Source organism: Pleurodeles waltl, chromosome 9 (assembly GCF_031143425.1).
Source record: "Pleurodeles waltl isolate 20211129_DDA chromosome 9, aPleWal1.hap1.20221129, whole genome shotgun sequence".
NCBI classification, from domain to species: Eukaryota; Metazoa; Chordata; class Amphibia; order Caudata; family Salamandridae; genus Pleurodeles; species Pleurodeles waltl.
This window is the reverse complement of record NC_090448.1, coordinates 751870618-751942706: the sequence shown is the minus strand read 5'-3', so window position 1 is coordinate 751942706 and position 72089 is coordinate 751870618. Positions and strand designations below refer to the sequence as shown.

General features: G+C 44.8%; 1 protein-coding gene across 2 annotated transcripts; it reads right to left on the bottom strand.

Annotated features, from left to right (window-relative positions):
- Window positions 1-18552: 18552 nt before the first annotated feature.
- On the bottom strand, window positions 18553-46133 carry NUDT22 (nudix hydrolase 22). Of its 2 annotated transcripts, none has more exons than XM_069207903.1 (6): window positions 45997-46133; window positions 42772-43266; window positions 38080-38187; window positions 24241-24338; window positions 23322-23415; window positions 18553-22120 (listed from the first exon to the last, which is right to left on the bottom strand). In XM_069207903.1, the coding sequence occupies exons 2-6, from the start codon at window positions 43237-43239 to the stop codon at window positions 22022-22024; spliced, it is 867 nt and encodes a 288-aa protein (XP_069064004.1). In that variant the 5' UTR covers window positions 43240-43266; window positions 45997-46133; the 3' UTR covers window positions 18553-22021. The 2 variants fall into 2 exon arrangements, with proteins under 2 accessions (XP_069064004.1, XP_069064003.1); XM_069207902.1 differs by lacking the exon at window positions 45997-46133 and adding an exon at window positions 45298-45546.
- Between the last annotated feature and the right edge of the window lie 25956 nt (window positions 46134-72089).

Below are 72089 nucleotides of genomic sequence, written 5' to 3'. Positions count from 1 at the left end.
TACTTGGACAGGGTGTAAACTGATTGCCATCTAGAGACCCCATTACTAGCATTGGTGGAAGTGGGGGGATAGGACTTGTGCTTGTACCCGACATACAGTGATTGATGTACACTACTGCACAGTGCAGACCAGCATGCAACCACATACTGCTTTTTGATCTTTTTCTATTTTTGACCCATGGAGTTATCCAAAAATCATGTCTCTGTCTGGTGAACCAGCAAGTGAAGTTGCAGAGGTTGTGTTTTAGATTGAGAAGTTGAAATCCTACACAGTGCCTCGACTGAAAGAGATCTGCAAGGATCTTAATTGCCCTGTGAAGAGTTCTGCAAAAGGCGCTGAGGGTCTGGTGGGAAGCAAGAGAAGCTGGAGAGGATGAGAATGAGGATGTGGAGGTACAGGACCAACAAGGAGACTTTGGAGCCCAGGATCTACCTGTAGGGAAAGTATCTTCCAGGAGTGGCAGTGGTGTGTCATCCAGAGGTCTGACCCCAGAGGAGATGGAGGAGAGGTGACAGGCCAAAGAGCATGCACTGGGAATTGAGAAACTCGGGTTGGAAGCAGAAAGCGAAAAGTTTAAACTGGAGCAACAAGATAGGGAAAGAGCCCATGCTCTGGAGGAAAAGAAATAGTTTTTGGCTCACAAGTTGAGAATGAGGGAGCTAGACCTCACAGCCAAGTAGGCTGAAACCAGCACAAATGGTGGCAGCATACTTCCACTGCCGTCTGAGAAGAGGGTGCTCATTCCTAAAGATCTAGTGAAGGATTTTAAGAGGGAGCATGACATACACTTGTGGGTTAAGGGGTATGAGTCAGCCCTCCACATGAACAGGGTCTGAAAGGTACACTGGGGGCAGGTCTGTGGAAGCACTTTGAGGTAGAGGATAGGGACACCTTGACAGCCCTAGGGGATCGCCAGGGACTGAAAAATTTGGTTGCAAGGGAGCATTTGTATAATCTTTGTTTTCCAGAGCTGCACCAGCATGTGATTGACAGCAACCTGACTGACCCCAGGAAGCTAGCCCAGGAAGCAGACCGCTGGGAGAGAACCAGGGACCACAAGAGGTATGGGGGAGACTCAGCCAAGGGTGGGCAGGGTCCCCATCAGAAGAAGTGGGGGGCAAGGAGAAATACAGGGAGTTCTCTAAAGGGCCCCAACCTAGTTCCTAGGGTAAGGATTCCTGTCCCGCAGGTGAGAAGACGCCCCCGATCTCTACAGGGAAACCTGCAGATAAGAGTCCCCACAAGTGTTACGCACATGATCAGAAGGGTAACGAGAGGGGGGACCCCATGTGTTCCAAGTGGACACTGGCACCCGCTGGTGCACAGTCACGAGGATTGGCCAGTGTAGAGGGAGGAGTTGGTTCCAGAAGAAGGGTGAGGGCCAGCTGAGATGACCCTTGTCTCCCTAGGAGACAGAGAGATGGTCCAGAGGAAACTTGTGTCTGAGAACACTAAGAAGTACAGGCAGTGGGTGACCATCAGCAAAAAAGGGCGGAGGCTCTGAGAGACACAGGAGTCAGTGTGACTACTGTCAGGTGTCACCTGATGTCTGAAGAGCAGGTGTTCCCCAATATGTTTCACCAAGTAGTTGCTGTGGGCACCTTTGAGCGCAGCTACAAGGTGGTGCAGGTTGCCTTTGAATGAGAGAGGCCTCAGGTTCCATGAGGGTAGCTGTGAGTCTAACCATGCCTGTTGATTGTCTGCTAGGTAACAACCTGGAGGATTCCACTTGGTGTTTTTGGTGTAAGGTGGAATGTAGGTCAGACTTGGAGACGGTGAGTCTGCATGAGTGGACATGCATGGCCACTCGGTCTATTGCAGCCAGTAAGGGTGATCAGGAAGATCTGGAGCTTGAAAGAGTGGCCCAAGTGCCTGCCAGGAAAAGAAGAAGCATGGGGCATGGGAAACCTTTCCCAGAGGTTCCCATGGTCCTGGAGGAGGTTGAACCTGAGGGTTATGCCCCGGAACCTACAGGAGAACAGGTGGCCAAACTGGGGGATGCGCCTGAGCTGACCCATTGGCAGCAAGAATTGGGTCCTGCCGGGAGGAGTTTTGCATGACATACTCTTCTTTTGAGGGTCTGCGGTGGCAGACTGCAGACCAGGCGGCCAGCAAGAAGTCTGGCTCACATTGGATTTACAGAGAGAATGGTCTCCTGTATAGAGAGCCTAAGGTTGCCAAGCCTGGGGCAGCCAGTGTGTTGGTGGTACCCTAGTGCTTCAGAATCTTCCTACATGGTCTGGCTCATGATGTGCCTTTGGTAGGACATTTGGGTCAGGACAAAACATTGTAAGGATCGTCACCCACTTTTTACTGGCCCCAAATGCAAAGGCACTCTAATGCACATTGTAGGTCTTGCCAGACAAGTGGCAAGATTGGTAGGGGGAGATACATGGCTCCTCTCCAACCCTTCCCCGATGTGAGCACCCCTTTTGAGTAGGTGAGGATCAACATTATGGGCCCCTGGACCCCAAGACAGCCATGGGCAACAGGTGCCTCCTGGTCTTGGTGGACCATGCCACACAATACCCAGAAGCTATCCCTGCGAGGTTGTTGACGGCACCTGTTATGGGCCAGGCATTGATGGGGACTGCATCGGCTCCAGTGACGCCTCACCTCCCCGACTCTGTGCTAAGTCTTTGACCCTGCCTCATTTCTAAGGTACTGTACCTGGGGTCTAGGCGACTCTGTGACCAGCGCCGCACTCCCTCGCAAGTGGCGTTGGACTGTTGGGAACAACTCCATCACAATGCCGTGATAGCACCAGTTAGAGCTATTGTGTTTCTCAGCACTTTATTGGGATTTAATCTTTAAAAAATTGTATCTTTGCTTGTGTATGTTGGACTTTTGTCATTTTGGTCTTGTTCTACTGAGATAGATATTGACTGTATTTCTAAACTGGTGAGGTGTCCATTTGTAGTGTTTTCACTGTGTTACAATGTGTGGGTTCAAATACTTAACACATTGCCTCTGAGATAAGCCTGACTGCTTGTGCCAAGCTACCAAGGGAGTGAGCAGAGGTTATCTTAGGAGTGTGACTCCCTTACCCTGACCAGAGTGAGGGTCCCTTCTTGGACAGGGTGCAAACTGACTGCCAACTAGAGCCCCTATTTATAATAGTTTCCATCAAAACACAGTGGCAATATATGTTTATAATTACAAAACTAACCCAGGTGTCCACCTTGCAGTGGCCTTATGCATACTTTATCATTTTTTAAAAGTTCCAGCATGGCCACCACACTTCAAACCAACTTGTTAGCCATCATAAAATTGTAAAACAGCATTAAATAATGGTCGCTCGGTTTAGAGGAAATGGCCGCGCTGGATGCAGCGCATTACATATTAAATGAGTAGCAGGCAAGAAGCTCATTAGAACTGGCTGAAGAGCTGTAGTATCTTCATAAGAAAAAATAATATGGAGCAGCAAAGAAATGAGGAGTGAACTATAAAAAAAGGAAATTGAAAAACGAAAGGACTGACCAACCGGCCTTGACACTGAAACACACTAATATTCATGGGGATGCACACATATGATCAAAGGAATTGCCAGAAAAAGAAGATACTCTATACTTTGAACCTTGTGCCGAATAACTCTGAGTGAAGGGGAGAGACAAGGAAACCTGGCAGTCATTCAAAAGATTGCTCTACAGGAGTGCATTCTGTAATTTCCTTCCTTCCTTTTCGCCAACTTTCTTTCAGTCTTTTGTCCTCTCCGCAGTATTTTCTGTTGTTTCCCATGTTCCTTACCTTCCTTCATCCTACCCTTTCTGCTCTTTTATTTATCCATCCATCTTTCAGTCATTTCCATCCATTCACCTTTCTTTCTTTCATTCCTTCCTTTTCCATTCATCTATTACTCCATTCATTCCTCCCTCTCCATCTTGCCAGCTCTCCCTCACTTTATCCCACCATCCATCTTTCTCTCCATTTCTCTGTTCACCCTGCCCCCATTCGTCCTTCTTTCAGTCCATCCATGCTTCTCTCTGCACCATCCATCCTCTCTCTATCCTCCTTCTTTGCACCACCCCTCCATCTATCTCTGCATCCATCCATCCGTCTGTTTCATCCGTCTCTATATCCTTCTCCCCACACCCACCCTCCCTTCCACTGTCAGCCCACACTCAAGCAGTTAAAGTGAGGTGGTAATGACAGCCATGCATAAGATCCTTTGTAGGGCAAGAGAGCAAATGGCTGATGTAGAGTGATAGTTTCCCCCATGCAGTACGTTGTCAATAATGGAAGCAGACGGCACAGACCCACCAAGGGCAGAAGGCGGCCTTCTAGTTATCTAAATGGATACATAGTTATATATAAGGATGGATGTTTTATTTAAAGATATTTTTTTACAAGCTCCTGGCACGCTGCTACACCTGTGAGTCGTTTTGAAGAGTTTCTGAAGCACAAGTAGGGTTCTCTGTAGGGATAAATACAACAAACTGTTTTATCAGCAATAATAATTACTTATTACTGAATAGCCCTTATTATTTAGCCAAAGAGCAATGTATCTCATTGTCATGCAGTCTCAACAATGTTATATCAACAATGATGAATGTATTAGTCCTATAATCCATAATATTTATGTAACAGTCAATCTGCACATCTTCCCATTTGTCCAACGTTTGTGTATAAGGATGTCCACGTCAAAGCTTCATAAAGTGCTCCATCCTATTAGTAGCACGATTTAGAAATTCTCAAGGGCTGAAAGTGTTAATTGAATGGTAAAATTGATGTCGCTGGTTGTAGGTAATCGTGTAATTCCTTATGGTTGTGCTCCTACGAACAAATGTCAACGCGTTTCGGCTTAGGTGTATTGGCCTCCTAAGGACAAACAACAAGGTCATGCGTCATTGTCCTCACAATCTCTTTGGGCCAAAGAGCGGAATTCAGCCTACTGTGACTGCGTATAGTGTTTAATAAAGGGTGTGTAGTGGGGCCCATCCTATGGTCGGGCGTTTAGGCTCCCGTCCCTGCTGGTACAGCTAGCTGCGTGCGTTTCAGTGCGACGGACGTTATAATTTCCGCAGCAAGGTTTCTTGTAACCCCTGACAGCATAGTTATGAGATGCTACTACTCTCTTCCCTGCTTGTCATTCTTCCCACCAGTTACTGCCGCCCCTCCTAATATTACATTTGACAATCTCAAAAGGGAATCAATTTTTAAGCATTTTTAAGCATTTCCTCGTTGGTAAAAGAAAACAAACTGCACATACTGCATGATGGGTTTCCAACTTATTTTTAACAACTTTATTGGGGTCGAAACATCGACGATATTGTTCTTGCCTGGATTGGTTTGGTCCATTTGTGGAGAGAATTTAGGATAGGACTCCATATATATAATAATTCTTTCTGGAGAAATAATATGTTGATTTAAATGTGGTGAAAAGTTGAACCAACAGGCTTTTTTGTCTTTTAAGTGGTTTTTAAACAAAAGTTGTCTTTTGGAATGGTTTGAGGGTTTAAATTCCTTTTTCTTTACTATTGCACATGAGCACTTTACATCTTTTACACTGGTCTTTTCTATGATAGAATGGGGGGTTATGAATTGTATTAAATGAATTTATTCATGTGATAAATTACGATTAAAATAATTTTTGGGAAAGAATTTGAAGGGTAATAGTATGTATGTATATGTATGTAAGTTTTTTAGTAATGTGCCGATTTGTTTGTGTTGTTTTGTAATTAATTCCTCACTGAGGTGGCCAGGCCCAGGCAGTCCTCCGGCACCTCCAAGAGGGAGCTGGCTTCTTCCCTCCTGCGGCTCGGGCGGTAACAGGCTCCCAAAATGGATGCCTGCCTGTGCCCCCGGGGCACCGACAGAATCGTGCTCGTCTGCGTGGTTGAATGGGGCTCCTAGTGACCACTCCTGCGACCAGGGAGCCTCACAGAAGGTGACACAAGGTTGCTTTCCTGCACCCGCAGGGGCAAACAAAAAGAAAAACTCTTGAAAGCCAGTAAGGTGTAGCGCTCTTTCCGTGCTGTAGAGAAAAGAGTGGAGCGCTCTTCATGCTGTGCAAAGATGAGGAAATAAAGCGCTCTTCATGCACTAGAGTGTGTAAAGGGCCAAGAAGCTGGGCGCAGTGCTCCCCGTACGCTGGTCTCCTCAGGAGGCACCGGAGGAGACCCAGAGGGACAGCTAGGCCAGCAGACACCAGAAATTTCTGTGGCGGTTCCTTCTAACTACCCCCAGAACCTTGGCAGTCAAGAGTCCTACAGAAAAGCAATCCAGATGGGTCCTTTAGGCCACTCAGCAACCACAAGGCAGCAAGCCAACAAAGGAAGAGCAGTCCAAATGAGTCCTTTGTGCCGTCAGGCAGGCCCTCTGGTAGAGGTTCGGTCCCAAGTCCAAAAGTGCTCTAAAAATGTGGGGGACATACCCTTGTACTTATACTTATTTTGTGCAGCCTCCCCAAAATGGGGTAGAAGGCGTTCCAACCAGCATTAACCGGGTCCAGGGATGTCCCATTTCTCCTCCAGCACTGGCTCCAGACATCAGCAGGGGGTGAGGCCTGGGCACAGCCTTTACAGATACAGGTGTGCCCTGCCTCTACTTCTACCAGCCCAGGATGACCATTCACTATGCAGATGCACTCTTGTGACACATCCACCCTCCTTGTGTACAGACTGTCTGAAAAGTATGCACAAAGCCCAGCTATCACTCTGCCCAAGATGTGGATTGGAGGCAAGCTGCTAAACATCAGTCATAAGCACAAAGAAATGCTCTTTCTAAAAGTGACATTTCTATAATGGTAATAAAAAAAGTCCACCTACACCATTAAGCAGCATTTTTCACTACCATTACAGCCATACCAAAGTGGCCTACAGTACCCCTCATAGGCAGGTAATGTCACTAAGAAATATGTTAGGGCATTTCCAATGCAGTCCTACGAGAGAGGCAGCACTCACAGTTGTGAGAAACCAAATAGGCGGTTTGTCACTACTAGGACATACAGTACATAAACGCACGTCCTACATTTACATATGCAGCACCCTGCCCATAAGGCTAGCTAGGACCTACCTTAGGAGTGACATATGTATTAAAAGGGACGTTCCAGGCCTGGCAAGTGAATTTAGATGCTAGGTCCCTGTGGCAGTAAACTGGGCACGCAGGCTCTGTGATGGCAGACCTGAGACAGGTTTGAAAGGCTACTTTGGTGAGTGGTGCAAGCTGCACTGCAGGCCCACTAGTAGCATTTAATTTACAGGCCCTGGGTATAGGGATACCACTGTACAAGGGACTTACAGGTAAATTAAATGTGCCAATTAGGTGTAAGCCAATCATACCAAGTTTAGAAGGAACACATGCACTTTAGTACTGATCAGCAGTGCTAAAATGCTCAGAGTCCTAACATCAACAAAAAAGGGGTCAGAAAAAATAGGAGGAGGACTGCAAAAAGCTTGGGGATGACCCTGCAAAAAGGGCCAGGCCCAACACAGCTGATGTCGAAGACAAGTGTTGCCATATGAGCCCACCATGCTGCTTCTGCACAATGGATAATGTTCTGAGTGAGGGCACACCCTAGATCCCCGCAGTTACAGAATCGACACAGGAGCAGTAACACTGACACACCCACCTACACCACTAGAACTTCATCTCTAAATGAGCAGGTAAAAGTGGAACCTACTTGTGAGTGGAATGTGAGACTAAAACCATAGAAAACTCTGAATCAACTTAAGATTTTTGTTTGGGCTGAACTTGAACTGATGAAAGATAGTCCCACCATAGCACATAAGTGCCACAATTGGCTCCTAAGAGAACATGGGAAATTAATTTACCGGTTGGGGAAGATAGTGAATACAAGATACCTTTGTATACACCTACCAGGGTGTCAACATCAGGACAGTGCGCACTCTACGGGCGACGTAATGCAATAAACTAACTCTTATGAAATGTAATAATTCATGCATTATGTATTAATGCAGTATATTAACCTTTTGCATTGCAGAGATTCATGTTGAAAGATCATTAATGCTGTTTGCAATGTATTGCGCATTTTAAAGACTTTGCTGCAGTATTACATGGTGTGGTCCCTATTCTAAGCCTTCCTAGAATTCCTTCCTGCAGCCTGGCTGGGTGTGGCACGTGTGCGCGGCCTGGGTCTATTTAAGGGACCCAGCCCAGCTCCACGTGTTCACTATTCAGAGGTTCCAGTGCAGAGCAGCAGCATTTTCCTGAGCTCCTGTTCCGAAGGCCTACCTAGGATTTCCCGTCCCTGTCTTCATTACCTTTGGTGATCTTCAAGCAGGGCGGTACGGTGGAGGTCGGGTTAGGCCCCTGACTCCGTTTTCAGAAATACTCGAGTTTTGGGCCTTTTGGTTACATCGCATGTGCGATGGTTTTCTAGGCATTTAACTCCTGCAGTTCGGATCGGCAGTGTGCGCGATCGTATCTTGGCATTTAACTCTTGATGGTTGAATCAGCAACAGAGTGCTTGATTCATTCTTGGCATATAACTCTTGCAGTTCGGATCGGCAGTGTGCGTGATTGTATTTTTGCATTTAAACCTTGATGGTTGAATCGGCAACAGTGTGCACGATTCATTCTTGGCATTTAACTTTCACAGTTTGGATCGGCAGTGTGCACGATCGTATTCTGGCATTTAAACCTTGATGGTTGAATCAGTAGCAGTGTGCATGATTCATTCTTGGCATTTAACTTTCACAGTTCGGATCGGCAGAGTGCGCGATCGTATCGTGGCATTTAAACCCTGGTGGTTGAATCGACAGCAGTGTGTGCGATTCATTGTTGCCATTTAACTTTCACAGTTCGGATCGGCAGAGTGCGCAATCATATCTTGGCATTTAAACCTTGGTAGTTGAATCTGCAGCAGTTTGCGCGATTCATTCTTGGCATTTAACTTTCACAGTTCGGATCGGCAGAGTGCACGATTGTATCCTGGCATTTAAACCTTGGTGGTTGAATCAACAGCAGTGTGCGCAATTCATTCTTGGCATTTAACTTTCACAGTTTGGATCGGCAGAGTGCGCGATCGTATCCTGGCATTGAAACCTTGGTGGTTGAATCGGCAGCAGTGTTCGCGATTCATTTTTGGCAATTAAAACTTGCAACTCAGATCAGCAGAGTGCACATTCGTATTTTGACATTTGGATCCTGATGGTTGAATCAATGGCAGAGTGTGAAAGTCATTCTTGGCATTTAACCCTTGTGTTTCAGATCGGCAGAAAGAGCGATCATTTCTAGACATTGAAATCTTGATGCACAGTTTTGATATTTAAAGTATATAATAATTCTTAAGCAACTGAATCTTGAAGATCTAGACAAAGTGTGTCCTTGCAGTATTATTCATGAACTTATCACAGTTTATTCCTAAAAAAAATAATGTGTTCCTTGATTAGTGTTATAGTGTGCCCTTGCAGTATCATTCATGAACCTAACGCATATTATTCCTGAAAACTAATGTGTTTATTGATCACTGTTATAAAGTAGTTTCTATTCAAAGAATAACTTGAGTTAGTTCAAGGTTCAGAGCCTCAGATTGTATTCTAAAGAAACGCTCATATGAAAGCTTGCATAATCCTTATTTATTTTCCAGGTACTCAAAGCTAATAAGGTTATGATATATAAAGGCTCTTGATCATGAATGTTATCAGTCCATAGCTATCCTGAACAAAGCTTATGAAAGTCAAAGTGTATAATCTGATTATTGTGTTCTTAACTTTTCCTTCCACAGGTCTCCTTCCACGCTGTTCCCAACCTAAAACCCCTTCCCCCACATGGCCATTCTTTAACTCTGTGCTATAACGGCTAATAGAGTTTTGAGCTGCCAAGAGGTGGACATATTGGGAACAGGCGCAAACCCCGAGGATCCAGACTCCCTGACAGAATAGTGAGCCCATGAATTTTTAATCCACCTGGTTTGCGCTAGGTTGTCAATATGGCCACATTGGATGAGCTAGTCAAAGTAATTACGCAGCTCCAATCAGATGGAGTAGCATCTAAAGATATAGCAACTAGTCTAGCTGCGAGAGTGAGCAGTTGCAAGACAGAGTAGAAAAGAAGGAGCAAGGTCCTCCGGGTGCGGGTTGATTCGGTCCTCCTACTCAAGGTTCAGGAGGAAATCCTCCAACTAACATTTCCCTCACAGTTCCCTCAGCCATCCCTTTGGCTCCTCCAGAAAGATTTTCAGGTGATCCTCAGAAAGCACAATCCTTTTTGACTCAAGCAGAATTGCATTTCACCTGTCGACCAAACACCTTCCCTGATGCCCAATCCCGGGTGGCCTTCCTGCTATCCTATTTGACTGGAGGCGCGGCCACTTGGGCAATTCCTCTTGAGCGTAAAGACAGTCCACTGCTTTATAATTGGAGAAACTTTGTCCAGGAATTTGAAAGAGTGTTTGATCGAAGAACTGTCACTTTATCCGCAGACAGAGAACTGCTAGAATTGCGACAAGACAAAGACTTGGCTAGCTATAATCGTTTGATAGCAGAAACATCTTGGCCTGAAGAAAAACAAGCAGCCCTGTTTTATCAAGGACTCAAAGATGAGTTTAAAGACATTCTTGCTCAGGTCGATCCTCAACCTACGGATTGTCAAGACTTGATAAATCTTGTTTTAAGACTAGACCATCGTCTTTCTGAAAGACAAGGAACACGCAAAAAGACTGAGAAACATTCCTGGCGTGTTCATGAACGCAGAGAATCACGAGTTCAGAAAGAGAATAATCATGAACAAATGGAAATTGGAACCATCAGGCGACCCTTGACGAAAGAAGAAAAAGATCCACGTAGAAAGAAGGGTCAATGCCTATACTGTGGTAGAAAGGGTCACTTCGTCAAAGAATGTACAGTAAAACCAAAAGGCAAACAAATCTCCACCAAGAAAGTGGCAGCTAACGTACAAACGGAGCCAGCAAACTAGAACACCCAAGGTGTAAAGAAGGGTTGCTCTTGGGTGTAACTATGGACCCTTCACAGTCAAGACATCTCAAACTAGACTTAGAAGTGCTAGTAAAAAAGAAGAGTTATCTAAAGAAAGCCTTAGTCGACTCAGGGGCTACCAGCAACTTTATCGATGCACAACTGGTTCAAACATGGGGGATCCCATGTAAGAAAAAGAACACCCCAGAAATAGTACAAGCCGTATATGGAAAGCTCCTAGATGGAGGTCCAGTGACTCTACAGACTCTCCCCATATCTGTGATCTGCAAAGGGGGGGAATCAAGATACCAAACACGTAGAAAAATTAATCTTTGACCTCATCCATGCTCCTCAGTATCAGATCATCCTTGGCATGCTGTGGTTAAGTCACCATAACTCTGTGATAGACTGGCAAGAGAGAAAAATCATGTTTTTTTCACTCATGTGTAAAGAAAAGGGTCTACAGAAAGCGAGAGTCACGGTTCCTCACAAAACTCACATAGCCACAGCCGTTGAAAAAAATGTAATGTTACCCAGGCAGTATTCATCTTTTGTAGACATCTTTGATGAAAAAGAAGCTGAAACCATGCCACCTCATAGACCCTATTACTGTTAAATTGATCTGACTCCTGGTGCTATACTCCCTAGTTGTCGTGTGTACGCCCTGTCAGAACACGAAAACCAACACCTGAGAAAATACTTAGACCAATTTCTAGATAATGGATTCATTCGTCCTTCTAAGTCTCCTGTAGCATCTCCTCTTTTTTTTGTCCCAAAGGCTAATGGGGATCTTCGAACCTGTATAGACTACAGAGGATTGAATTAAATCACAGTAAAAAACAAATACCCATTACCCTTGATTCCTGTCTTGTTGGATCAAGTTAAAAAGGCCAAAATCTACACCAAGTTAGACCTAAGAGGTGCTTACCACTTAGTCAGAATGAGAGAAGGCGACGAATGGAAGACTGCTTTTAAAACTCGATATGGTCTATTTGAAAACACAGTCATGCCCTTTGGACTCTGTAATGCACCAGCAGCGTTCCAATTTTTTTTTTAATGATGTCCTCAGAGAATTTCTAGATATATTTGCAATAGTCTGTATCGAGGATATTCTAATCTATTCAGAGAACAAAGTCGAGCATGTACAACATGTCAAGAAGAGTCTCACTGTTCTTCGAAAGCATCATCTATATTGCAAATTAACTAAATGTGAATTTCAAGTTACCACTGTTGAATTTTTAGGGGCCATTCTTACCCCTAAAGGCATGGTCATGGCAGAAAAAAAAGTACAAGCAGTATCTGATTGGCCACTTCCAAAGACTGTTCTAGATGTTCAATGCGTCCTAGGCTTTGTGAACTTCTATTGCAGGTTCATAAATCATTTCTCACAGACAGTGGCACCAATCACCAAGCTATTGTAAAAAAAAAGAACCATTTGTATGGTCCCCAGAAGCGGACAAAGCTTTTTCCACCTTAAAGGAAGCTTTCTCCACTGCCCCAGTCTTGACTCACCCAGACACTGAACGTCCGTTTGTAGTGGAAACAGATGCTTCAGATGTGGCAATTGGCGCAGTGCTATCACAACGCAGTAAAGATACTGGTCAGCTACACCCCGTAGCCTACATGTCTCAAAAACTAAACGAAGCTGAACAAAACGATGTCATCACTGAGAAAGAGCTTTTAGCAATCTGTGATGCCTTCAAAGAGTGGAGACACTATTTGCTAGGTGCCAAGTACACCATCACAGTATACACAGATCATCGCTATCTTCAGTTCATGAGCTCAGCTAGACTGTGGACTCCTCGACAATTGCGTTGGATGTTGTTTTTTGCTGAGTTTTATTTTGTGATAACCTTCCGCCCCGGTAAAGACAATCGTAAAGCGGATTCCTTGTCCAGACAAGATTCCACCATGTTACCCGCAATCCAGTCTCCACGAGATATCATTGCCCCAGACAAAATCCTCTGTATCATCAAAACCGAAGACTTTTTTTGAAGAGATTCGTAACTTTTTCACGATTGAGAAATGGCAGAACTGGGCTCCAGCAGATCCCAAAAGATCAACCAAACAAGGCCTTCCTTGTCATGATGCATATTTATTTGTTCCAACTACCAAGTTACGCAAACTAGTGTTTCACTGGTTACATGTTATACCTACAGCAGGTCATCCAGGTATTCTTAAGACTTTTGAACTAATACAACAATACTTTTGGTGGCCTACTTTGACAAAAGACGTCAAGCAAATGGTAGATAATTGCTAAGTTTGTGCTCGTATCAAGACAAGTCACTCAAAACCAAAAGGGTTGTTACATCCTCTCCCAACTCCACTCCGTCCTTGGTAACACATATCATTTGACTTTATTACAGGACTGCCAGTTGTTCAATCTCACTCAGTAATCCTGGTGGTAGTAGATAGTCTCACTAAGTATCCACATTTCATTGCTTGCAGGAAATTGCATACCTCCAGTGAATTGACAACAATACTTTCAAATCAAGTGGTCCGTTATCACGGATTACCAAAAGTGATCCTCTCCGATCGAGGATCACAATTTGCCTCTAACTTCTTGAAGACATGGTTCAAAACACTACAAGTTACATCTACACTACCTACTAGTCATTATCCTCAAACAGATGGCCAAACTGAGAAACTCGATCAGACATTGAAACAATATCTTCGTGCTTACGCTGAGAAGACACTTCATTCTTGGAAATCAATGCCTTGGTTAGCCGAACTGGCCTATAACAACTCGTATCATACTTCCACTGGTGCAACACCCTTTTTTGGCCTATTTGGCTACCATCCTGCTACATTGCCAATCACAATTCCACAAGAAAGCTCACTTACACCAGCGGTGCCAGAAACAATATAACTCCATCAAACCCAGAAACACATCCATCAACACCTAGATTAAGCAAAACAAACGTATAAAAAATATTATGACAAAAAACATTGTAAACGACCACAATATAAGCCAGGAGACAGAGTGTGGCTTTCCACACGCCATATTGATTTCAAGAAAAAACATATGTTTAATCCCAAATATATAGGTCCTTACACAGTCATTCAGCAGATCAATCCAGTAACATATAAGCTGCAGTTACCAAAATCACTACATATTCATCCAGTATTTCATACTTCTCTCCTGAAAAGAGCAGTCCAAAAAACCCACTCACAACCAGCTCCAGTTCTAGTACAGGGAGAATTGGAATACGAAGTAAAACAGGTTCTGGATTCAAAACGTAGAGGTCGTAATCTCTGGTATTTAATATCTTGAAAAGGTTACGGTCCCGAAGACAATTCATGGGTCGATGCATCTGACATTCATGCTCCACAACTAGTGCAACGTTTTCATCCTCTAAACCCAGACAAACCAGGCCCTAGAGCGCGTTCGGGGTGGGGGGGGGTACTGCCAACACCAGGACAGTGTGCACTCTATGGGCGACGTAATGCAATAAACTAACTCTTATGAAATGTAATAATTCATGCATTATGTATTAATGCAGTATGTTAACCTTTTGCATTGCAGAGATTCATGTTGAAACATCATTAATGCTGTTTGCAATGTATTGCACATTTTCAAGGCTTTGCTGCAGTTTTACAGGGTGTGGTCCCTATTTGAAGCCTTTCTAGAATTCCTTCCTGCAGCCTGGCTGGGTGTGCACATGGGCGGGCCTGGGTCTATTTAAGGGACCCAGCCGAGCCCCACATGCTCACTATTCAGAAGTCCCAGTGCAGAGCAGCAGCATTTTCCTGAGCTCCTGTTCCGAAGGCCTACCTAGGATTTCCAGGCCCAGTCTTCATCATTACCTTTGGTGATCTTCAAGCAGGGCGGTAAGGCGGAGGTCGGGTTAGGCCCCCGACTCCGTTTTCAGAAATACTTGAGTTTTGGGCCTTTTGGTTACATCGCGTGTGCAATGGTTTTCTTGGTATTTAACTCCTGCAGTTCGGATCGGCAGTGTGTGCGGTCGTATCTTGGCATTTAACTCTCGATGGTTGAATCAGCAACAGAGTGCTCAATTCATTCTTGGCATTTAACACTTGTAGTTCAGATCGGAGGTGTGTGCGATCATGTTTTGACATTTGAACTTTGATGAACGAATCGGCAGCAGTGTCCGCGATTAATTTTTGGCAATTAAAACTTGCAACTCAGATCGGCAGAGTGCACAATCGTATTTTGACATTTCGATCCTGATCGTTGAATCAATGGCAGAGTGCGAAAGTCATTCTTGGCATTTAACCCTTGTGTTTCTGATCGGCAGAAACACGATCATTTCTAGACATTGAAATCTTGATGCACAGTTTTGATATTTAAAGTATATAATAATTCTTAAGCAATTGAATCTTGAAGATCTAGACAAAGTGTGCCCTTGCAGTATCATTCATGAGCTTATCACAGTTTATTCCTAAAAAAAAAACAATGTGTTCATTTGATTACTGTTATAGTGTGCCTTTGCAGTATCATTCATGAACCTAACGCATATTATTCCTGAAAACTAATGTGTTTATTGATCACTGTTATTAAGTAGTTTCTATTCAAAGAATAACTTGAGTTAGTTCAAGGTTCAGAGCCTCAGATTGTATTCTAAAGAAACGCTCAAATGAAAGCTTGCATAATCCTTATTTATTTTCCAGGTACTCAGAGCTAATAAGGGTATGATATATAAAAGGCACTTGATCATGCATGTTATCAGTATATAATCTGATTATTGTGTTCTTAACTTTTCCTTCCACAGGTCTCCTTCCATGCTGTTCTTAACCTAAAACCCCTTCCCCTACTTGGCCATTCTTTAACTCTGTGCTATAATGGCTAGTAGAGTTTGGAGCTGCCAAGAGGTGGACATATTGGGAACAGGCGCAAACCCCGAGGATCCGGACTCTCTGACACAGGGAAATAACACTCCAACAAACTGGGGTTTTCGTGACCCGATTACCATTATTTTGTGAGCATTTTCCTTAAACTTTATGCGAATTGTCGTTTTAGCCACCCTCTGTGAAATAAACATCAAGGAACTGGCATCCCTAAATATATCCAAAAACTCAAACATGCAGTTATGTTCAATAATACCTTTTAAAAATGCAATCAAACAGATGATTGCCAACATTCTTTTGACAAGGAGGTCTGTAGCGAAATGTGTGTTTTGACCACAGACTTTGTGTTGCACTTGGCTTAGCTGCCCACCTTCACATTAGTGTTCACCAGTTACAGACTCAGTTTAGCCTTAGATTCATTTTGCCTATTGACTTTATCGTAGCATTAGACACTGCCATTTTAAAGGCTGTCTGTAATTTTCCACATTGTAAACTGTGCATTCTGTCTTGTTTTCGTGCTTTTTCTACCCAAGGTCTTTGGCTGATAAGGATGTACTCAGATGGCAGGGGATGGCCTTGCTCTGACTTGACATCTTGGGAGTGTGGCCAAACACCAACGTGTTATTTTCAAAGCATACCGAAACTAGCCAGCATGTTTGAATCGCAAAAGGAGGGTTTTTTCCAGAAAGCGCCTTTGTTTTTTTTTAAGATATAAAACAGACCCAGTGCGACAGTGAGAGAGTCAGTGGCCTCAATCAGGATTCAGACGTCGGATGCCTGGTATAGATTTCCCGTGAGGGTAGAGATCTCTTTCTTTCGCAGTCGAATGGTGCCATCAGCTTGCTGGCATGAGAAAGATGAAGCACCTGACAGGCCCTAAGATGATGCATTTTTTATTCATTATTTTCTTTGCATTATAATATAGATACATATATTTGCTGTGTATATTGCAGTGGAGAATCATTTTGGTATGTTTGCATTTCATTTCATTGCTATAACTATTTTTAAAATGGGCTTTCAACATGCTAATCTCCTTTTAGGAACATCGAGTGGTGAAATAATAAATGTCTTCTTTACACTAAGAAGTGCATTCCAGAGATTTTTGTCAGTGTATAAGTAGGTCAGCTCAGTCATTAGTGGAAAGCAAAACAAGGTCTACCTAACAGTGTAAAAGCTTCAGTGTGATCCTTTATCAGAAGGAAGGGACTTAGATGATTGGTAAAAAAAACTGGGGATAAATTAGCAAAGCTAAGTTATTGTGCACTTCCTTCTTGATTTGTACGTCATTGCTGCTCTTCATCACTCTGATGTCCCCCGACATATACATGGCACACACCGACGCATATGTCATGCTGTTTTTCTCCCAAGTGACCCATTGGTCACAGGCAAGATGTATTAACGAATCATCCATATCGTAAGTAAAGAATATTTTATTCATCATAAAGCCAGTGTTAATGCGTCCCTTTATGTTAATTTATTACACATTAGGACTCGTTTTAGGCCAATGAATCTTTTGACCCAGTTGAGAGACACCGTAGGACGAGATAGCTAATCAATATGTCAATCAATACATCAATAATGTCAGCAATATTTATCACAACAATACATTTTACCTTAGTCAAAGTCATTAATCAATTCAAGACGCTACCATGACCTTTCAGTCATGAATAACCACACCGGTTCAGTAGAATTTTATTCCCTATTAATTACAATCCAAGATTAAGTGCGTTAATCTCAAAACCAAGAAACATAGCAGCATAGTCACGATGTGGCAACTTTGATAAGATTTCATTAAGGCAAGAATCACAAACATTAGAACACAGCACGGCATAAACATAGATCAAGGTATAGCAGAGTATCGATATCACGTCAGTTCAACAAAGCATAGTCTCAGTCGTTTGTCTATTTGCGTCAATTTGGTGAACACCTGTCCTAACCACGGATTAGCATTCGCATGTTGGGCTTCATGCAAAACAATTTAGAACACCAATTTGGAAAACATCTAGCTATGGTCTCTGTCAAAACAAGCAGTTGGTACCTAGAAAGGAAAAGCAAACAGACAAATTACAATTGCATTGTCATAATTACCCTCCAAAGATTAGGTCAGCGCACAGGTTCAGTCTTCGTCTTCAGGACATCAGTCAAATCGCCATCAGTCAGGACTTAACCAAAGGGCATAAAGGGCACTTCCCTCATAAGGAGGAAAAGTGTAAATGGGCAGTCTAAGGACAAGGATGGCTTTAATAAAGTCTCAAGTCACCAAACAGAGTGACAGAGTTTCTGGATAAAATCAATAGCATTCCCTACCTAATTCCCCGACCTTTCTGTGACATGAGTTTTTATCTCTTTTTCGTAATACATTCCCCCAAAATTCTATTGGATATTTACTATACCCCACTATCTTTAACCTATCAGAGAATACATTTGGTAATCCCAATTGTCACCCCACATTATTTTACAGATCGTTGATTGGTCTTCATAATTGACGTTTTCAGAGGTGGCACATCCGGTGTTACTTCATATTTTGGCATTTCTTGGCACATCCTTTGGGTCAGCAGTTTCATTGTTCACTGGTCTAAGTGACCTTGTACATAACATTAATCTACACTTGTTTCAATATTTTATAACATTCATTTCAGGGCACCGAAGATGTGCCTGGGAACGGATTTAATATGGTTACATTCATCTTCCAAGTTTGAAGAAAAAGAACATTTGCAGGGTCATGGCCCCTTGTGAGTCAGCACACTGAAAAACAGGAAAATGCATTTAATATGAGAGCCGAGCAGCTAAACTGCGGCTCACGCTAACTTCAGGCCTATGAAGAATTTCAATAGTTTCAACAATACGAACATTAATATAAGCATAATTAAACATAACAAACATTTTATTCATCAATATTAGTTGCGTCTACATTGATGGCCACTCATCGTGGTCACAATTCCAGCACACGTTTAAGCAAAATCGCTATTATTATAGTTTTCTATGCAGTATCATCACACATTAGTATATAGATATTTCACTCTAATAAAGGTTATATAAACTACGCTCTCTCACCAGCATGAAGTAAAACCATCTCCATCCACTGCCCTCCTTATCCTCTAACCATCCCCAGCCTCATGCCAACATTCCATGATCCTACTATGACATCATGCATGTTGCCACGAGGCCGGATACCCATCCCATTTTAACACAAGGCAATCACCACAACAGTGCTTAAAGATATGGACCCAACAAAGGCTAACAAAAACAACATAAGCAAACAGATGTGACACATTTGTGCCATTGGGTTTACAATGTTGTCCTCTTTTAGGGCTTTAGGACAACTTCATCAAAATACAGTGAGGTTAATATAGCTGCCCTATGCAACTAATATTCTAAAATACCAGAGTTAAGCTTAATGAGAGCTTGACTCCAGCATGAGAAGGTTCGGAACCTCCACAGTGATAAAGATACATCAAAACAATGTTCCTAATGCCATTCAGAAAACAAACCTCTCTACAGTCCCTAGTAGATCACAGGTACAGCTAATCTTGGCCAGAACATCACATCAGCTCATCTTGATTTTCATCTACCTGAAGGCATGATGAAGATGATTTAACTCCAATTCTCACCTTTTCAGCACCTGACCAGTCACCTATATTTCTGTATTGACCAAAGGGTTTGGTGCACTTTCCAAAAAAATACATAAATGATGTATAAAATATTGGTAGCAAGGACTAGCCTTATTGTCAGTGTCCCAATTGCCAGACATAATACTTCTGGCAATACCGCATACTGTCATCAATCCAAAGGACCTTGTGTGGGGATGGCAGTTTCTCTCCCCCCAAAAAGTCTCTGTAAATAGATGAAGAGAGAGTGCTTACTGTGTGGCAGCTACTTTCTCTTTAGAAAAGGGTGAAGCAGGTAATGGCCCCTACACATCTCTGTTTGGAGGCAAATGTTTCAGCAGCCAATCTATTACACAAGCAACAACAAAAATTATGCATCTCATCTCCAAATCCTGAATTTGGCTATTGGCAGGAAAAAGGTAATCACATTTGTGTGCAAAAGATAATCTGGTATACGAGAGAAAACTTCCAAAATACCATTTTGTCAAAGTGACTGACATTTTAGAGAAAGTGAAGGTGTCATGCAGGACACATTTTAAAATCCAGGTGAAGAACATTGTGTGTTATCAGAAAAGAGCAAAGATGGTGCCTTGCTGTTATGAAGTGATGTCCACAGTGTTCGGTAGCCTACATCATGTGCCTGGTGTCTGATGCTATTTAGCAATTGCAAACCCTGCAATTCGGCAAACACAGAGTTTGCAACCACAAAATGAATGTATTTAGTACTTAGCAAATACATGTTGCAATTCAGTAAGAGCAAAATGGGTTTATAAATGCACACTGAACCACAATTTGGAAAGGTATGTTTAGGGTGTCCCTTGTAAATTGCGTTTCGGAATGTTATGTATTAATTACTTGCGATGAGAACGGGGTCCTATTTGGACCCTATTCGCTATGTGAATGTTTTATTTAAAAAAGTTGGTTTGGAAGTGGCCCAAGAGTTCACTGTGAAATCAAACTTTATTAAAAAGTATTTTTTCCTTTAGTGCAGATACATTCCCTGTAATAAACAACAGGCTGCATTTAAAAAAAAATACTTGATTTAAATGTAATCACAAACACAGTGGTCTTCTGTCCACGGCAGGCGATCATTGCTCTGATGGCATACATTGGAAGTGAGTTTTAATTTGAGACCTCCCTCATGAATTCTAATGAGATGGGTCTAAGTGTGAACCACTCTAAATGGCGATTTTGTGAACCGACCTATTAGTACATAGGTTGGTTTGAAAAAATCAGAATCAATTCCCAAAAGGCAGCGGAAACTGACTCTTTGTACATCTGGTCCCAAGTATGCAAAGCTGGTAGCAGGGTGCTACAGATGAGATGTTGGATTCAATCCAGTTGTTTTTTTTTATCAAAATCTACTGTGGCCCTTTTACTACTCCTTTGAAAATCACTCTCCACTGAGACTGTAAGCACAAATTAGAAAGGCTCTTCTCTATACTGTTCCTTATCATTATTACCAATGGACAGTCATACATCCTGTACTTCACTAATGTAATCACCATGCACAGACCCACAGAAATGGACTATCTTATATGGCATGCTGTAAAACACATTCCGCAGCAGCAGCATTCAATCAAAAATGATACTTTATTGAAAAAAATACATTTTCAGGTGCTGAAAGTACAACAAAGCCAGATGGCAAACATGTAAATCAAGAGAGCATCTCCAAGGGCATGTGCTGCTCATACTGAAATACTTGTGCATGTGAAATACTCACATACCCTAGAATCCACCATCACAGGTGAGTGCCATACATTCAATAGAGTTGTGCAAATGAATACCTCGGATATCTTTAGCTCTGTGCAGGCTCACATACACGGTCACCATAATGCATAACTGATCAGAAGTCAAACTGCATCTTTCGAATCTCATAGAGAAGACCTCAAGCTAAAGTACAGACATCCTTAGTCAGATATGCTTGTACCGAACACCACAGCTCGAGCCACAGATTCTACCCTGGGCATAAGCTGTACAGAAGTATGTGTAATGTGCTTCAGAGAGCCTGGATACCTCGGAAAAGTTCACTTATGGAGCCTAAATGCACTTTAGTGTTCATGATAAGATACACAACACTCATCCCCCTCCATCTCTATAAAGAAACTATTTGTTTCACAGTAGATCTCTATACTAAGGGCCTGCTGAGAGGATTCTGTTCAATTCTTTCTAATTTATCTCCAGCAAAGTTACTGGAAATTATCAGCAGCTAAGTTCACAAGGTCATTCAAAGATGGTGCTACCATCGATTGACCTCTTGCCCAATTCGCCCACCATGACAGCCAGATAGTTATCTCATTTCTATGACTAACCATGTATCCCACTATGGTCTCACAAGGGCAATTTCCAGTCATACATTTTAATGCTGGTCATCCCCTTAGTTAGTTTGTGTCCAAAAAAGAAGGTCTACCCCTAGGAAGTACCACCATACCTTTTAACAATCTGGAGACCGGAATGCATAGCTTCCTAGTTCTGATATCCCATGCAGGGTGCCAGCAGAGCACTTTCTGCTATTCAGAGACCGAAGAGTTGCAGTGTCTTCTCATGTTGCACCAAACCCTAGAGGAGCCCACTTCAACCCTTCCATTCCTCAGGTAGAGGCCTTCACTTTGTCCCTGGAATCAAGTGACACCCCATTCTTTTATAACACTGACATGCACTGGGGCAAGAGACCCTCAGGTACAGTTCAATCCACAAGCAGGACGAAGGAGCCTGCGACTATCAGCTTCATCGTCCCATCACGAGTGTGTAAAGCTTAACGCCACCTTTCGCTGACGGGCACAGCTCCTTCCAAAAGGCTTCATTTTTTTCTTGCCGCAGAACGTCCTATACAGGTTTCAAAAACAAACAAGAGAAAATGTCAGAGGAACCAAGGGTCTGTGTTATATAGTCTTTAAACACAGTCAAGATGGGATGGGCATATAAATGACAGTAAAGCACAGAAAATGAACTTAAGAAGTGATGTAGACAAATAAATTACTTCTGGCGCCTACCTTTATCTAAGTACACCTGATTGTGGCTGATCAGCCAAAGAAGTAATATTGAGGTAAGATGATTGGCACAGGATCACATTATTAGTTAACTGTCAGAGAGGGTACGAGAATTCTGGTTTTGCGCTTCCATATCCAACAACCAAGTACTACACCACATTGCCTTCTTGTTGAAAATGGGTATATACATTCTTTGAAATAGTGAGCTTTCAGTTTCCATAGGACATTACCTATCACAAATATGGATTTTGCAACCATGTTTGGCGAGAGGAAAAGAAGGGAATGAGTCTCACCACTATTGAGATCATTTTTTGTGCTTCTCTGACAAGAATCAGACTTTATTTCCTCAGTGTTCTTCACTGTGTATTTCGTTAGGTCTTCAATTTCTCTTGGTCCAGAAGACAACACTACTATCAATTCCTAGTCTACTTCTAGCTCCTATACGCTGCACTTTGGGTCTAGGTCACAGGTTATGAACAGACGAAAGAAGCAGATTATCCCTGACTTGTTAAATGACTCTCTGAGCAAATCAAACATCACCTTCCTGCCTTTTGTAATGGTCCTTCTGGGAGTATGGCGAGGCAGAACAGATTCAGCACCCCTCTCCCTCCTCAGCATCATTTGAACAGGAAGAACACAGGCAGTCTAAATTGAAACAAGTAACCCTCTCCTTACAAGCATATGTGGGTAAAGTTCCCAAAACACTCAATTATCTGCATGCACTGGAATTTATAAGGTGCCAACCTAAGGAGGCAGCATCAGAGTACTGTGCAAGTCAGTCTGTTCTGTTTCAGTTAAGAGCACTTCACCCTGCCCTGTTTTAATTTTTTACATTGGGAGCCCTGGATTTATAATGAGTAAACTCCAAGACGATAAGCAGGGCCACGCCAAGAGGGAAGAAACAACAATGTGTTGACGAGTTACTCAAGCTTGATGAGGAACACACTCAGTGGGAGAGACCGTGCAAACATGATCCACAAGGAAAGCTGGAGGTACATAAAGACAGCATTTATGGGTTTATAGATGGCACCTCTTACCTGCCGCTTGATAAAAACAATGGAGGTGGATTCTTGAGCTTCTGGCCCTCCAATGAGGTAGCACTTTCGCACCTGCTCTGTGTTCAAGCTGCATCTATGGAAGGGAAGAGACAGCACTTATGAGCCAGGACCAGATGCTGGGATGGGAAAGAGAGGGCATGAATTCATTACAAGTGGCAATAGCCCATGACAGGGCACCGGCTCATAATTAGCTCTGACACCAGGGGAGCCCCACCTAGCATCTGATGAGAAGTGCCCACTTGTCTTGCCAAAGGTTTAAGTTCAGATTTAATCTCTTCAAGTCCCAAAATAAGAAAGACTCCAGAAAACACTCACTGTATGTACCTAGCCTCCAAACGTGTATCCCTTTGCTAGACTCCTAACAGTTACCACCAGCTGCTTCTGAAAGAAAGCAATAATCTTCCTAAAAATGTTTTGCTCTCGTCCTTTAAATATAGACACAGCAGCTAACTCTGAAAACAAACAATGGTTGTACTCCTAAACCTATAATGTTTCCCATAACATATCTCTGAAAACAACCACTGAATGAGTGGCATGTCCTAAATCTTCTCTTTCACCTGATCTGCCAACTGTATACACCTCAATCACATAAGACACCAAGCATCCCAAACCATCTACGCCATCACTCAAGGTCTCCTAACCAAGAATCAACCACCAACCACCTCTGAAATCAAGTACTGTGCACAATGGCTTGATGCACTAACCTTCTCAAGTTTTCTAATCTCAGTGACTTTCTCAAACTCATCCCTACTCAGCTTCAAAAACAAATACTTGATACGCTCAGCTTACTAAACCTGTTCTATACCAAGACTTGCCACCAACATGGGCCTAAAATAAACCACCAAGTGCTGATATGAAGGGCAGACTTATCCAGAGGGGTGAGAAACACGGGCATTACCTGACATAGAACTCAGCACTGGCCCTGCCTGCACTTGTGTTGTTGCGGGCAATCCCAAGGAGGACTGGTCGACTCAGTGCTGCCAGAGGAATGTTTACCTGGAAGGAAGAAGGAAAACATTGATTGATAGACACTGAAAAAGATTTGTGGGGTCTAGAGAAATGGCATGCAATTTCCATTCAGTGCTTCCAGAGTTTTAACGTAACCCCATGTTTGCCAGCACACTGCCACACTTGGGGCCAGATGTAGTAAAGGTTTTTAGCCATTCTGTGTCTATGGGAAAAAGTGTTCGTACAAATGGCCCTAGGTTACATTCACAATGGATGACAAACAGCAGTCTTCTACAAAAGACAGTGGGCAGTTTTAAGCAGGTGTGCTCGAGATGCAGGAGTTATGAGTTTAATCCAGATACATACAGTACAGTGATGTGAAGGAAGATATTCGATTGCCATTGACAAAATTGTACTTCATAACAACTTCATGTATTCGTAACATTGATCTTCAGGAACCAAACCATGAAGCTCTGAAACACTAAGCAGAGATGGCTATTCTTGTTTGAGACAGGAGATCATGTTGCTGTGGTAGATGCAATGGTTTCCACTTGGCCAGAGTGTTGTTTGTCTAAAATCAGATCCTATGCTCCCAGACTGAGTCACTTTTAATGACTACGCAGTCTGAACCGATTCATAAGTCACTGAGGCTCACTATGAGGATGCCAGCACGTTAATGCATAATCTCTCTTTGCTACCATAGGCAGCAACGGTGTGGCCTAAAAGAGAATGGAGTATAAGACGCCAGGCCTAACTTTATGAATCATGTCAATAAGATTGGATAATGCCACTGTGTTGATTGTGGAATAACCAGAGACTGTGAAGACCCTTCCAAACGTGCAAATTTCAGAGTGGTAGAAAGAACGACAAAAGGTTGTTGTTTACAAATTACAAGTCTTTTGTTTTGATTAGACAGGGAAAATGTGAACAGTGTGAATGCAGGTGAATGGGCTGAACAAAGAAATGTCTCTATCTACCTATCCATGTAGTTGCAAGTCAAATGTGAAAAAGATGTTATGGGCATGCATGGCAGGGGCCATTATTAGTTAACTCACTTCTAGCAGAAAAGAAGCAAGGTGACCTGCACACTAAGCACTCCGAAATATCTATGTTCTTGTACTGAGATACCAGATGGCAAAAGATTTTCCACTGAGCTGCTTCAACAGGGGCCGGTTTGCACCAGGACAGTGTAGCAAAATAAAACTATTTCCAGACTAAACACTCCGAAATGAAGGGTCGGGAGGGAGGTCAGTAGGGTGTGGAGAGCGTCACAGGACAGGTTAAGTGTTGGTAAAAATCAGGTCTATTTATAGAAAGCAACACCACCTCTAGAGCAGAACCAGCCTTAACATCAACTGCCACAATTGACCACACAAACAATCCCCACTATAATGACACCCCTTTCCACAAACAATGACTCAATGAACCAGCCAGCCAAAGATTAAAGAGACTGTTGACCCAGAAAAGATGGTAGTATGTCCACATTTTTAAAACTTTTGTATTGGGAGCAACTGTTTTCCTGGGAGCTGCTCAGCCATACTCTGTACGACCACATCAACCCACACATATACCAACAAAGGGAGTTTTCCCTCAAAGGCTTCTTTAAAAAATACCCAGGACAGCTAGTTGGTCCTAGTCCAGCCTGGTACAGGGATGCCCCGGACTACTGCCACCATCTGCCCCACAACATTTACAATCATTAATCAAAGACTATTAGTGCATGGGAAAAAGCTGCAAAAGACAGTAGATTACCAGAAGCTGCACTTGAAAGCAGTGCTATATATATATATATATATATATATATATATATATAAAAATAAAAATAACCTAGCAACAGTCACCACTGGGTAGTTATAGTTAGGACCTAGTATCTATACAAAATGAGTTTTTTGACTTGCCTATATCTTTGGCGCTGGTTGGTGAATCTTCACAAAATGTTCCCAAAATATTTTACCCTCACTTCAGCTACTGTCTGGAAAGTGTTGGTGTGATCAGTCAAGCGAGGCTGAGAAACAAGAGGGGGGTCCAAAAACACATACTCCCCAATCATTTTTCCATACGGATTTTGAACAACGATAGCACAAAAACCACTTGATAGAATTATACCAAATTTCTAATGAAAATCCAAATCTGTATATATATATATACACACATACACATATACACACACACAAAGTATTTCCGACCCCTTCTGAGCTCGTGCCGAGATCTCATTGGCTGCTTGGCCATGTTGGGACTCAGCTTCAGCTGAGGTCTGAGGGTCACACAGATAATAACAGAGTATCTAGGAGAGACATGTTTCTGGCATTACTGAAGGATGGTGTTAACAAGGAGCAGATTGATGGGATAGATACCAAAAGCTTGTGGGAGATGTACCCTAAGACAGGGTTAGACCGGAAAGAAGGCAGCAGAAGATTTGGATAGTGAGTGGTTAACTGCTGGGAGCAGGGAAAGAGAGGAATCCCCTTGTAGATATGCAAGTATATATCCAGACCTGACTTGGGCAGAAGTTGACAGGTTTGAATCAGATTAGAAAACGGGCCAAGCACAGGTACAGGGTTGGGCTTGTTAAGATAACAGACACTATGTTGATTTAGGGATACACTGGAAGCACAACAATTTTCAAGGGGTCGGAGCATTAGTTGACACTGGAGCAGAGACCTCTTTAATTTATGGAAATACTAAAAGTTTAGTCAGCACTACACTATCACAGGATTGGGTGGAAAACAAACCCCTGCCGTGCAGACTCAGTTGGAGCGAGTTGTGGAACTCTTGCAAAGTAAAGGGTGGATGATTAATCCAGACAAGACACAGGGACCCTCTCAAAATGTGAAGTTTCTAGAAATTCAGTGGATTCAGGGAGACAGAGAGGTGTTGCCACAGGCAAAACAAAAGATGTTAGAGTTTGCCACTCCCAGCATTAAACAGGAGACACAGCGATTCATTGGATTGTTTGGTTTTTGGAGACAGCACATCCCTCACTTGAGTCAGAGTTTGGCCGCTTTTCACAAAGTGACACGAAAGAAACATGAGTTTCACTGGGGTGAACAGCAGCAGTGTGCGTTTGACTGGGCAAAGGAGGAGATTCAACAGGCTTTAGACTTATGACCAGTACAGGACGAAGGAACTCATCTGAGAAGGGACACCTTGCTCAGAAAATAAATCCCATTGTGGTTTAATCTCTCTTCTGCTTCAGTTGGCCAGGGTTCCACCACCTGAAGTTGGCAGGCAAAGGAACGAAGTCGGTGTCCAGCCCCATGGTGATGCATTTTTTATTCTAATTTTTAGGTTTGCAATGTGCAAGCATGAATACATAGTGTGTATATGATATCCCTTGTTGAAGTATTACATTTTCATGTTTCTGTGATCATTATTATTCTACTGCTGAGATTATTGAATTGCACATGTTGCTGCATTTGAAATAAAAGCTCATGTTATTTTTTCCATCTAAGAAAACTTGGGAAGTGCCTTGATAAATTAATTACTCAGACTAGGAGAGGTATATTCTTAGCATTCCTTTCATTGCGTTCCCTCTCAGTCTGAAGCAGAGCAGAACACCTATTGAGGTACAAGATCGTACCCGTTGTCTTTATAGGCCCAGGACATAAAGGAAGTAGACCATTCAAGGGGGAACAACTCTGGTGGCAGTTTATCATCAGGAACACAAAATGTACAGGCCGAAAACGTAAGCAGATAATCAAATGCATCCCACAAATTTGAGTTAAAACACCAAGTTCTAAATGTAATTTTTCACAGGTGGGCAGGCCAGACATAGATCAATTGCAACCCCAGGGTACCCGAAATGCAACCATGATGCTATTCCTAATAGCTCCACTGTGCACCAGACAGACATGATTGTCAGACATAGTGGGGGTCTCTTGGGGAACAAATATAAACCTCCCAGTAGCTCAAGACCTACTCTTGATACTGGATGTCTCTCACCTGGAAAGGACCAGCCACAGCCTGAAAGCTTGGCTCCTAGGTACTCTGAATTCGGACACCTCCCACATAGAACAATGGAGATCTTCAAGAATGCTGGAAGACCAAGTATGCACAAGTGCTGAACTGCAAATTAAAAGAGATACATCCGTTTGTGTGAGAGACTGGGACCCATGAACAACAGAACTGGGGACACCATGGACCCTACATACCTAACACACTTGCATGATGAATGCTTGACCTATGCATCACTGAAGGTCCACCTGTCCGCCATTGTAGTGTACACTAAGGAACTCGCTGGAAAAACTTCTTTGCCACACCAGTCAAAAAGATTCCTAGAAGGAGCAAAAAGAGTAGCCCCCTACTCTCATAGGCCAGCACCCACATAAACATAGAGGTCACTCAACTGATGAAAGAACTATTTGAACCTATGCATAAGGCAGAGCTAACATTTCTAACCCTAAAAACACCATTCCTAGTAGCCATCACTTCAATGGGCAGACTTGGTGTGCTACAAGCACTCACCACTCAGGAGCCATACTTGCAAATTTATAATGACAGAGTGGTCATGAGGATAAAGTTTACAGTTTGTGTAAACTGTGATTGAAAACACTACAATCTATAGAATCAACTACAATTAAAACCATATAAAAAAAACCTTCATGCTTGAGGCTGGGCTAGTAGCCATGTGCAAAACTGCGCAGATACAAAGGCTGTTATCATGAACCATCCTATCCAAGTACTTTAAAAGCTTCTACAATGTGTAAACCAGACAAACAACAGATAACTAACTTGACACCTACTGCCACTGTTGATGTGCCATTTTTGCAAATTCAATAGGTGCTAAACATTGGTAATAATAAAGAAAGTAAAAAAAAAAAAAAACTTCATGCTTTAAGACCAGGCCAATAGCCCTGTATAAAACATTGCAGATAAGAATTCTTATTCTGTACCATCACATACAAGTGCTTTAAGGGCTCTGTAGCGGGCTCTACGACAACATTAAACATTGGTAATAATACAAAGATAAAAAAAATAAAACTTCATGCTTTGAGGTCAGGTCAATAGCCCTGTGCAAAACATTGCAGCTAAAAACTGTTATTCTGAGCCATCCCACCCAAGTGATTTAAGGGCTCTACAACGGGTAGACCAGGCAGATGACAAATATTTAGTAATGGCGCTTACTACCACTGTAGATGTATCACTTTTACAAATTCTATAGGCATTAGCGTGGTCATAGAGAGACAGATTTACAAAGTAGGGTAATCCATTTTTTCCTAGAAACCATATATTTACGACAGAAAAAAAGAAAACGTTCAATTGATTCCTCTCCTAGTTGGCACAGTTTACATTTGTTTTCTTCAGGACTGATCGAAGACCATCGAGCGGTGAAAGTATTTACAGGTAGAATACCATATCTGAACTAAAGGAATAGTGAGTGGCCATAGGCAGGTCTGGGCATGTCAAGAAAATGTTCAGCAAATGGCTCCTGCTTGACAAGCAGAAATTCTGTTGTTAAGCGACCCAACCTACTCCTCTGAGAGAGCCGATCATTTAACCTCTCCCAATATCTCTGCTTGACAAGTGTGGCTACATCAGCAGGGACCGACTCGAGGTTCCCCAAATACTGGGGGAAACCCAATTCGACCCAAGCTGATTTCATTTCCCGCAGCTAACTGACCTTATCTAACCAGTTTGAGCACCCTAATAAGTCTCTGATTCCCTCCGTGAAAGGTTCTAGTTCTCCATCTTCCAGAGTCAAATCCAGTATTAGGGGGGGGGGGGGGGGAGCTTCAGGGCTACATGATCTACAATGTTATTATACCCAAGATCCACTCTTAAAGGTACTAACGAGGTACCCTTCCCCAGCCTTGCAATGGGTCTAATAAAATTATTTCCCATGACTTGTAAGATGTTCTGCTGGCTATTAAGGCCCCACAATTCTACTCCATACAGGGCAGCTCCCCTGGCCTGGGCCTTGTGTATTTCCACAATAGGATGTAATGGGGGTCCTGCTGTAGCTCTAGCTTTGTGGCCCAAATCCCCCCCTCCATGATACATTACGTGGATACTTTTACTAATATGTGCATCCCATCTACCAGAATCCCTCAATCTAATCCCCAGATAGTCAATCTCATTGACTTTCTAAGTCAACAGAATTTGTTTTGTGCTAGCTTTCACCTTTTTCTTTCTCTGACAGCAAATCATCAGTTTCGTTTTTCTGACATTGACCTCAAGGTCAAAGTCTTTACAGAACAGGCAGAATTGATCGACTAAATTCCTGAGCCCCATAGGTGACTTCCCCATAATAATAGTATCATCTGCATAAGGCAGCCCTGGAATTTTCAGACCAGCTAACCATGGCGAGTCATTCATGCAATTATTTTAATACTCAATGCAATTATTAATATACAAGAGAAAGAGAGTGGGGGAAGAACATAGCCTTGCCGCACCCTCTCTCAGTTGTAAGTGGAACTGTCAGTTCACGATCCCTGCCACATATAATTTGGGCAAAAGTACCTTCATGAAGTCAGATAATTAAGTTCAAAAGTCCACTAGGAACTCCCATTTTGCTCAGTGTGTACCACAGCTTATGTCTAGGGACCAGGTCAAAGGCTGCACAGAGATGGATGAAGGCAACATATAAGCTCCCTCCACCGATATACACAGTCTTCCATCCGATTGCCATAAAACTCATCACTTGATCAATTGTACTAACTGCAGGCCTAAATCCTGGCTGCAAACTTGAAATGGCCCGCTCTCCTCAATCCACTCCTCAAATCGGTTCAAGATCTGCTTAGCAAACATTTTTTGAAGGTTATCTAGCAGACTTATAGGCCAATAATTAGATGGGTTGCTAGGATTTCCCTTCTTATAGAGGGGGGACTATTTCTGCCCCTTTCCATGTACAAGGGATGCGAGCACCTGCAGTCACTGCTTTACAGACCTTGTTTATGTAGGGTGCCCATATATCAAGGTTTGACTTTTGGAGATCACCTGGTATTTTATCAAGGCCAGGGGATTTGCCTCACCTTAAGGGAGGATATTGCTACCTTGGTCTCTGCTAAAGCAAACTTAATTGGGGATGCAATCTCTTCCCTACAAAAACTCCTCTCTATAGGAAGACATTCATCTCTCCCAGAGTATAGAGAACTGAAATGTTTAACCCACTCAGGAAGGATTGATGACCCAATCAGAGGCTGGGATTCCCCACTATCATTTGAAACCAGTTTCCAAAACTTGCTAGCGTCCCTATTTCTTGCTGTCTCTAAAAGGGCTGTCCAACGCTTCTCTTCCCAGCATCTCCGTGCCTTAAGCAACTCCAGCCTGTAATTTATTCTCGATTGTTTAATCAGATCTCTAATCCCCCCCTCTAACATCCCTCAATAGCCTTTTCTTAGCTTCTCTACAAGATCTATTGTACAACCTGTCATTTTGCTTATTTCTCATTTTGCCTGTGAACTCTTTGACAAATAACCCTTTCAGGCAATCAAATAGATCTGAATGCTCAACTAGTATCCTTCCTGCATCCTGCCTGCACTGGAGCATAAGTTCCATTTTGTTTGCCAATAATCTATACATGGTTGCAGTGGCACATGGGGAAGAGTTAATCATTTCCCACTTAACATTCAGTCTGTTGTTTGTCATAGTAAGATGCCGAGCAAAATCCCTAGAAGCATGGGTCCCAGTTACAGGTAGCAAACTCCTTGTAGTACGTATCAGTGGATCATGGTCACTTTCCTCGTGCTCCACTACCACAATATCTTCCATATGGCCCCATAAGCGTAAATCTAATAGAATAGTCAATATGACTACTACATGTCCCTCGTCTAAATGTGGGAGAGGGATTTACGTCTGAGAGAGAACACCCATTTCATTCTTGAAGGCCATGGGCAAGCGTAATATTAACAGTCTCGAGTGCAGCCCTACTCAGTCTGTGTCCTTTGCTCTACAGTAATTGCAGGATGGCCCATAAGTTATCCTCTTCCCAATAGAGCTCCTGTTGCAATAAGTAAGGCTCAAATGTGGCATTAAAATCCCCGGCAATAAGGATATTATGGGCATTGTTTCTGCTGGCTAATATATTGTCGAAAACTCTTAAACCTTCAGATTCACAGCTTCTTTCAACGCTTCTACTATAGATGTTTACCAGTAATAGCGGTTACTCTTTATGAGTGGACAGAACTAAGCCCTGTAAGTCAACACACCCCATGTCTAATTCTCTAACTTGATACTTAAGGGAGCCGCTAATCCAAATTAGTAGATCCCTATGGGTCTTCCGGAAGCCACCCTGTTCACCAGAACCCAATAGCTCTTGTACCCTGGTCTATACTGGGCTGAAAGGCCCATGTTTCCTGAAATATACAAATCATTTCCTCATCTATTAACTCCCACTCCTACCCTGCCCACTCCCACCCCAAAATCTGGGATGGACATTTTTGCTTCCAGCCCTGCTCTGTTCCAGCTGACAATTTTAACTTCCTTCTAAACTGAACCCACTGGATTCAGGTTTTGAGGCTGTTCAGCCTCAGGGCAAGCATCACCAGAGTTAGGTGCATCAAGCGCATCGAAAACTACCTCCAACCCCATTCCTCCCAAATAGCCTGATGGCCCCATCTTAAAGTCAGTCCACATCTGACAATTTGGATGGAATCCACCTACACACAGCCTGCTGGGGAGGGGGAAAAAAATCACCATTCTGGGCACAAGTACTAAGAGAGCCTCTTGAACCAGTTTCCGACCGCTTAATAAGAGAGAAGCATGTGCAAGGATACAAGGCTGCGAGTCTGCACAAAAAAAAGCCCCCTAGCAGTGGACCAATTTTGCAACAATTTGAAAAGAAGGAGAGTTAAAATTCACAACAACACAGCCTTCTTCAACACACCCATCCAAGCCACCCTCCTCACCATTAATACTGAAAATGGGAAGTTAGCATTAACATGTGACTATTGGATTACCTTGCTTTTCAGTTCTTTAAAAGTCTCTGAACTGCCACCTTCTAGATGCTTGCTGCCTGGTGGTTAGTAGTTACACGGTCGTCCCTAACCACTAAGTTGTCACCACTTTCTCCCATGTTATTGGTGACTGCATTGTCAAAATGGCAATCCTCCAATACTTGATTAGGGCATCCAACCATAACCTTACTCACAGCCAGTCCAGCCGTAGCATCATTACAGGCAAGGTTACAATATGCTTCTAAATATAATGAGGTTCCCTCTAGGCATGGCAGAGACCCATACTGTATTCCAGACAATGTTGGATTTCTCTGAGACTGGAGCTTTAGGGAAGAGAATGTAGGCAATAAATCGTTGGTCTTAAATAGTTGGACAACCTCCTCCAATTTCTCTTTAATTACATTTAGTCAGTTCTCAATAGGATGCCATCTTTTGACTAGCTCTTACACAATATGCTCCATTATTAGGGCCACTTGGTCGACAGTACCCCCCTGGGCCCTTTCGACCATTCCACTTTCAGATCCGGAGTTGGGGGGACCAACTGTACATGAACCATTGTTCTTAAGGGAATTTTTGCCTTGCTTTTTTTCCCCCTTTAACAGCTGGGATCTCTGTTGTTCCAGCCAAAATGCCAGATGGAGGCAAAGGGGGCTCAGCTATAGAGAGGTCAATCAAGCAGGTGCCCTAATTCTTCTGACAACCATCTAGTTTAATCCCTGTTGATTATCCCTTGGATCTAATTTGGATGACAGCAGTAACGGGGATGGCAAGGAAGAGATGGCCTGGGGAGCTTCAATGGGCAGTCGTCATTCGGCAGATTTAAGCTCCTTTTCTATGACTCAAACTGCCTTTTGTAAGAAGTCATCAATGTACTGTTACCCTTAAAACTATCCTGTGAGGCTACTGCCTTCCGTTTGCCCATCTTTCCCCTGGTACTATAGACGGTGCAACCAAATGTAACCAAATGTAACCTCAGCCCTTATATTGCCACTGAGTAACGACAATTAAAGGCTGCAGATCGAAGTGAAATACCACCTACTGTAGGTGAAAAAGCAGATAAACATTAGTGGAGGGTGGCCCAGCCAAGGCTCGTCCGGCCGATGACAGGCGAATATGGGCCCGCTCTTGGCCTGGTCTTCGCCCTGGCTGGGCAAGACGGCCTCCTAAAAAGCACCCGATGGCGCAACCACCCATTGTTTCTTCCAATGGTAGTGCCACAATCTCATGTTAACCAAACTCTACAGCTACAAGCATTCTTCCAACAGCTAAAGATGCATGCTGGAAAGAGCACTGCTCACACCAGACTTCTGGAGAGCAGTCAGGAAATAAAGCATATAAGAAAATGAAACAATAATTTGTTTCCTTTACACCAGCAGGCAAAGGGATAGTAGTATCTAAAGGAACCAGTGCACGATGGATAGCGTAGACAATTCAAACATGCTACAAAAAAGGGGGAGCGACTATTAGCGACTCTAGTAGAAAAAAATCAAATCAAATCAAAAGGTACACTTCACAACGAAAAGGGGAGCAGTTCTAACCTTTCTAACACATTTCTATCAATGACACCCTTGTGGTGGCTAACTAGTCCTTCATTCACTCCTTCACATAACGTTACACTGTGGACATGTAATTACATAGAGAAAACCGGATGGGACAAAGTGCTAAAACACCTGCTTGCAAGGACAAACTAATTTTTACTCACTCTCCTTAAGGAGACATATACTACAATATCAATGACAACCATGTGAATCCAGGAAAGGTTAATCCTGCAAAACGAAATGGTTCCTTATCTGTAGGAATCGGTTTGACTTGATGAATTTTCTTGAATCACAACCGACCTCCCTGGAAATGCGAGGGGATCAAACAGACGAACAGCAGGAAACAGCAAAGCATGCCCAGAGAAGTAGCTAAAAGATCACGAGGTGGCAAGGGCAAAAAACAATATGAAGATGGTGACCACTCACAAGAACTTTGGGAGTGTAACAAGTGGATGGACATATCACCAAATAATGGTCAATGGCAATGCCCGATAAGAAAAAAAAAGAAAAAAGCTAATTCCGGACCCAAGCTCTAGGATGGTGGAATAATGCACAGCATGTGAATTCAGGAAATTCTTAAATTCACATTACTAACCCTACAGGTAAGTATATTTTCTGTCTTTGGCAACAAAAATGCCATTTGCTCTTAAGCAATGAAATTAAAGTGGATAAGACACTCACCGTAAAAAAAAAAAAACAGCACGTAAAAAGACACAGATATCAGACCTTTTCCTTTTATATTTAGATATTTTGTCAACAATTAAGACTTTATGCTACTTCATTAAAACATTTTGCAACCCATAGGATAACTATGAGGATGAATGCGAAAGTCAGGCTAAAAGGGAATAGAAAAGCATTTGTTGCTGGCTACTATACCATATTGTTAATACAATTAAGGAAATATTTTAGAAGACTAATTTGCTTTTGGGACCTGTACTGTTATTGGGTTTCAGAGGGAATGGAGAACTATCAAACCCGTGCAACAGAGCTAGAGATGCAACCAGAGGCGTTTCAACTAATTTAAGTGGCTATTGGCCTTTTCAGACCATGATCCTTGTAGAAACACTTTTCTGCTCGTGGAGGATCTTTACATCTGTGAATAATCAGGAGCACGAACCTCGTATGTCTCACGAGACTTTCAGTGCGTAATTTGTTAAAATAGGCAAAATGTAGCAGGAGGCCAAATATATTCCTAGGATCCCGAATTCCTTCTGATTACTGGGGTTGCTTTCTTCCACCTTCCTACATTTCATGCTCCTTTATTTTACTATTCTAAGGTATTTTTCATTCTCACGGTTTGCCTTTCCTTGCTGTTTTCTTCTCTTTCTCTTATTCCTCCACCACAATGTCTGTTTTCTTGCTCTCTTTCTGGTGCTCTGATCTGATGGTGAAAAATAATTCCCTGTGTCTACTGCATCACCCGCACAAATTAAGCATTACTGCCTTCATCTTATTCCTGCGTAACTGTACAAAATATTACCTGTGCAACATACTATAAACATTGACTGCACGCCTGGACAGACTACTACTAGCACACCTTGGCAAACAGTGGTCATAAAAATCATCAACAAGCCTTTTCAATAATGAGAATTCAAGGGAATACATGATCCGTGGTACAAGAACACAGATATATTTGTTTACCCAACACATCCTGTAATTTGACAGAAGCTGCGCCGACACCAAGTCTTCAAGCACAATGTTTTTTAGCACAGTATTTATACTGGGAGATATTACGCCACAAATATTTTTTGAGCTAGCACGTGGTTTCAGACATGTGCCATTTCTGCAGTGGCAAGAGAATATTTGTGCTGGTTACTCACTGTTTATACTGGGCTTGCACTTTTTCTGTCTAGACCACTAGCTGAATAAATATGCTGATAGGGTACAGTCCACAGGTATCAGTGGTTGATAACAGGCACATTTTAGGTCTCATCTTTGGTAATGAAAGACCTACTGTGTACAAAACAAATACTTACAGAGGGCTTTGGGCCAGCCTGTTGCTTTCTTTTGCTAACTTATTTCCCGTCTTCTATGCTTCTTTTTTTGGTGACTTGCCTTCCTCTTCTTGAGTTTGTCCATATATACCATCTTTGACTTTTATCCCTCTGCTGCTTACATCATTGGAACTATTATTTTTTTGTTTTATTGCTCCCCCACATCTGGGTTCCTTTTTACCTCCTTACATATCTGCCCACCAGTGGTTTGTGTTTTGCTTCCACCGCCCACTCACTTGTCTGTTGCTTCTACTGCCTCTCCATTTCCTGCTCTGCTTTTCTTTTTTTTATTTCACTTTTCAAAACCCAATCTCTTCCACTGCTACCCCAGGCTTCTAATTTCCCTTTTTTCACTGGAGGGTATGACATTTGCATTTTGCTGTCAGGCTACTTCATTCTTCAGAAAACACTTTTACACATTTTGCATTTTATTTTACCTCTCCAGGATGGTGCCTACTGCAGAATTATGACTCATACATGCATGTGTGGTGACGCTTTGAGTGTCTTCTCATGCAGAGGCTGGAGAACTTAAAAAAAAAAAAAGGCATGCCACAGTGGCATGACAAATGGGTGTATACATGATCACCCTGAAATGTGTTTTTTAAAGATATCTGACAAAAGTAAATAGGACAGGCAACAAGCACTGTGAAGCCAAAATGTCAACTAATGCCATTCAAGAGTGAAATTTCATAACTTTCGCAGTGCTTGGCTTTAATGCATATATCTACAGTTGCTGGAGCATTCCCTTTTCCCAACTACTTCTCTAGGACTTTCAAAGGTCTCTGTACTCCAGGTGTGCTTTGAAATGTACATCTGTGCAATGCTGCCATGTTAAAAATGCAAAGCCGCAAGTCAACAGCTTTACTCCACACACTTTCTTTAAACACATTTTTAGGGATTTGAATGCGTTTTGGGGATGCTTTGGCGTTTCTGGGCACGTTGGTAATTGTTTATTTACTTGAATAGTTCACATACTGATAACATTGGCACTTCACATAGTGCACACATGTACATGAATAGTCCATTGGCACCTTTAAAATGAGGTGCAATTGTGCCCACTCAAATAACTTTATTGCCCAACTCTGAATACAAAATGATGGAGCCAGACACGATTTGAGACAGTGATCTGAAGGTTAAAAACTCATTGGGTTACTCCACGTCTGGGTTGCCACAAAAGAAAAGTGATGCTGCTAAGGGGAAACTGGAGCATGGATCAGGGTTGGGGGCTCCATTTGCAATTAGTGGAAGAAATTAGATTAGAAGGAAACACAAATCTTTGAAAGAATATAGATTAGTCCCCACATAACAGTAACATTACATGGCAAAATTAAAATGTGCATGAATCTTTCCTACTCAAACCCACCTCATCCCTGATCTCTCCCAGAACTGAGGAGAAAAGTTCCTGTACCACTAGTTTCTCTGAAAGGTCCTCCAGGCGGATGGCTTCTTCTGGAATGCCTGGTGCTACAGCCTGAAAGAAAAAGGAATATGTTGTCATACTCCCTGCATTTCGTAGGAACATGCAATGTATTTGATGCATCATTGAATATTCAATAACCCCCGATGTACACATTATACCCAAAAAAAACACATACATCAACAAAACACCAACATCGGCGACAACGATACCCGCAAGACCATGAACCCCATCCACTCCGGATCACCATCAGACCCCTGCCGACACCACATCTTCAACAAAGCAGACACAGCCATTGCACCACACCTAAGAAAAACCATCAACATCTCCTTCGAAACTGGAAGATTCCCAGAAATCTGGAAACATGCCGAAATCAACGCCCTTTTCAAGAAACCAAAGGCGGACACCAAGGACCTGAAAAACTTCCGGACCATCTCTCTGCTCCCTTTCCTGGCAAAGGTCATTGAGAAAATCGTCAACACTCAGCTCACTCGTTACCTTGAAGACAACAACATCATCGACCCTTCCCAGTCCGGCTTCAGACGCAACCACAGCACCGAAACCGCCCTCCTCGCCGCCACAGATGACATCAAAAGCCACCTCGACAATGGAGAAATAATCAGCTCTCATCCTCCTAGACCTATCAGCCACCTTTGACACCGTCTCTCACCACACCCTAAAATCCCACCTCCACGCAGCAGGAATCCAGGACCAAGCCCTTAAATGGACCACATCCTTCCTCACCGGCAGACCCCAAAGAGTGCGCCTCCCCCCGTACCAATCCAAAGCCTTAAACATCATCTGCGGCGTACCCCAGGGCTCATCCCTCAGCCCGCCGCTGTTCAACATCTACATGGCCCCCCTCGCACAAGTGGCCCGCCAGCACAACCTCAACATCATCTCCTACGCCGACACCCAACTCATCCTCTCCCTCACCAAGGACCTGCACACTGCCAAAACCAACCTCCACGAGAGACTAAAAGCCATCGCTGACTGGATGAGAGACAGCCGGCTAAAACTGAACTCGTACAAAACAGAGGTCCTCATCCTTGGGCGCACCTCCTCCGCCTGGGACAACTCATGGTGGCCGTCCACGCTGGGTCCCCCACCGACACCCACCGACAGCGCACGAAACCTCGGCTTCACCCTCGACTCCTCACTCTCCATGTCAAAGCAGGTCAGTGCCATCTCCTCCTCCTGCTACAACACCCTCTGCATGCTTTGCAGAGTTTACAAATGGATCCCAACAGAAACAAGAAAAACAGTAACCCAGGCCCTCGTCAGCAGCAGACTCGACTACGGCAACGCCCTCTACACCGGTATCTCATCCAAACTCCAATGCCTCCAACGCATCCAAAACACCTCCGCCCGACTCATCCTCAACATCCCTCGCCACTGCCACATCACCCCCCACCTAAGAGACCTTCACTGGCTCCCCGTCAACAAGAGGATCACCTTCAAGCTCCTCGCCCACGCACACAAGGCACTCCACAACACCGGACCATCATACCTGAACAACAGAGTGAGCTTCTACACCCGCACCCAACATCTCCGCTCCGCTAACCTCGCCCTCACCTCCATCCCTTGCATCCGACGCAAATCTTCTGACGGCAGATCATTCTCGTACCTCGCCGCCAAGACCTGGAACACCCTCCCGCCGGATCTATGACAGACCCAGGACCTTCTTTCCTTCAGAAAACTCCTCAAGACTTGGCTCTTCGAGCAGTAGCAGCACCTCCCCGCCCCAGCGCCTTGAAACCCTCACGGGTATGTAGCGCACTTTACAAATTGTCTGATTGATTGATTGATATTAAAATAACCCTCATCAGTCTTTTGATATTGAAGTATGGCTATTATTGTCTTCTACCAACCTCCATTTAAGAGGTCATGTTTAACATTATCAGGCAAACTGGACTGAATGGAATGAGAGTTTAAAAAAACACTACTGCACAAAAACACCGTTTTAGTTAATAAAAAAGAAAAGACAATACAGTAAAAGAACAGAATGGCTATACCTTCAATATAATCTTTGGAGTTAAAGGAAATATTCACATTCCGAAAAAAAAAATTCTCCGAGCATTCCAACATAACTTGGCTAACAAGAATTCACATTTAACAATTGTTAAAAGATGCAGCTAAAGCTCAGCAAAATATGACTGAGAACAGTAACTCACTATTGCAGAGTGCTAGTGAGGCATGTATTCAGGAATGCTATACCATAAAAGACTTATGGAAAGCAGAACAATTTGTAAGAGCAACACATTGACTAGGTAATGCGCAGAGCTGAAGAAACAAAAAAACAGGTAGCTAAGCAAGTTGTGAAACAACAAGTAAAGTGTCCTTAATTATTTAAATATTGTGAGCTCTGCAGGGTGGGAGAAAATAAACCATTGATCGGTGCAAAGGCATGAAAAATGCTTCTTAATGACGAAGAACCCCAGGAAAAAGTATTCCCTTTCGCAGTTGTTAAGCACATCTTTGTCATTGCAAAGATATGTAGAGCCTCTGAGTTTCGCTTACTGTCTCCAGAGCAAATTGCAAGAGGTTTGTTATATGCAAGTCTCCGAATTTTGAGTTTTGGCTGATTTTTCTCAAAATGTATTTATAATGTGTAAAAGGGAACATATCACAGTGTACTTTATAGGCCTGGGTGAAACTTTTCATGATGCAGATGTACTTTAATGTTACATTTGTTATGTGAAATTCCTGAATTTATGTTATCTCGTTTCTATGACGGGTCGTTTGTGGCAAACGTGATGCAAGAGTACAAGGTGAGTGACTAGAATGCATGCAGCTGCTGTTGCACATCCAAAATAGACTTGAGGGTGCACTTTGCTCTAAAGATTTACACCAAGTGTTGGCTTTGCACTCCATGTAATTACACCTAAGTTTACATGCTTATTACCAAATTGACGCATACCTGAGCAAAAGCAGGCCACGCACATTTTGCACACAATTAGTGTGTTATAGATTTATACACATAAAGAGGCAAAAAATAAAATGTTTCTATGTCTGCATTCTTTTACAAATCAGAAAACGCAGCACATATATCTAATTTTGAGTGGCTCAAGTGGTCCAGTGTGCTCTCATTCGTGAGTGCCAGGCCACAATCTGTTTAACTTGACAGCAATGGGAGTTTTAAAAAGGAATCCAAATAACTTTAGAAGTGCACATATGTTTATACAATAAAGTTAATGAGTTTATTAATGCATTATATTATTACCCATTTCTAATGGTACTAGAAACCTAAAGACATGCAAGTGTGAATTCACATTTCCTAGTTAAATAAGTCTAGAAATATACTTGTTGCATCTTACGTTTCTATTCCAAAACAAATATGGACGAATACCAATAATATGAAGAAAAAAATATTATAGATACAGATGGAAATATTTAAAAATAGCATGAAAGGCGTATAGGTTCAGATTGAGTAAATATTTTTAGGTTGAGCATACAAGTGCGCAAGCGCTGCTTTTCCGACGTGTTGTTACCTATTTGGGCTTTCAACCACGCCCATCACCATCGCTCCTTCATGGCCTTTCCCTTCAAAAAATCCTTTGTTATCATTGGTAAATTCTTTACGTTTGTCCCTCCTTGGGGCGGGTTGGTTACCGTGTAGGACATCGACTGTTACATGGCTAATTGCACTTTTGGCAATATGTTTGACTGCGAGCAAACTTATTTTAGCTTTTGTGTGTCTCGTTCACACTGAGGCTCATAGCGGCCATGTCGCTTTGAATCGTCTCGCTTATGTGAAACTGTTTTACATTTATTTTCAATTTACGTGGCAAGAAAAGTCCGGTTAGGAGTTTACATCGCTAATAGCTCTAACTCGAGCAAATACAAGATACATTGTATTGCAAATGCTGGTTAATTATTGCAGACACTTGGATTCGGGGTTTATGACTGTAGATATGCTTTTTTGGATGTACTAAAACCATTTTAGGAGATAGTAAGCTATTGCAAACTGCTAAAACGGCTTTGCAAATCTGTATCAAATGCATCAATGTCTTTGCAACAGTAATCCTGACACAAAACATTTTTTTAAAATTACAATGTCAAAAGGAAAGGGGTCCGCTGGTGACCCCTTCCCCTTTGTGAATGCCAATAAAAAATGTTCGGTGGAAAGTTGGCAGTGGTGATCTAGGGGGACTACTGCCAAATGCTGAACATAAAAAAAAAAAAAAAAAGTAAACTCCAATTTCTAAACGCAGCACTGCTTAGTCTAAGGAAAGGCGGCTCCATACAAAAACTTTGTTAAAAGAGAAAGACATGGTGGCATGCTAACCTCAGCAGACCACCATCCCTGTGATGGCCACCAATCAGTGAGTCACAATTTGAAACCTACCTCATTAATAGTCATGAAGAAGGTCAGAGTGAGACTCACTCCGAATTGGAATTTTACGAGCCGACCCATCAGTACGTAGGTTGGTTGATTTTGTGAGTTTTGTGACAAATTGCGATCACATTTTTGTGATAAAAATACTTGTCACAAATTGCGACCAGATTTTTGGGACCAGTGTTTATAATATTTTGCAATAATATGTACATCAGCTGCAAATAAGGAGTCATATTTTAAGAGGGAGAAGGGTGGCATGATACAACAATACATCATTCTTCAGATTTTTCAGTGCTCACCTTGGGTTCTGGATGGCCACCTGGGATGTCAATCAGCCCTGGAGCTTCTCCAACCTCCAAACTTCGGCGCAGGAAGACAAAGTAGTCGTTACTTGTGTGCAACATAGCACCCACTCCCAGCGGCTCTGCCAAGTAGGCCTGGCTTTCACCACAGTCGGCCAGGCCCAGCCTCTGCAGCTCGCGGGCCCGGCTGGACCAGTTGGTGGCGATAAAGTCACGGTAACAGGTGAGGCCCATGCGGAAGGTGAGCACTCCTCGCTCCATCACAACTGAGTGGACACGAAACTTGGCACCATTGAAGAGCCAAGGCTTCTCTTTCTGACAGGCCTTCCAGACAGCAGCAATCTGCGGCTCATACTCAGGCAGAAGTTGTCTGTTATACTTGAGAGAGATTTCTGCTTGCACCCTGTCCTCGGCCAGACCTTCAGGAAAGGGGCACTGGAACATGATAGAGATGTCAGGATCCATCTTGTCCTCGCTTTAAAGATCACTGGCCTATAAAGATAAATGCTGGTTTTAAAATTGTGCAATAAAACAGAGAGCAGTGGCTCGGTGTCCTTGAAAGGCTAGATTAAGCAGGTATGTTTGTGTGAGATTGGAAAGCATCTTATTTTCAATCCCCCATAGAGGGCTCATGCAGAACCTGCATGTTCACTATTTACATCCAAAAAAGGGTATGTTAACTCACATGGCTTTCTTTGCACTTGGCGCCCAGTAAGGCAGGTGGGATTCAAGACATTTAACACTGCAGTAAAAGTAAAAGATCTTTATACTGTGCAGTGACTGCCTGAAAATTATCCAAATAAATTATTTAAATTAGCACTACAGGGTAGCTTGTAACAGTATGCAGCACAGATGATATGAGGAAACAATTAACGCATTTGCAAGATTATGCTGCACATCATTTGTTTGCTCTCTTTCCATATTGGTACTGCTCTAACTGATTGATAAGTCTATCAACACTTTATTTAATGGGCCCCTCACACGCACCCACTCTTACTCTCTACAATACCTAAATTGCTCATGCCATGACTTCACACAACCTCATACCATTCTCCTCTCCATTATACATACCGCTATCTGCCCAGTTGGATACAATACATATATGAGTATCTAAGCAGCTATAGTTATTTGTTTATGTGGCTTAACCCCACTGACTAAGAGCACACACAGTCGTAAATCTAAGCACATTGTTTTGTGGTCATCATGACCCTTTCTTGTTTTCCCCACATCTACTAATTCTTGGTCACCAAACCTTAAATACTGACCAAGTTGTTAGCTCTTGTCCCATTATCTATCCCTGTAGTCCTTTCAGCTTCCACTAGAAGAAGCGAGATACCCTCTTTTACTGCTAATATCCTTCACCTCTTTCTTGTACACTAGTGGCCCATTTAAAATTAACTAAAAGGTGTGCAATAATTTGGATGCTCATGCACATTCTACCTGAGTTAGTGGGTGGTAAATTGTTCTAGCACACATCTACAGGACAGAAGCCACAAGGTCAACCAAGGGTGTGTGCCCACATTCCTTAACTGTACACCCCAAATATGTCAAAAGGGAGGGGAAGGGGAGTTCATGGAATTGGGCCCTGCGCTTTTGCCACCTAGGTATTCATAAAATAAAAAAGGCAAGCACGCACTTAAGTTACTATGAGGCAGCTAATGGCAGACACGCTACTAGGAAGCGCCAGATGCTGGAGCTACCTGATAAAGCAAACGGTCTTCTTCTTGCAGAAAACATTGTTGTAATTTTTAAAGAATTGGAAACAGTATGCCTCAAAGATAACTGGGCTGTCAAGCTAGATATTAAAAGGTAAAAAATATAAACAGCTGAAATGAAAAATAGGAAAACACAACGTCGTAGCACATTCTGGGGTCTATCGCCCTAAAAGTAAGCTGCAACCCGAACATGTTGCCAAGATACCAGAGTTAAGAGTCAATGACAGCACCTCATAAAGCACAACTAGATAAGCAAAACTGGCCCAACACTTTAGCCACCAAAACAGATACTGGAATGAGATGAATCAAACCGTTCAAAGGCCAGTATAACACCTATTCGCTTGGTGTTGTCCTCCTCTTGTTCTCTGCTTCTTTTCCCTAGTGGTGCCCCAAGAGGCTTACGGGCGAAGCAATGTCTTAAGGGGGGGGGGGAATAATAATAATTGCCAAAGCCAATAGGTCTAGGTCTGCATTTTGGGTAGAAGAAATAGCTGGAAACATTTTGGAAACAGCGTGTGCTATTCCCTGCAGTCCTGGGAAAATGAGAAGCTATTTAAAAAAATCGTTATTTTGATTACTGGAAAAGAATACATCAAGGACAGCACAAAACAAAAGTACGACTTTTGGCAACTTATGGGGTGACATGAGTCTAAGTCCTTTCTCCTCCAATAGCCCAAAGCAATCGAGTATCTAACCTCAATACTCAGTACAGCCCGCAAGCAATGAGCAAACTGTTCATATACTAGCCTGCTATTATGCACTCCATACCAAACACGGGTATCTGCCAGATCATATTTCTGAAACTCACCGTCGACACACTAACGTCAAGCCTCCCTCTTGCTGGCCTAGAGGAAAGCCTGTTCCACACAAGTGTTGGCGCTCGTCTCTCACACCACAGCCAGGTGATTCTGCAGTCAGGACAGACAAAGACACTGCTATAAAAGGGCCCAAGCCAGTGGGAGAGTCAACAAAACCCAAACACCGGGTTAGGCCGTCTCTAAGCAACCCGACCGGACGAACAGGGACTGTCTGGAAATATGGGGCGCGTCGGACCGTCATGACGTCACATGTTCCGCTTTCGTAGAACAGGAGCTCGGCGTGGCCGTTTCCAGGCCTGGGGCGAAGCTTCATAGCAAAGACATAAGTACAACAGGGTGCGTACTCGGCAAAGGTGAGAGCGTTCCTCGCATACATACCACGAGCCGTGAAAACACAAGATGAGCTGCAGCGTGACGTAAGCCGATTATGTAGCGAGGGATAGGCAAGACAAAAAAATTGACTAAAAATAACAATAATGTTTGAGAACATTAATCGCCAAAGACAATAATGGCCGGTGTGAGAATGAACAACTGCAGGCAAGCATAAACAGCCTAGGGAAATAATGAACGGCAGGGGAGAATAGAGCGAAGGGAAGCCTTAAAGATGACAGTAGAGCTGCAAAGTGCTGAAGAGGGAGAGCGCAAATGATGGGGCGAAAAAGCATTAACACGTTAAACGGTGACCGTACTTCTTTGAGCATGTTTTTTTTTCACTCTATACAAACGTCCGCTTCTCGGAACGGAGGAATGGGTCTGTTCAAACAGCCGGCTTTTCTTCTAGGATTCACGAACCACGTTGTCCACACCAGGAACAGGAAGCGCTAGATCCATATCCCGCCGTCCTATTGGTCGAGCGGTGTCCGTGACCCCATCTCCTATTGGCCGAGCCTCACTTAAAACACATCAGACACTGCGTTAGCCTCTCATACTTAGCCAGTGGATTTGGATGCAGTTCATTCGCCAGACAAAGGCATTTAAAGTCATGTAATTTGGAAAAGTGCCTAGTTTTTGCTCGTGATCTCTAGTATGTAAGAAAATGACACAATCATTAAGTTAGGGATGAGGCACCGAGGAATATTTTCTTCTGCCGTAGGTGTCTTGCTAGTTTTTCTAGTCCTAGTGCATAGGTTGTAGGTGTGCTCTCCCCTACAGTGTACACTCCTTGTTTTCTGTTGGCAGGATGCAGCGTTGGCAGTTGTAGCACGACTGGGCTTCGTCTCCCCTGAGGTTCTTATGTGGTGACGGTGCAGCTGCAGAGTCTTGTGACTACTGAAAGATCAGCAGGTTTTCCAACTTGGCTTGCAGACAGGGTTACAATGAAGAGGGAAATCTTCTTGTTCTTGTCAGTAGGCGAGGCTATTCTTTACTGAGAGTCCAAGTTCCGATAAATCCACAGTGATGTGTCAAAGGGACGCATTAACAGGTAGTCCCTGTATTACAAAGCGCCAGACTTTTACTGTGGTCAAGGAGAAAGTGTGGTATTCCAGTTTTTGCTCTGTGAGTACGCTGGTCACACTCCTATAGTCTTCCGGTGTGGTTAGCATTATTTTTGTGTGGTTGTGCTGGGGCTTTATTGTGACTGTGGAGGCACAGTGTTCCTCCAAGAGTTACAATCATACCAGTCAACCATATGTGCAAATTGCACAGGAAATCACCCTGCAAGCTATTGCGACTGCCCTTACCTACAGAAGACAAAGAAGAACGAAGCACAGAAGCAGCTACCACAGCCACAAAAGGTATCTCGCCACACACCAACACCAGACAAGGGTGCCCTATACTTGCTGGAGTACCTCAAGGATCAATACTTGGACCGTTTCTCTTTAATATATTTACAAATTATATTCCCAAGGACTTAAAACATACCTTGCTATCTATGCAGAAGATGTTGCAGTTATCTCTCAATCTTTGAACGAAAAGGAAGCAGCTAAGAACCTTGAAGCTTGGCTCAGCAAAATCTCTGGATGGTACAGCAACTGGCAGATACATCTCAACACAAGCAAAACCACAACAACATTGCTCACCAGAAAGCAGATCAAGAACCATCCACAGATTTGCATAAATGGAGAAGAAATAAAGTGGGAATACAGCAGCTCATACCTAGGGGTGACACTTCACTCCAAACTCAGCTGGATAAACCACATTGAGAAGACATGCCAGAAAGGATCAACCAAACTGACTGCATTGTACCCACTTCTGAGAACTAAGTCAATGCCTTTGTAAAGTAGGGTACGTGCAATAAACACAATTTATTCAACCAACTATGACATAGGCTTCACCAGTGTGGAACGGTTGCAAGCCAGAGTATCAGAAGCCTCTGGAGACACTACAGAACAAGGCCTTACGAACAGCAGCAGGTGCTTCTTGCTTCTCAAGAAAACTAGACCTCCACAGAGATTTAGGCGTTGAGATGCTGGGCGACTATCTCCGCAAACTCAACCAGAAATTCTACATAGGATTGTATCAAAAAGAAAACCCATTGATCAAGAAACCTGCTGACGTTTCTGCAAACCCGTTTGACTGCTATCCACAGCCCATCACTGTGCTGACCATATGAACCAACCTCACCTGTGACAAAGTGTCACAGATCAATAAGTAAAGAAAACAGCGATTAAAAAATGAATATCGAGTAATGAGGCTACTGCCTCGGTATCCAAGACACACCGCTGTCCAGAAGGACTCTGACAGCCAAAGAAGATAACGACATGCTGGTGTTTTGCTAGTACGTAATAATTTGAACTCCACACAGTAATAAAAGGTGTAAACTTTGTTTTTCTTTGTAAGGCACGCACCTGTAACTCACCCATTTAACATGCTATAGCAGATAACCACGTGTAACCTGATCTGCAACATCGCAATCTAAAACATTTTCAGATGTTTAGATAGTGAACATTTAAGCATGTTGTCTACCTCTGCCGTGCCACAACGTAAATTATCACCGACATCACTAAATAAAAACGTACATTTTCTTTACTTTACCTGGATGCCACATATTCAGTTTGCTTCGGAATGACATATCGAAATTTTCAATGTGCTTATGTGTGGAATTTCAGTGCAGTTTGTGTGACAATATGTGAGACATGCCAACACCCAATTCAGGGGGAGACTACTGATTTATAAAGCAAAACAATGTTTTTTTGATGGCTTTCTCTCACATGAAATACGCTCTATTTCAAACAGGTAGCAAATTTATGGCAGTAGTGGTCATATCCCAACACCCTGGTCTTAATCCCAGCAAAATATCAGCTATGGTGCTTAAGGGAGGCTTTGTATGAGTATGCCAGGGTTCTCTGTCCTGTTACTTTTGCGTTAGGGGCACCAATGTCCATTTCGTATTTTGTCCCAGGAGTGTCACTAAAGGGTCCAAGGACCAGTCTGGAATAGCTCTAAGAAGCTAGAAGGTTGGTCTCCATCCTGATCCCATGGTAAACATTTTTTGGAATAACAATTGCGTGGTTGATTCAGTGACAGTGATGCCCCAGAGATGCTCCATTTCTGTACCCAAGCGTCCATCTGTAAGGAACTGTCCCACTGGGAGGCCAGACTGCTCTTACAATCCTTCATCCTGAAACAAGTCACCTGTAGAACTTATCCCAGAGCTCTGCCACACACCTGCAGCACTATGCCCTATGGCTTGTTGAAAAACATGTATGCTCTTCAAGGGGAGCTCGGGAGCATATGGCAGTAAAGTGGGGGAGACCTCTAGGGCTTTATGGCAACTACTATGAGTTATGCACAGGAATTTGTATAAGGCCTTAGGGCTGATTTAGGAATTAAAAGCTCACTGGCGACAATCAGGGCGTTCTGTCTGTCACTGCTGCACACCTGAGGCAGATTGCAACCAGCCAGTGGGCTGACCATTGGAGTTGTGCCACAGGTAATAATGCTCAAATACCCAGGCCCCCATCCACCCTGGTCTGTGGGGAGCTGCAGCCTAGCCCCAGCAACTCTGCACCACTCTTTGTTTCAAAGCAGGACCCCCAAATGGTGTCCGGAATACAGAACAAGTTGTGAGGAACAGGGATCATCACGATGGTGAAGTAATAAAGGAGTTTTCGTAATATTAAAATTTTGGAAAGGGCTCACAGTCCCTGCACTGTCAAGAGAAGAAAGCATCATAACGTGATTTGAGTTGGTAGGGAGATAGTCTACTCATTTTAATGTTTCAAAAGGAACACTTCACAAGACTCTTAAGACCAATGGAAGGTCCCAAACACAGACAAATGGTCTATTAGAAGGTCTAGAGATTTATTTAATAAACTCATTAGCAGAGGTTCATCTCTTCCAATTCCTCGCAACGTTCTCTGAATGCTTTGATAGCAGGCAGTTAAAGACTTAGGCCCTCATTACGAACATGGCAGTTTGGCCTGCCATGCTGGCATTGGCGGCTGAAGCCGCCAGCCGGCATGGCGGGCCAAACCGCCATATGCTGAACCTGCTGAGGGCCGCCATCGGCAGCCCTCACCCACCACCAGGCTCCCGCCGTCAGGCAGCCTGGTGGTGAGTTGAAACACTATCTGCCAGGGTAGCGGCGCTACCCTGCGGATAATGTTTCATTTCCCACCAGCCTTTTCCTGGCGAGATATCCTGCCTGGAAAAGGCTGGCGGAGGAGGTGCCCCTGAGGCACCACTGGGGGCACCTGCACTGCCCATGCACTTTGCAACTGCACCTGCCGCACAGAGGCATTGACAGCGGCTCCATGTGGAGCTGCCGTCAATGTCCCGGCCAGGCCTTTCTGTGAGCTGGCAGGCAGAAATAATGTTTCCGCTCGCCGGACCACAGAAATGTTCATAATGTGGCCGGCGGTGTTCCGGGGTCGCTGGCGGTCAGTGTTTTGACCGCCAGCATGAACACCATAATGTAGACGTTGCCAGATTTTTCTGAAAACCATTAAGCAAAAGCTGAAGGGCAGAAGTTATGTTACAAAGAAAGGGAGAAATAATTATTACGCACACACTACTAAATACTACACAATAATTTCAAATATACATTGGCAGATGGAAATACCATAGCTGACATTGTGCAGCCACTTGTGACCCCCTAGAAGGGTCACCCAAACATATCCAGTGAGTTCAAGCCATCATGGTGTAATCAAGATATTACTTTGGCATGAATCATTGTCATAATTGTGATAATGATGGATCAACAAAACATGCCAACATCAGGGAAACCCAATAAAAACATTTATCAGAAATAGACGTTGCGTTTGTGCATTCTTTCCTATACTTGGCATTGAACTGTAATGGTCAGAACAGCCCCTGGAGGGTACCACAATAAACTTAGCATTGTAGAGTAACCATATAATTTGTATTTAGAGGGCATAACCACATGAAAACAGCATAGTGAAAAACACTGCAGTGTAACAATGCAGTCAGCCCCTAGAGGACATGACCACATTACAGTATATTTACATTAAAAAGCATTAAACTATAACCATACACAGTGTATTACACATTTATTGGCCTCCCAGGCCTTCTGAAATGTTATCATACACAAGGTCCCTAAAGGACAAACTTCACCCAGCTATAGAGCAAAACCTACAACCATGGGAGAGCTTGATAATGCAATGAATAGCGGGAGAGGTTATGATTTTGCCCACCCCCAACCTAAGGTGGGGGGCCGGATGATGACCTGTACAGAAAGACTACATTGGGCTGGTGGTGGTCTCATCGTCCTAGGACCACCACAGGCTGTGGTATGGGCAAAAATGTGAATCAAATGACAGGCCTGCAATGTATTATGGGGTGAGTTCTTTGAGAAGCAGTGAATTGTATAGCAGCAGCTCTCCTGCGGGGTCAGGAAGAGGCGCAGTGATATTTTTCCCATCATTTTCCTTTGACTGCAGTGTCACACTATGTTTTCATCTTTCTTGGTGGGGTGGCTGGTCCCACTCAGGCACCCCCAAAAGTGCCACCAATGGAGGGCAGCTCAGAGAGCCCACCACCCTGCTGCTCTCACAGACAACACATCTACTTAGTACCGCAGGAGCCAGCAGTCCTTCAGTTTGTCTGCCTGCTGCAGTGGGTAGATGCGTGTATTGGTGGCTGCCTCCCGCTACCCCGAGACTCAGGGAGCAAGGAGTCCGGTCTACATGGGGTGGTGCAGCGGCACTCCCCTGCCCTCAGTAAACACAACAGGCCCTGGAATAGAGTCCTGCTCTTTCCACCTCTTGCCGAGGGAGCTCAATGGCTCTTCCCCCTATTGTGGAAATCTCAGGGAAGCGCAATGGCAGAGGGAGGAAATGAGGTCAAAGGTCACCAAACTTTAGAATGCAATAACTCTGGCCCCGATGGGCTGATTTGTCCGATTCTGGGCTCATTTTACTTCTGGTGGCGAGCTCCATCCACCATGGGCTGTTGCAACAACCCTCCTCACCTCCAGAGCTGTGCAGTCCTCCAAAAGCTGGTGTGACAGATCGAACAATATACAAATGACGACGAGATATGCGTTTTAGTTTATGGTGGGATTTATTCTAAGATTAAGGTGGAATAAAGACAAAACTTGAAGTATATAATCAAGCGGGCGGGGTTTCTGTAGGAGGCTGGACTGGCTTGTAGTGAGTACCAAGGGGTACTTGCACCTTGCACCAGGCCCAGTTATCCCTTATTAGTGTATAGGGTGTCTAGCAGCTTAGGCTGATAGATAATGGTAGCTTAGCAGAGCAGCTTAGGCTGAACTAGGAGATGTGTGAAGCTACTACAGTACCACTTAGTGTCATATGCACAATATCATAAGAAAACACAATACACAGTTATACTAAAAATAAAGGTACTTTATTTTTATGACAATATGCCAAAGTATCTTAGAGTGTACCCTCAGTGAGAGGATAGGAAATATACACAAGATATATATACACAATAGCAAAAATATGCAGTATAGTCTTAGAAAACAGTGCAAACAATGTATAGTTACAATAGGATGCAATGGGGAAACATAGGGATAGGGGCAACACAAACCATATACTCCAAAAGTGGAATGCGAACCACGAATGGACCCCAAACCTATGTGACCTTGTAGAGGGTCGCTGGGACTATTAGAAAATAGTGAGAGTTAGAAAAATAACCCTCCCCAAGACCCTGAAAAGTGAGTGCAAAGTGCACTAAAGTTCCCCTAAGGACAAAGTAGTCGTGTTAGAGGAATAATGCAGGAAAGACACAAACCAGCAATGCAACAACTGTGGATTTCCAATCTAGGGTACCTGTGGAACAAGGGGACCAAGTCCAAAAGTCACAAGCAAGTCGGAGATGGGCAGATGCCCAGGAAATGCCAGCTGCGGGTGCAAAGAAGCTTCGACTGGACAGAAGAAGCTGAGGTTTCTGCAGGAACGAAAAGGGCTAGAGACTTCCCCTTTGGTGGACGGATCCCTCTCGCCGTGGAGAGTCGTGCAGAAGTGTTTTCCCGCCGAAAGAACGCCAACAAGCCTTGCTAGCCGCAAATCGTTCGTTTGGCGTTTTTGGACGCTGCTGGGGCCCAGGAGGGACCAGGAGGTCGCAAATTGGACCTGAAGAGAGAGGGGACGTCGAGCAAGACAAAGAGCCCTCACTGAAGCAGGTAGCACCCGGAGAAGTGCCAGAAACAGGCACTACGAGTATGCGTGAAACGGTGCTCGCCGAAGTTGCACAAAGGAGTCCCACGTCGCCGGAGACCAACTTAGAAAGTCGTGCAATGCAGGTTAGAGTGCCGTGGACCCAGGCTTGGCTGTGCACAAAGGATTTCCGCCGGAAGTGCACAGGGGCCGGAGTAGCTGCAAAGTCGCGGTTCCCAGCAATGCAGCCCAGCGAGGTGAGGCAAGGACTTACCTCCACCAAACTTGGGCTGAAGAGTCACTGGACTGTGGGGGTCACTGGGACAGAGTCGCTGGATTCGAGGGACCTCGCTCGTCGTGCTGAGAGGAGACCCAAGGGACCGGTAATGCAGCTTTTTGGTGCCTGCGGTTGCAGGGGGAAGATTCCGTCGACCCACAGGAGATTTCTTCGGAGCTTCTGGTGCAGAGAGGAGGCAGGCTACCCCCACAGCATGCACAAGCAGGAAAACAGTCGAGAAGGCGGCAGGATCAGCGTTACAGAGTTGCAGTAGTCGTCTTTGCTACTATGTTGCAGGTTTGCAGGCTTCCAGCGCGGTCAGCAGTCGTTTCCTTATCAGAAGGTGAAGAGAGAGATGCAGAGGAACTCGGATGAGCTCTTGCATTCGTTATCTAAAGTTTCCCCAGAGACAGAGACCCTAAATAGCCAGAAAAGAGGGTTTGGCTACCTAGGAGAGAGGATAGGCTACTAACACCTGAAGGAGCCTATCAGCAGGAGTCTCTGACGTCACCTGGTGGCACTGGCCACTCAGAGCAGTCCAGTGTGCCAGCAGCACCTCTGTTTCCAAGATGGCAGAGGTCTGGAGCACACTGGAGGAGCTCTGGACACCTCCCAGGGGAGGTGCAGGTCAGGGGAGTGGTCACTCCCCTTTCCTTTGTCCAGTTTCGCGCCAGAGCAGGGGCTAAGGGGTCCCTGAACCGGTGTAGACTGGCTTATGCAGAATTGGGCACATCTGTGCCCAAGAAAGCATTTCCAGAGGCTGGGGGAGGCTACTCCTCCCCTGCCTTCACACCATTTTCCAAAGGGAGAGGGTGTCACACCCTCTCTCAGAGGAAGTTCTTTGTTCTGCCATCCTGGGCCAGGCCTGGCTGGACCCCAGGAGGGCAGATGCCTGTCTGAGGGGTTGGCAGCAGCAGCAGCTGCAGTGAAACCCCAGGAAGGGCAGTTTGGCAGTACCAGGGTCTGTGCTACAGACCACTGGGATCATGGGATTGTGCCAACTATGCCAGGATGGCATAGAGGGGGCAATTCCATGATCATAGACATGTTACATGGCCATATTCGGAGTTACCATTGTGAAGCTACATATAGGTAGTGACCTATATGTAGTGCACGCGTGTAATGGTGTCCCCGCACTCACAAAGTTCAGGGAATTGGCTCTGAACAATGTGGGGGCACCTTGGCTAGTGCCAGGGTGCCCTCACACTAAGTAACTTTGCACCTAACCTTTACCAGGTAAAGGTTAGACATATAGGTGACTTATAAGTTACTTAAGTGCAGTGTAAAATGGCTGTGAAATAACATGGACGTTATTTCACTCAGGCTGCAGTGGCAGGCCTGTGTAAGAATTGTCAGAGCTCCCTATGGGTGGCAAAAGAAATGCTGCAGCCCATAGGGATCTCCTGGAACCCCAATACCCTGGGTACCTCAGTACCATATACTAGGGAATTATGAGGGTGTTCCAGTAAGCCAATGTAAATTGGTAAAAATGGTCACTAGCCTGTCAGTGACAATTTGGAAGTAATGAGAGAGCATAACCACTGAGGTTCTGGTTAGCAGAGCCTCAGTGAGACAGTTAGGCACCACACAGGGAACATATACATGCACACCTATGAGCACTGGGGCCCTGTGTGACAGGGTCCCAGTGACACATACATATAGGCCACAAACCTATGAGCACTGGGGTCCTGACCAGCAGGATCCCAGTGACACATAACAACCATACTGAAAACATAGTGTTTTCACTATGAGCACTGAGGCCTGGCTATCAGGATCCCAGTGAGACAGTGAAAACAGTGACAAACACCCTGACATACACTCACAAACAGGCCAAAAGTGGGGGTAACAAGGCTAGAAAGAGGCTACCTTCTCACAGTTTCCTTAGGGTTTTCGGTGTTGTTGTTCAGTTCCTCTAGTGTTGATTTAGTCTCAATGTTTCTTTTCCCGGGAGACTTCTGGCGGATCCCCTCAGGTGGATTCCCGGATACCGGAAAACAAAAGGAAAACAACACCCGGGTAAGTATGGGGTTTAACCAAAAGGTTATTTCACTCTTTCCCTGTAGTCTTGTCTGGGTATGGGTAGGAACGATAAGGAGGGGGTGTCTGTGAGGAGTTGGGGAATAAGTGCTCTCACTCTCTAATTATAGATTTTGTGGGGTGCCCATATGTGCTCGTTATCGTGCCCCTTTCGGTTCCCTCCCTTTCCTCCTCTATATTCCCTCCCCCCCCTAGTCTGATATGGCCTTTGTTTTGGTCCACAAGGACCGTACCTTGGTGAGCCACGACCCTCCTGGGTCGTGGCTGGCGTTGTGGCGTTCCTCTGCTGCGGTCTCTTCTCCTGCCGTCTTTTTTTTGGTCTCCCTCTCCTGGGCTCTCCTCTCCTGCTCCTCCGGTCTCCTCTCCTGGGCTCTCCTCTCCTGCTCCTTCTCCTGGGCTCTCCTCTCCTGCTCCTTCTCCTGGGCTCTCCTCTCCTGCTCCTCCGGTCTCCTCTCCTGGGCTCTCCTCTCCTGCTCCGTCTCCTGGGCTCTCCTCTCCTGCTCCGTCTCCTGGGCTCTCCTCTCCTGCTCCTTCTCCTGGGCTCTCCTCTCCTGCTCCTCCGGTCTCCTCTCCTGGGCTCTCCTCTCCTGCTCCCTCTCTTGGGCTCTCCTCTCCTGCTCCTCCTCCTGGGCTCTCTTCTTCTCCTCCTCCGGTCTCTTCTCCTCGGCTCTCCTCTCCTGCCCCTCCTCCTGTCTTCCGGTGCCGTCCTCCCTTTTGTTTATGCCGCGCCGGGAAACCCATCCGGTTTCCCGGGCAACGGCCTTCCCCCTGCCTCGTTCGTATCGCGTTGCCCCGGCAACGGGGAGACGCGGACATGACGCATCGGCCTGATCCGATGCGTCATGACGAGCCGCGGCTGCTGGGGACGCCCGGTTACACACCCCTTCCCAAGAACGGTCCTGATCGAGGACCGAGGTAGAGTCTGGGTATCTGGAGAGATAATCAGCCGGGTCCTGTGGGGGACCTGGGATGTGACGGACCTGAAACGAAAAGGGTTGGAGTTCAAGGAACCACCTCAAGATCCGTGAATTCGTATCTTTATGAGCCGACAACCAAGTGAGGGGAGCATGATCTGTATAGAGAATAAAAGGGCGACCCAAAAGGTAATACTGCAAGGTGTCTACAGCCCATTTGATGGCCAAACATTCCTTTTCAATCGTGGGGTAATGGCGTTCCTGAGGAAACAGTTTCCTGCTAATATACACTATCGGGTGATCCCTACCGTCCCCATCGGGCTGGGTCAGTACCCCTCCTAGCCCGACATCAGAGGCGTCTGTATAGAGGTGGAACGGTTTCGAGAAATCTGGGCACCGTAGGATGGGCTCCCTAGTCAGAAAGGCTTTTAGCTGTTCAAAACTAGTCTCCTGTTGATCCGAAAAAGGGGCTAATTGATTAGGACGAGATTTAGCCAGAAGATCTGTAAGGGGGGCGGCTAGGGTGGAATAATTGGGAATGAATCTTCGATAGTAGCCGACCAACCCTAGGAAGGAACGCAAATCTTTCTTCGTTGCAGGGCTAGGTGCATTGAGAATAGCTTCTACCTTTTTAGATTGTGGCTGGAGGTTCCCTTGACTGATTTTCGATCCTAAGTATAATATGTCAGGCTGTACGATAACGCATTTTTTTGGATTGGCAGTTAACCCTGCCTGTCTCAGAGTATGGAATATCTGTTGCAAATGCAGTAGATGATCATTCCATGTTTCACTGAAAATAACTACGTCGTCTAAGTAAGCAGCTGAAAAATGTCGAAAGGGGTTTAGGAGGCTGTCCATTAACCGTTGAAATGTTGCTGGGGCTCCATGCAGTCCGAACGGCAACACTGTGAAGTGGTACAGGCCCGACTGCGTGGCAAAGGCCGTTTTCTCTTTATCTTCTGCGGCTAGTGGAATCTGCCAATATCCTTTAGTTAAATCTAGGGTGGACATGTATTTTGCTTTTCCTAGTTTTTCTAATACATCATCCACCCTGGGTATCGGATAAGTATCGAACATGGAATGTTCGTTGAGTTTCCTGAAGTCGATGCAGAACCTAATAGTACCATCAGGTTTTGGTACCAGGACAACTGGGGAGCACCAGGGACTAGTAGAAGGCTCTATTACTCCTAATTCTAGCATCTTTTGGACCTCGTCCTCCATAATCTGTTTCCTGGCCTCTGGTATACGATATGGTCGTAACCGGACAATTGTACCTGGTGCAGTCCGTATTTTATGGGCAATCAAAGAGGTTTTGCCTGGCACTATGGAAAAAAACGATCTGAAATGTTCCAGTAGACTGAATACCTGTTCCCTCTCTAATTTTGTTAATGAGGCGTTCACTGTGAGTAGATTCTCCCCAATAGTGGTCTCGGTCGGGCAAAATTCAATTTGAACCCTCCCATTGGGACATAGGAACCGGCCCACGGCTTCGGTCGAGTTAGAGCCCTCGGGTTCTTCCCATTTTTTTAATAGATTTATGTGATAGATCTGGGTTTTCTGCGGCGTGGTCGAGATTTCAATTAGGTAAGTGACCGGGGAAACGGCTCGTAATACTTTATGTGGACCCTGCCATTTTGCAACCAATTTGTGTTCAGACGTGGGGCGCATTATAAGTACCTGATCTCCTGGTAGTAGAACTCTTAATTTACTCCCTCGATCGTAATATTGTTTTTGGTTCTGTTGGGCATGTTCCATATTTACTCGGACTGTGTCCCATAACCCTTGTAACTGAGACCGTAAGTCGTGGGCATATTCTAACAAGGGTTTCCCCCCTTCCTCCGCCTCCTCTTCCCAAGCTTCTATGGCCATGTCCAGCAGGGATCGGGGCTGTCTTCCGAACACGAGTTCAAAAGGACTGTGTCCGGTAGATGCCTGTTCATGGGTACGTATAGCATACAATACTAAAGGCAACTTTTGATCCCAGTCTTTACCTGACTCCTCTACTACTTTCCTTAGCAGGGTTTTTATGGTACGGTTGTACCGTTCTACCAGTCCATCGGTCTGTGGATGGTACACCGAGGTGCGAATTTGGGAAATGCCTAACGTTTTGCACACCTGCTTCATGAGTGTAGACATGAAAGGAGTTCCCTGATCAGTGAGTATTTCATGTGGAAATCCTACTCGAGAAAATACATTAATCATTGCTTGCGCTACTGTTTTGGTTGTCATACTTTTTAAAGGAATGGCCTCTGGGTATCGTGTGGCGTAATCCACCATGACTAGGATATATGTGTGCCCTTTCGTGGAGGGTACTATGGGACCTATCAGGTCCATTCCCATCCTACTAAATGGAACGTCTATGATGGGTAATGGCATGAGAGGCACTTTTCTAGGTCTACCGGGTTCGGTAAGTTGGCACCTGGAACATTGGGAGCAAAATTTTCGTATGTGGGCAAAAACCCCCGGCCAATAAAACCGCCGGAGGAGATACTCCTCTGTTTTTTCCCTTCCGAAATGACCTCCTCCGGGTTGACAGTGGGCTAAGGTTAAAACATGTTCTCTATAGTGCTCAGGCACTAACAACTGTTGCTTACGGTCCCCGGAGCGATTAGTGGTTATGCGATATAAGAGGTTTTTTCTAATTAAGAAGTAGGGACCCACCTCTTCGGTTTCTTCTGATTTGGCCGACTTCCAAGCTTGAGCGAGAGAAGGATCTTCTCTTTGTCTTTGGGGAAACCCGACAGGCACCTCATGTGTCTCGGCAATCAGACCTGAGGGTGTGCTATGTGCCTCTTTCTCTCGGTGGTTTGCTTTTTCAACACGTTTCTCCCTACGTGACAGTTTCCTACGGGTAGAGGGGGGTTCTAGGTCGCTGTCAGAAAAAGGGGCACCCTTCCACCAGTCCTGGGTCAGGGTTGGTTGTCGAACGTGGTCCAGGATCTCCTGAAAATGTTCGTAATCCGTCCCAATAATACATTCCTCTATCAGATCTGAGATTATACCCATAGGAAGGCTGTCCCTGTAGTTCCTCCACTCTACTGTCAGGGCCTGTAAGGGGTATCTCTCCTTATCCCCATGAATGCAGCAAATAGTCACCCAATGTTCGACTTCCCGGTCTGCTAGGGCTAGGAGATCCTTCCTTATCACGGATTGACTGCATCCGGAATCTATAAGGGCGCAAACCATTCGACCATTGACGTTTAAGGACTGTTTAAATTTGGGGTGGCCCCGGCCTGTACACAGCACCCGTCGTCGGGTAACTCCAACCTCCATGGGTTCACTAGTGTCTTGTTTTCTGGGACACATACGGGCAATGTGTCCCCATTCCCCACAGTTATAACACTGAGGGCCCGGTACTGGTGGATGCTCGTAGGTTCTGCGAGGTACGGGTTCTTCGGGAAGGACTCTGGGAGTGCTTTTTGGGTTGGGGAGCCCCGGTTTTATGCTGGGGCGGGTTGGCATATTTCGTACATCCACCGAACGATGGTATGCACATGCTAAGTCAATTGCCATCTCCGTATTCACCTTGGGATGTTGACGGATCCAGTGTTTTGTAGCCGTAGGCAAGGCATCTAAATATTGTTCGAGGACAATTGTCTGGATTACGTCTTCCCGGCTATTCCCTGACGGACCCAACCTTTGTAAAGCCAAATCGTTTACCCGATAGTAGAAGGTTCGGGGATCCTCGTTCGGTCCCCATTTGATTTTCCTGAATTTGATTCTATAATATTCCGTGTCATGCCCCACCCGCTCTAATATACTGGTCTTTATTTCGGAATATGGGGTTGTTCCCCCGGGGTTCGCTGCTTGATATGCGGCTTGTAGTATTCCTGTAAGCAGAGGGGTGACATACTGGCCCCATCTATCTTCCGGCCATTGTGCGGTTGAGGCCACCCTTTCAAAATTAGTAAAAAAGGATTCGGGATCATCCCCTTCTTGATATTTTTTCAAGACACAACTTGGGACATTGGGGTGTACCTTAGTGGTAGCAATTGTCTCCGTTAGTTTCTTCATGGCCGTCTCGTGGACCAGTTGATTATTGGCCAGTATGGTTGCCTGACTTTTCAAAGCCGACTGTAAGGCTTCACGGTCCTCCTTAGCCTCCCTCTGGTGGGCCTCCCACACCAGTTGTAGGTGTCGTTGGCCTTCGGCCAACTGTTTTATCATGTCCTCCAGCGAGGGGGCGTCACTCATTGTGTATACTGTTCGATTGTCGAGGAGGATCTAGAGTCTGATCCCACTTCTGACACCACTGTGACAGATCGAACAATATACAAATGACGACGAGATATGCGTTTTAGTTTATGGTGGGATTTCTTCTAAGATTAAGGTGGAATAAAGACAAAACTTGAAGTATATAATCAAGCGGGCGGGGTTTCCTTAGGGTTTTCGGTGTTGTTGTTCAGTTCCTGTAGTGTTGATTTAGTCTCAATGTTTCTTTTCCCGGGAGACTTCTGGCGGATCCCCTCAGGTGGATTCCCGGATACCGGAAAACAAAAGGAAAACAACACCCGGGTAAGTATGGGGTTTAACCAAAAGGTTATTTCACTCTTTCCCTGTAGTCTTGTCTGGGTATGGGTAGGAACGATAAGGAGGGGGTGTCTGTGAGGAGTTGGGGAATAAGTGCTCTCACTCTCTAATTATAGATTTTGTGGGGTGCCCATATGTGCTCGTTATCGTGCCCCTTTTGGTTCCCTCCCTTTCCTCCTCTATATTCCCTACCCCCCCCCTAGTCTGATATGGCCTTTGTTTTGGTCCACAAGGACCGTACCTTGGTGAGCCACGACCCTCCTGGGTCGTGGCTGGCGTTGTGGCGTTCCTCTGCTGCGATCTCTTCTCCTGCCGTCTTTTTTTTGGTCTCCCTCTCCTGGGCTCTCCTCTCCTGCTCCTCCGGTCTCCTCTCCTGGGCTCTCCTCTCCTGCTCCTTCTCCTGGGCTCTCCTCTCCTGCTCCTTCTCCTGGGCTCTCCTCTCCTGCTCCTCCGGTCTCCTCTCCTGGGCTCTCCTCTCCTGCTCCGTCTCCTGGGCTCTCCTCTCCTGCTCCTCCTCCTGGGCTCTCCTCTCCTGCTCCTTCTCCTGGGCTCTCCTCTCCTGCTCCTCCGGTCTCCTCTCCTGGGCTCTCCTCTCCTGCTCCCTCTCCTGGGCTCTCCTCTCCTGCTCCTCCTCCTGGGCTCTCTTCTTCTCCTCCTCCGGTCTCTTCTCCTCGGCTCTCCTCTCCTGCCCCTCCTCCTGTCTTCCGGTGCCGTCCTCCCTTTTGTTTATGCCGCGCCGGGAAACCCATCCGGTTTCCCGGGCAACGGCCTTCCCCCTGCCTCGTTCGTATCGCGTCGCCCCGGCAACGGGGAGACGCGGACATGACGCATCGGCCTGATCCGATGCGTCATGACGAGCCGCGGCTGCCGGGGACGCCCGGTTACAGCTGGTTCTCCTGGCTCCCTTCGCCAATTCTCCTTTGTGGCTTTGCTGGTGGGTGCAGACAAGTCAAGGGCTTCCTCTTACAGGGAGTCAGTTTCACTGGCCCTCAGGTAGACCCACTGGTCTAGGGGTCAACCGGACAGGGTCCTGGATCCTGAGTTGGGGTCAGAGGGTTCCTTCTTCCAGTTCTCATGGCAGTACCAGGATCCAGCAGCGCGGTGGATAGAAAATCTGCAGGCAAGAGAGAGTCTTCCCCTTGTGTAAGAGTTTATAAAGGGATGAGGATGGTTGCAGAAGACAGGCACCCCTAACCAATCCTGCGGGGCCACATCACCTTGCCACATCCCTCTCAACGCTCCTGCACCACGTGTTGGGACAAGCCAAAATGGCATCATCAAGGAGCCACTGGTCACATCAGCTCCTGGGGTCCCAGCTCCACCCCTCACTGACTTCACTGCTAGGGACTTGCACGCTAGAGTTTCAAAGGCAGCCCCCTGGTGGTTTGGCTCTAGTTGTCTGGGCACTCTCCTTTGTTCAGTGGGCTTGTGCAGGCCCATCCCTGGTGCAGTCCGACCGCTGGGTGATTGATACAGAGCATTCTGTCCCACCTTTTCTTCCTCAGCAGAAAGGAGACGTAGTGCTAATTGTTCCTTTTATGTGGGGACAGCCTTTGTTCCTGCTGCTTGAGGAAATGTAATTACTTGACACAGCATGGTGACAACAGCCCTGAGCTTTGATCCTGAGCTGAGCCAGGAATATATGAAAACTCTGAATGACCCAGCAGATTTGCAGTTATCATTTTGGAAGTTGCATATTTAGTTTTCTCGCTCAAGTTACACGCTAATTCAAGATGTCAATAGTCTTGGTAGGCCAAGGAGAAGGGAAACTACACTTTAAGGTAGTTCCCTCCCTATACGAATAATGGAAGGTCACTCTAGTTAAAACAGTAAAGCACACTGACTTTCCTAAATAGTGTACACTACCCTCATGAGACCTATCCCAGGAGAATACCTGTCACTGCTGAGTCTCCATTGCTCTAAGCTACCTCTGCCCTGTTATCGGGCTACACATGACAGTAGTATCCCTGCGCAGCCTGCCCGCTTGTGCACATGTGTAACCAGCCAAGTGCCCCTTAGCCTTGTAACGTTGCAGCAGCCTTATCTTAATAGGCGGACACTGGCTATAAACATGCACAGTCCGTTTACCGTGTAATTGCTGTGGGTAAAAAGTTTAAAAAACGGGTGATCAAAAAAACAAGAAAAAAAATCCAGGTGTATTACTGGGGCAGAACCCAGTGCATAATGGCCCTTATAAGTTAACTCATCCAAAAGGCATGTGTAACGCGGTAACTTTTTGCGTGGGATCTGTGTGCCACTCTTCCAGGTATAGGCTTCAGCTTGTAGCTATAGCTGCTTTTTTAGCAAGTGCAGCAGCTCTGACTACATAGGAAGAGATTCCTAGTATGTATTCACTCTCCTTTTCTATTGTTTCTAACAGAGCAGACTATTTAACACCCTCCTGGATGGGTTTATAGAGATCTTTGAAATCAGCTATGAGCGATTGCAATTTGTTTACCCCGCCATTCATAGTCAGATAGGATCATGCATAAGATTTCTGCAGTATGCAATCTATTTTTTTGATCAGGTTGGTCTTTACGAATACTCTCTTCAGCAGTTGATGTACGCCTCCCCCAGAGTGGCTACCAGAGAATCCACTCATAAAGAATCTGGAATAGTCTTGTCCATCTCTTCCAAAGGGCATAATTTGTCATAAACGTTGGAATGGAAACTTTCTCACGTTCCTTCCATTTTCTAAATTTAACATGAGATATATGCTTGTGGATGGGAAGGTCTGAGGGTGAAGAGGCCTTTTTCAAACTGCTTTAGCACTGGCTGTGAGGATGTACTAAGTAACTCCCCTACTGGAAATCCAATATTCACTTTAATCCTTCCCAGTGTCTCAGATAAAAATTCCTTATCAATATGTTTTCCACTTCTGTCTGAGGAAATATTTTCTACAACTTTCTATTCCATACTGGACCTTGAAGGAGATAGTCTGATATCCATGAGAGGATCAGAGAGATGCTGGAGTCTGTAAAGCCTTCACTGTCTCCATTGCTATCTCCCTTATAGATTTTGCCAGAGCAAGATTGTTAGAAATGGGGTTTCTGGTTGGCTAGGGGTTTGCACCTGAGCCAGGCATAACCCACCATTCTAGTCAAGGCAAGTCAGAGACACAACCTAAATTAACCTGTGTTCATCCTCTGGTAGCTTGGCACAGAGCACGCAGGGTTAACTTAGAAGTCAAAGTGTAAAGTATTCGTGCAACACATCAGTACAACAACACAGGGAATTCACAAAAATCCTCCACACCAATTTAGAAAAATAGTAATTTTGTCTTGATAAAATATGTGACCAAAACAATACAAATCCAAATTGCATAAGTAGGGTTGCTCCCCCCATTTGTAGTGCGTTTTAGAAAAATTACTAGGTTTAAACAAGGCAGAAAGAGTTGGGATATACTTGCGGGTCTTCCAGGAGTAATACATTAGAGATCCTCATCTCTACTTCGCTCGAGAGATCGGTGGTGTGCCATAACTTTGGATGCGAGCGGCAAGGAGAAATGCTTCTTCAGGTTGCTGGAATAGGAAGCCCTGGCTGGCATTTTGTGAGGGTAAAAACGCTGGGAAGCCATTATTGCTAGCAATGCAGCCCGCTGCTGTCTTGCCTGGTAATCCAGCCCGAACCTCTCTGTACTTGTAAGAATGTATCTGCTAACGCTGGGGGTTATTTACTTTGTTCCTTGCCCTCCGCGTAGCACTCGGCTTGTGAGTGGCAGGTTTCTTCCTCCCTGGTTGAGTCGCAGCCTTGTGGGCACACACCGGGTAGGTTTCAGGAAGGGGTGCGGCAGTCCAGCACACTCCAGCAAGGAGAAGCTTGTTACCCCTGCATGAGGCGGTGCACCATGGCGGATGAGAGAGGTGCACTAGGTAAGGTCTTTGATGTCCCTGGAACCTTGTGAAAAATAGGGAGCAAGCCGACAAGCCCTTAGAGTCACTCAGTTCTGTAGACCTTTAGCAGGGCAGCGATCAGCAGGGTGGCAGAACAAAGCAGGGCAACAGTTCCTGGGAGCAGTCAGTCCTGACAGAGTGGCAATCCTTACAGCACAGCAGTCTTTACTCCGGCAGAGTGGTCCTCAGATCCAGTGATTTTACGGGGTCAGAGACCTAGTGCTTATACCAAAAAGTGCCTTTGATGGGGGTATGACTTCAAAAGGTTTTTCTGAAGTGCACAGGTTCCCCTTTCAGCTCAGCCTCCAGACTATCAGTGGGAGGTAATGGACCCCTTTGTGTGGGCTCAGGCACTACCCTTTGAAGTATAAGGGAGCCCTTCCCAACCTCCTCCCCAGGAAGGCCCATAAGTATCAGATAAAGGCAGATGCATTTGAGTATCCTATGTTGTGGGTGTCTGAAATGGAATGCACAAGTCTAGCTGTCCCCCAGGCCAGACGTATATTGGAGACAGGCTGTGGACACACAGGGCTGAGAAATGCCCATTTTACCAGTAAAGAGGATTTATCATTACCATTCCAATGATACCAAACATGCTGCAACTGCTCCTTTCTGATCAAGAATTACAGCTTTAAAGTATTCAAGGAATTCCCAATGCTAGTGTATGAGAGGGGCAGGCCTCACAGTAAGGAAAAATGACTTGTGGGAGTTTTTGATTACCAGGACATGTGCAACTAAAAAGTATATGCCCTATGGGCTTCCCAGGGCCTACCTTAGGGGTGACTAATATGCAAGAAAAGAGCAGTTTAAGGCTTTGCAAGAGGTTTTGAATACCAAGTCAAAGTGGCAGCGAAACCACACACATAGGCTCCGCAGTGGCAGGCCTGAAATATGTTCACAGGGCTACTTAAGTGGGTGGCACAATCTGTGCTGCATGCCCACTAGTAGCATTTAATTTACAGGCCCTAGGTGTATAGTATACCACTTTACAAGGGACTTACAGGTAACTTAAATACGCAAATTGTGAATACACCACTGTCACTATGTTTAGGGAAGAAGCACATGCACTTTAGGACTGGTTAGCAGTGGTAAAGTGCTCAGAGTCCTAAGGCCAACAAAAAGTTACAGGAACAAAACAGGAGGTAAAGCCAAAAAGTCTGGGGTAAGCCCACCCTAAGGATGCCAGGTCTAACAAGGATCCACTTTCTAACCTTTTTAGACTTAGAAGTTTAGAGTTTATGTCAAAATATGCCTGTAGTTTACGAAGGTTAATGGTAAACAAAGGTGTGCTGTTTTGCTCAATAAATTGAATGGATGTGCCTTGTTTATTCAGTAATGCCACATCATATGCCCCCACACCTGTCCCCTTGCCCCTTTACTTGAAATATGCTATGTTTATGTCAGTTCTCAACACCCCAAGTGAGGGAAACAAGGTGAATTTCTATAACCTTGATCCACCTCCTCTGTTTGTGACTGTTTTATTTTTTGCTTTCATATTCACTATGGCCTTTTTTTTTGGCAAACACAACATATTGCCACTGATGCACAGCAAAGTGGAGAAATATGACAATACTCAATTCTGAAATAAATCTTATTTTATAATGGCTACAGCAATCTAGAGGTGACACTCTTAACTAATTGAACAGTCCAGGGAAGCAGTGTTTGTTTCTGCAGCAGCATTTACTTTGTGACCAAAAAAGATAAAATATACCACTGGATGCTCCCACTTTGGTGTTAGTGCTTCGTATAATTATTTTTAATTTTTTGCAGTTTTATATTGTTCGAACGTGTCCCAAGGGAATTGCAATTCTTTCCATGACCACCAGATCATACTAACAGATTTTGTATACAGAGGGAGTTTAAGTGATTTTATCAGAATCACAGGATGTTGACCCAAGGCTGGGATTCAAACCTGATTCATAGTTTTTATACTGCAAAATGGCAGCAAATTGTCTCAGAGCGCTTGTATCTGCTGTGAGCTTAAATCAAGAGATTTAACTCTCAGCAATTCCTAATTTGATTTATACCCTTCTGAGGTCAATAAATATAAATCTGTTAACAGTAACATTTGTCATTTATAATGTTAGAGGTAGAAAAAGCTGTGTATTGGAGCTCTATGTAAAAATAAGTTAAGAATTTGCTAGGTTCGGCAGGCTGAACATAGGATGCTGCAGGGAAAATCTAACAATATTGCAGAGTCTTAGACAGATATCAGTACGAGTCAGGTCAGAGTGAATTGCAAGCAGCATCATAATGAATGGGCTGACAGAAACTTTTGCTATCCAACCCAGCTAGAAAGATCCTCCAGTTTTTTGTGATTTTGTGTTCGGCAAAATTAATACAAAATTAGCAGAGCAGAGTGATCCCCGTGATTTCAGAGACAGCAGTCACAAATAAAAGCAAATAAACCTTAGATACTGTTAATACGTTGGCACAGGCCAAGGCAGTATTCTGAAAACGTCTTAGCACATTCTCTATGATAGCTCTATCAAATGTCATGATTCTTTTACAAACAGTTGTTGCCAAAACTATTTTAAACCTTGAGTCTTCACTTCTTAATTAAAATAATGGCTTGGCAACTGCAGAAGTTGTTTGTTTTGCCCAATTACTTGTATATTCTTGGATGACAACGTTTCAAGTTGTATGCTCTGTCTCACATAACAGAACCATCAAATGTTGCAGAAAAAAAATAAGATTAAGTTCATCTGAATATTGCCCAGCAACAGCTCATCTTTGTTTTTCAAGATATTTACTTTTTTTTTTAATAACCACATTTTTATAGATTTTTTTAAAATCTGAAAACTGTGTATACACCTCGAGCTCCAACATTATCAATAACAGAAAGTGCATAGTGTAGGAGGCTGGCCTGGTTTGTAGTGGGTACCAAGGGGTACTTACACTCTGCACCAGGTCCAGTTATCCCTTATTAGTGTAGAAGAGGTGTTTCTAGCAGCTTAGGCTGATAGAAGGTAGCTATAGCTGAGCAGCTTAGGCTGAACTAGGAGACATGCAAAGCTCCTACTATACCACTGGTGTCATATGCACAATATCATAAGAAAACACAACACACAGATATACAAAAAATAAAGGTACTTTATTTATATGCCAAAAGTATCTCAGTGAGTACCCTCAGTATGAGGATAGCAAATATACACAAGATATATGTACACAATACCAAAAATATGCAGTAATAGCAAAAGGAAGTAATGCAGGCAATGTAAAGTTACAGTAGATTGCAATAGGAGCACATAGGTACAGGGGCAACACAAACCATATACTCCAAAAGTGGAATGCGAATAACGTATGGACCCCAAACCTATGTGAGCTTGTAGAGGGTCGCTGGGACTGTAAGAAAACAGTGAGGGTTAGAAAAATAGCCACCCCAAGACCCTGAAAAGTAGGTGTAAAGTGCACCTATATTCCCCAGAGAGCACAGAAATCGTGATAGGGGAATTCTGCAAGGAAGAGCCACACCAGCAATGCAACCAAAGTGGATTTCCGGACGAGAGTACCTGTGGAACAAGGGGACCAAGTCCAAGAGTCGCGACAATGTCGAGATTGGGCAGATGCCCAGGAAATGCCAGCTGAGGATGCAAAGAAGCTGCCACCGGATGGTAGAAGCTGTGGATTCTGCAAGAACGAAGAGGACTAGGAACTTCCCCTTTGGAGGATGGATGTCCCATGTCGTGAAGAAGCTTGCAGAGGTGTTCCCACGCAGAAAGACCGCAAACAAGCCTTGCTAGCTGCAAGGGTCGCGGTTAGGGTTTTTGGATGCTGCTGTGGCCCAGGAGGGACCAGGATGTTGCCAATTGCGTGAGGAGACAGCGGGGGCGGGCAGCAAGATAGGGAGCCCTCACAGAAGCAGGCAGCACCCGCAGAAGTGCCGGAACAGGCACTACGAAGAGGAGTGAACTGGAGCTCACCCAAAGTCACAAAAGGAGATCCCACGACGCCGGAGGACAACTCAGGAGGTTGTGCACTGCACATTAGAGTGTCGGGGACCCAGGCTTGGCTGTGCACAAAGGAAATCCTGGAAGAGTGCACAGGAGCTGGAGCAGCTGCAAATCACGCGGTACCCAGCAATGCAGTCTAGCGTGGGGAGGCAAGGACTTACCTCCACCAAACTTGGACTGAAGAGTCACTGGACTGTGGGAGTCACTTGGACAGAGTTGCTGAGTTCCAGGGACCACGCTCGTCGTGCTGAGAGGGGACCCAGAGGACCGGTGATGCAGTTCTTTTGGTGCCTGCGGTTGCAGGGGGAGGATTCCGTCGTCCCACGGGAGATTTCTTCAGAGCTTCTAGTGCAGAGAGGAGGCAGACTACCCCCACAGCATGCACCACCAGGAAAACAGTTGAGAAGGCGGCAGGATCAGTGATACGAGGTTGCAGTAGTAGTCTTTGCTACTTTGTTGCGGTTTTACAGGCGTCCTGAGCAGTCAGCGGTTGATTCCTTGGCAGAAGGTGAAGAGAGAGATGCAGAGGAACTCTGATGAGCTCTTGCATTCGTTATCTAAAGAATTCCCCAAAGCTGAGACCCTAAATAGCCAGAAAAGGAGGTTTGGCTACCTAGGAAGGAGGATAGGCTAGCAACACAGGTAAGAGCCTATCAGAAGGAGTCTCTGACATCACCTGCTGGCACTGGCCACTCAGAGCAGTCCAGTGTGCCAGCAGCACCTCTGTTTCCAAGATGGCAGAGGTCTGGAGCACACTGGAGGAGCTCTGGGCACCTCACCTGGGAGATGCAGGTCAGGGGAGTGGTCACTCCCCTTTCCTTTGTCCATTTTCGCGCCAGAGCAGGGCTGGGGGATCCCTGAACCGGTGTAGACCGGCTTATGCAGAGATGGGCACCATCTGTGTCCATCAAAGCATTTCCAGAGGCTGGGGGAGGCTACTCCTCCCCAGCCCTGACACCTTTTTCCAAAGGGAGAGGGTGTAACACCCTCTCTCTGAGGAAGTCCTTTGTTCTGCCTTCCTGGGCCAAGCTTGGCTCGACCCCAGGAGGGCAGAAACCTGTCTGAGGGGTTGGCGGCAGCAGCAGCAGCTGCAGGGAAACCCCGGGAAAGGTAGTTTGGCAGTACCCGGGTCTGTGCTAGAGACTCGGGGGATCATGGAATTGTCTCCCCAATGCCAGGATGGCATTGGGGTGACAATTCCATGATCTTAGACATGTTACATGGCCATGTTCGGAGTTACCATTGGGACGCTGTACATAGGTAGTGACCTATGTACAGTGCACACGTGTAATGGTGTCCCCGCACTCACAAAGTCTGGGGAATTTGCCCTGAACGATGTGGGGGCACCTTGGCTAGTGCCAGGGTGCCCACACACTAAGTAACTCAGCACCCAACCTTTACCAGGTAAAGGTTAGACATATAGGTGACTTATAAGTTACTTAAGTGCAGTGGTAAATGGCTGTGAAATAACGTGGACGTTATTTCACTCAGGCTGCAGTGGCAGGTCTGTGTAAGAATTATCAGCGCTCCCTATGGGTGGCAAAAGAAATGCTGCAGTTCATAGGGATCTCCTGGAACCCCAATACCCTGGGTACCTCAGTACCATATACTAGGGAATTATAAGGGTGTTCCAGTATGCCAATGTGAATTCGTGAAATTGGTCACTAGCCTGTTAGTGACAATTTGGAAAGCAAAGAGAGAGCATAACCACTGAGGTTCTGGTTAGCAGAGCCTCAGTGAGACAGTTAGTCATCACACAGGGAACACATACAGGGCACACTTATGAGCACTGGGGCCCTGGCTGGCAGGGTCCCAGTGACACATACACTAAAACAACATATATACAGTGAAATATGGGGGTGACATGCCAGGCAAGATGGTACTTTCCTACACATAGCAAGATTCATATTTCACTACTGGTTCACCAACATTAAGTGTTACATTACAATAAGACTCCATGATAGGTCCACCACTTCCCCTATATTTTATCATGTTTTTCCGGGCACCCTCGGGCAGCATAAATTGTTTTTTCTAGGATCACCCATCAGTCCACCCCCGCCCTCCATCCCGCCAGTGATGGATTTCTGTATTGCGGGCAATATCCCTTTTGGCTATGAGACATGCAACCCCTACAAATGCCTGGCCTGCGCGGGGCCACCCAATTCCTCTAGAAGCCCAGTAATGCAAATTTGGGACTCAAGTTTATGGAACGCCCTAGGACCTCCGCTAATTCACTGCCGATCCCCTCCCAGAAGGGCCGTATCTGAGGACAACTCCAGAATACCTGGAAGAAGTCTCCCTGGAGGATACCACACCTTGCACAGGTGGACGCGCCCCGGTGGACATTCTTGAGAGCCTTGCTGGGGTGAAATAGTTTGCATGTAGGCAGTTAAACTGTATCATCTGCAGCCTAGCTGAGATGGCTAATTCCCTAGTGGCCAGTACCGCCTCCTGACAGTCCTCGTCATCTAGCTCACCATCCAGTGTACCCACTTCTGCCAAAAGTGGTCAAACCGATCAGGGGCATTTGTGAGAATAAACGTATACATTTGGGATACTGCTTTCTTCCCCAAATTCCCAGCCAATAATTTTGCCTCAACCAGGTTATGTTCAGGAAGTTGGGTGTCTGAGGAAATGTGGGCCCCCAAGGCGTTGCAGCTGCAGGTAGCTAAATAATTGTGTCTTGTGCACCTTCAGAGCCTGGAATGATATAAGGCTACCCCATCTGTTCACGTCCCCCAGGTAGGTGATCCCTATGGAGTCCCAGCGTTGAAACCCCTTAAGTGCAGTAAGATGGTGCAGCCATTCCCCATGCCACAGTGGGGTAATTTGAGTAAAGCGCCGGTCCCATTTTATTAATCTGAGGGCCGCCCACCAGCAACCCACAGTCACCCGGTTGCATGAAGCTGTCTGGTCAGGAATCCTTCCTCCATAAAGCATACCCAACAGGCCGCCAAAGCCTACCTCATGGATTTCAAGCCGGTACGCCGGGTCATCCCATCCCCTCCATGAACCAGTCATTTATAGGTACCACCTGAGCCACTAAGTAATAGATGTATAGATCCGGGACCCCCAGCGCCCTTCAAACGGTGACTTCTGGGCAGTATTGAAAGCCACTTTGTGACGCCCTCCGTTCCATAAGAAATTAGTAAATTTTGACTTGAGTGCTCGGAACCACTGCCTTGGTATCGGATACATGTAGTTCATGAGGGCATACAAGTATCAGGGGGCCACATCATTTTTAGGAGGGCAGTACGACCAATGCGGTTTAAGGGGTGGTCTGTCCAGTACTGCAGGTCCCTCTCCGAGTGTGTTGATAGGCTCCTAAAGTTTAGCACCCACGCTAATTCAGGCAGAAGAGAGATGTGGATCCCTAGGTACTTAAACGCATTCCTCCGCACTGAGTATTGGGGGCACCACTGTCGACACTCCACATCCCCCCCTTACCTCCGCCAGTGTTGAATTTTTTTAGTGTTGACTAGAACCTCCCCAAACCTCGCCAATAATTCCACACATCTAGGGCCCGACAAGGGCGGATCACGCAAGAACACAAGGACGTCGTACAGTGCCACTCTATCCTCTACTCCATCTCCCCATCTCCAGCCCCACATCAGAGGGTCACTCTGCAACAGGCATGCCAGGGGTTCAATAGTCA

What these genes read in the sequence shown, in the direction of transcription:
- NUDT22 (XM_069207903.1), bottom strand. Translation starts at nt 43,239, where the DNA reads ATGGATCCTGACATCTCTATCATGTTCCAGTGCCCCTTTCCTGAAGGT. An exon ending in AGTGCTGAGTTCTATGTCAG is followed by an intron (nt 23,416 to 24,240) that starts GTAATGCCCGTG and finishes TCCCTTCCATAG; the next exon opens with ATGCAGCTTGAACACAGAGC. An exon ending in TTGTTTTTATCAAGCGGCAG is followed by an intron (nt 22,121 to 23,321) that starts GTAAGAGGTGCC and finishes AAACCTGTATAG; the next exon opens with GACGTTCTGCGGCAAGAAAA.